Source organism: Pinus tabuliformis, chromosome 5_2 (assembly GCF_031772625.1).
Source record: "Pinus tabuliformis cultivar Carrire ecotype Pingquan chromosome 5_2, CPIR1, whole genome shotgun sequence".
Lineage (NCBI taxonomy): Eukaryota > Viridiplantae > Streptophyta > Pinopsida > Pinales > Pinaceae > Pinus > Pinus tabuliformis.
The window spans coordinates 676,457,395-676,529,483 of record NC_142306.1 but is presented as its reverse complement, the minus strand read 5'-3'; the positions used below and the strand labels follow the sequence as shown (position 1 = coordinate 676,529,483).

At 38.5% G+C, this 72,089-nt stretch overlaps 2 pseudogenes across 1 annotated transcript; one reads left to right on the top strand and one right to left on the bottom strand.

The window, feature by feature from the left end:
* Positions 1 to 47,232: 47,232 nt before the first annotated feature.
* LOC149160922 (polypyrimidine tract-binding protein homolog 1-like) lies at positions 47,233 to 53,371 on the top strand (annotated as a pseudogene). The gene is made up of 10 exons (XR_016261814.1): positions 47,233 to 48,027; positions 48,960 to 49,169; positions 50,028 to 50,090; positions 50,184 to 50,257; positions 50,406 to 50,501; positions 50,975 to 51,032; positions 51,113 to 51,236; positions 51,320 to 51,400; positions 52,320 to 52,432; positions 52,512 to 53,371. The product of XR_016261814.1 is annotated as a polypyrimidine tract-binding protein homolog 1-like (transcript).
* A 10,620-nt stretch (positions 53,372 to 63,991) lies between these two features.
* LOC149160921 (ABC transporter C family member 3-like) lies at positions 63,992 to 69,278 on the bottom strand (annotated as a pseudogene).
* Positions 69,279 to 72,089: the final 2,811 nt, after the last annotated feature.

Genomic DNA, 72,089 nt, shown 5'->3' with positions numbered 1-72,089 from the left:
CAGTCTTCCCTTGTGCATATATCATCAAGTGGATCCTACTGCACATAGATACAAAGGGCATGACCGTCAGCAGTGTCAGTGTACAACAGATTGCTTCGTATCTAACCCATGAAATTCATCTCATATATCTTTTGCCCAAGCCAGAAGCATACATGGATTCTCATTTTTATGTAGTCACTAGTTACTTGAGCACCAATGATGTTATCAAATCTTGGGTTAAAGAACCATCTAAGTTTCGCCATACAACCAACAACACATACAAGAATAAATCTCTTAGAAAAGTGTTCGAGTACATGATTGTATTATGATGCCAGATCTATGGCCAGAAAAGTACTGAAACCTTTCCTGAAGGTTGGGTGTATATTTTGCATCAGATTGTCAATGAAGGAAAGATATTCAACTGGTCAATTTTTTAGCTCAACAAATTTTGATTCATGAGACCAATGCAAAGAATCCTCAAAAGGGAAAATAAGCCATATTCTATATGTCTACATACCTATTGGATGGGATATATGTTCAGAATTCTTTCCCCAACATGAGTTGGATATTGACACCGAAAGAGAATTTTGTTCGTATCTATTGCATGTTTCTTTCGGAGTCCATTTATAGAGGATTCATGGAGACACTGGTTGACCACTTCCTCATAGTATTGTAACAAATGATCTCCAAGGAAGAGCCACCTTGCATGTCCCAAGAGGCTATGGAAGCAATTGTAGAACTTGTCGATTGGTTTGCCTCATCCGATGGCACTTACCTCAAGGTGTTCAGTTGTTAGAATTCATCACATCTGTTACCGAGGTATGGTACTTATAAATTAATCATGCAGGAGATTGCATACCATATTTCCACAGGCTTATCAGTAGTCCTACAAGGAAAATAAAGCACCTTAGCCCACTCTTCCATTTGCAAGTGGGATCTTATGAAATTAAGAATCTGAAGGTTGCAAAAACTGAAGGTAAGGAGTTGAAAAACTTCAAGTTTGATCTTATGGAGTACCACCCGTATGATACCAAAAGTGTTTGCAAGCAACATTATGCTAAGATACATTTCAATTGGCCAATCAAGACTTGCTCTAGCCTAAAATAAAATAAAATAAATCAATGCCTCTAGGCCCTGCGCACCAGTCAGCCATGCAGGTACATTGCATGTGAGTCCAGGACATGAAGCTACTTCGTAGGTAGAGAAATAAGATAAGCATTATCGAGTGAGCATAAAGTATAAAAGGAAGGTTTCACGTATTCCAACAAAGGAGAAAAGCCATAAATTAAATGCAAAGAAGATCCAGCTATTTTGAAAGCAGATGTGGCAGCAAAGAGAAAGAGGAAACAAAAGAGGCAAGAAGAAGAGAAGAGACAATGAAGAGAAACCGAAGAAAGAATAAGAGGAAAGGCAGATGAAAGAAGAAGAAATGAGGAGGAAAGAAGAAGAAGAAACAATGTTGAAGCAAGCCTAAGAAGAAGAGAGAAATCGGCTACAAGAAGAAGAAATCAAGGAGTAGCAGGATAAGGAACTTTCCCAGGAGATTGAATACTTCAAAGTTATTCAAGACATGGAGGTATAGTCAGAGCAGCAGAGTCAGGATAATGATCTTATGCCTTGTACAAAGTAGATCATCACTTAGTCTCCCCCTCCTCCAGTAGAAGGGCAAGCTCCAGATGATGAAGAGAAAATTGCTCCTCTTGATGACAATCCGATCATGGATATCTACAACTTAACTTATGATGAGATTCAGAAGAAAATTTTGTAAGCAATAAAGAAGAATTTTCTAGATGACCTCACACATCTTGCTTTCATCAAGGAGAAGGTGATTGTAATGGACACTATCTTGAATCTATTGTTGCAACCAACTTTGCCTTTGCAGGAGCTTCTAAGTCAAACATAGAATATTTGATGGCCAAGAATAGACAAATGGCAAATAATTTGGAAGTTGTGAGGCAACAGATAAAACAAATCTAGGCAGAGGTTCAAAAGACAATTCCCACACAGGTGCAATTAGAAGAGCTCCAAGAAACTATACTTGGTGAAGTACTAGCATTGGGAGAAACCATGAGGAACCTCTATGAGGAGTTGGTTACCGTGCATAAGGAAGTTGTCCCATTGCATGGCATTCAGCAAAAATCAAGGGCGAATGCAAAAGCTCTCAAATCTATTCACACGACTATCAGTACAGTGCATGAATAGGGAATGAAGTATAGAGATGCACCTCCTGAGTTGGTGAAGAAAACAAGACAACAATTTGAGTTGGAAAAAGCTAAAGTTCGGATGCTTATACAAAGCAACAAACAACTCAGCTCTTTCATATCCAACATCTTGTCCTCTTATGCACATTTGTATAACAGTGTGGATTTTATGGTGAAATCTCATAAAATTCCTTCAGTCAATACATTCTTAGAAGCAAAAGGAAGAAATGTGATTAGGTAGGAAGTCTCAGAATACTTGGACTAGTTGAGGCAGATTGCTACCAAAGAGGACTTGGAAATCAACAAACATAACATGTATAAGTACATTGGTGGCCCTGCCAAGATCAACACTATGTTGTTCTTATTGAAGAAGGAAACACAAGTTGGCTCCAAAATGGTATACCCAGATGCAATGGATTCTAGAGTTCGCTTTTAGCCTAATACCATCGCAAAATTTGAGGAGGCCATCATATAATACAAATCTTGGCATATCTATATGACTGAAGAGCTGCAAGTTGAAGTTGTTGAGATAGAGTTTCCTCAAAGTCAAGCTTGATATGTTATTTTGTCTTATTAGGCTTGTTTTAGGCTCTACCCATTTTTGTCTCATATGGGTATTTGTAATATTGTATTTGAAATAAATTTGTAAGTGGAAGTCCAAGTGTCAATTATGGAATATGAAAGGTCAATGATTAAAGAAGGACAAAAGAAGTCAAAGAGTCACGAAGGGAGTCCAAATGTCACAAAGGGAGATGAATGATCATATCATATGTTATAAATACACCCTCATAACTCATGTAAAGGGATTGGAATTGAAAGCTTGGGAGCTTTGTTTGGAGCCTTGGCTTCTCTTGTTTAGCATAGGAGGATTATCTTTCTTTGGAGAAGCAAGTGTTGGCTTCATGTTCCACTATTGGGGCTAGTGTCTTGTCAATTGTAAATGTATGTCTAGAACTTTCACTTTTAATAAAATCTTAGAGCTGACACGTATTCATGCATATGTCGTGGATGTAGCAAGATTATTATTGTTATGTTTACGATATGTGTTGCTTCATTTATGCTAATGCTTATGAACTAGTTTGTTTTCTTTAGTATGAATCTTGTTAAATGTGTGTTGTTATGTTATTTCAATCATGGTTATCTTGTGAACTATTTTGCAGGTTAACTTATGATTCTCTTTTACTGCTCGTGCATCTCTTTTAAGCTAAGTACTATTACATACTTCTAAGGGGCTCACTCTCTCTCTCTTTGATGTGATGTAACTTCTCATACATTACACTTGGCACTTCACAAAGTTTATACACTTGTTTCCACCAAAGTCACGTATATACCATTCTATGTGTTTATCGCATCCAAGGCACATTATTAAAACCCGCCACTTTGGCAATCGGTAGTATGCCGGCTGGGGATCCTACTCCAAACAGTGTGGGGTCTAATTAGGACTTCACATCAGGGAGACCCCCTCCCATGTTGGCAGTTTCTAGCACCGTTAACAAGTTTTGGTGCTAGAAGGAGGGCCAAATGACAAGCTAAGCTCGTGAAATCTATTTGAACTTTCTTATATTTAAATGGATTCTTCCCAAATATTAACCCCATCATGTTTTTCTAGAGTTGCAAATCTAAAATTATCCTTGGGGATAAATCATGACTTGTCGAATTTGAATTTTGGCGATGAGGGTTGAAAAAACCATTCTTGAGCACATCTCTCATTTCCTTGAATTTTGCAACTATCTTGAAATTGATTGTGAGGATACTGCTTGTAGGTTGTTCATCCTTACATTCGAAGTGCACGTTAAACATTGGTGTTATACATTACCGACCTCCTCCATTCACTCTTCTGAACATCTTGTTAAGGAGCTTAACGTGCTTTTGACGGGTATGATTATGAAAGTGTTTATAAGAAAATCATTCATCTCATAAAATAACTCTATGGATTGCTTGTATATTTTCATGATGGTTTCATTCATTTTTGTTATGAGTTTTCTGAGGATGATATTGATTGGAATTTTATGAAATAAAAGTTTAAGTATCTTGTTCAAAACTCTTTAAATCTGTTTGAATATGAATCTTTCGAAAGTCTCCCAACATATCTTGGTTATGGAACTCTCAAATCTGCGGAAGAAGAAGTTGATTTTCCATGTGAGTCTTCGTATTCTTCTTATTCTTTTTGAAATCAAATAACTCAATGCACAAAATTTGAGGTTGGAGAACTTGAAAGTCAATCTGATTATCTACCACCATCTTGTCCTACCCCACATGCTCAAAATTTGAATGCAAGCTTCGATTATGAATTTGGTGTAATCAATTATATCCCTTCCTCTCATTCTCCATTAGTTGGTTCCTCTGATCCTCTTGGTCTTGAATTTTCACATCAACCTATTATAATTGCTTCTTATGATTCTCATGAGGATAAGTTTCAATATGGAGTCAATATTGACCAAGAAAGTTGCAATATATTTCATAATGACTATGTGTGGGATTATTATTTTGAACAAGTATCTACAATGAAGGATGATCTTTCTTCTAATATCTCAAATTATCCCTCACCTCTCTCCCATTATCCTAACATTTTCCATGAGCCCATCACAACTTTCATATCTTTCAGTGAGTCGGCCTTTGAGAATATCAATTTTGATTACAGTCAAGAATGGTGGAATGCTAGTTTTACATCAAAGCAGGGTGAGGAAATCTTTTCTCTTTGTAATCCATCTCTTTTGTCATTCTATCAATATGAAGAAACAATGAATGAAATTTATTGCTTTCAATCAACACCTCACTATGATTCATCAGATAATGAAGGTTTCTTTCTTTCTCAGAAATAAAATTATGATCGTGGCTATCTTGATATATTCATTGATTCATCTAGCAATGACTCTATATCTTCAACTATCGATTATTCCAAGCCACCGGTATTTGATGATCTATCTTCACATATCTTGGAACTACCTCAAGATGTTGAGACACTTCAGTCTATGTTGATGGTTATGTTAGGTTCTCGTAGTCTTGATGTATGTCCCAAGCATGATCATATTGACACTCTTTCTCGGAATAATCCTCGTCAGGTAGCCGTAAAAGTTAAAATTCAACCTATCTCTCAAATTCCAAATCCTTCACTTGTTTCCCATGATCCTATTTCTTAATGGTTGGAGGAATCATACTTGGCAAGCCCTTTTGTTAAATACAAATTCTTGTTTTTCTTTATGTTTACCAAGTTTGAAGGTTCAAATGAATGCTTTGATATCACAATCTACCGCGATGTGTACAAACAACATGATGTATTAGAAGAAGTTTTAGCATTCTCTTTCTTATTATACTTGTTTTCTTGCGCTTTCTGTCTTCTAATTCTAGAACATTTCATATTTCATCTTTCTTATCATGTGTTGTTCACAATGATCTTTCTTTCTGATGATTTCATTATTGATACATGTCAGGAAATGCTTCGTTGGTTGCATTGGAAGTTTCATTTTATGTAAGCTTGTCCTATCCTTTGTTAATGTAGGAGTAGGATTAGTTTAGTTTAGCTTGTTTGGATTTTTGCTTTACTTTTTCTCTGCCCTTTTCTTTCCTTTCCGTCACAATAAGATATGCATGAGACCATGTTTTTCTTCTGAAATGAGCATGGAAAATTTTAAGAGGACATTGTACAACTGTCAATTCTTGGATTTTTTTCTATTCCTTCTCTTTGCATGGGCCTTGTATCTTTTAGTCGATGATGCCTAGATGGAAAATATGTTCTTCCTCGGAGAAAACCTTAGTGAAATTACAATTCTTGAATCTATAACTAGTACCCTCTGCTCTGATCAGTTTTTTATGTTTCATCGGTTCTATATTGTCAACTAAGTCAATTAGAGTAAGAAGGGGAGGAAACTTAAATGAATGGACTTTATTTCAAAGGTGTATAAATATCCTTCTCTGAAGGGACGACCTCTTATGCTCTCAATAAGTCAGGATCCCTCATCCACCCCATGAAATCAATAAGTGTCGATGCATAGTTCTATAAAAAATAAAAAATGAATAAAGGGTGAAAGAAGATAAAGGCTTCTTGTGCAGGGAGGTGAAGCAAGCAACTCCATCAGGGTACTATCTAAGCTTGATGGAAGTGGAGCAATGTTTGTGTCCCTAAAGTGACTCCATTAGGTTACTGTCTAGGCCTATTGGTAGAGGAGCAACACCAGAGATGAAAACCACGACTTTGATAATCCTTTCCCACTTGCGTAACTATATACTCCTTATCCCCAATTGAATCAACTATGTTTGACTTCCCTTTTGTTAGTATATTGTCGATGAAGAGAATGAAAAGGACTATATCTTTAACTTAAGAAAATTAACGAAGCTATGGTAATCAATGAAATGAACAATACTTCCTAAAGAGCTAGATCTGGTTTATCGAGTTAGACCCATTCAGAGAATTGGAGTTTTACCAATGTGTCGCCAAGTTTTGTAGCTGCTACAACCCCTTCCAAAATTTTGCCTATGATTTGATTTTAGAGCCTACCTTCTGTTCATAAGAACCTATTTTCATTGTCATTAGGTATTCCCTTTGATTTTGAAGACTTATCTTTGCATGCAGTGCTTGTGATGGATTTATTAAGTTGTTTTAACCATGACTAAGTTTTATTGATGATAACTAAGTAGTTTCTAACACATGCCATCTCTTGTCTTGATCTTGCACTTATTGTTGATCTTCCCTCTTGGAGCTCCGCAATCCACTGGATTTGGAAACTGCGCCAGGCCTTGAGGATCAAAATTGCGCAATATTTGAAAACAGACAACCATTGAGCACAAAAATTGTGCTAGCCCTCTCTCACAGTCAAGACTGTGCAATCCACAGAGATAGTGAACTGCGCAATCCCTTGTTGCTGGGAATTGCGTAGTCCCTTCTACTAGTGTGAATGTGTAATTTCCCAGAATAAGCTAAGTTCTCATCCCTAGATAATAAAGAATTCATAATTAATGTTTGACAAGTGGCACAAAGTTGTTTTTTCAATCTTAATAGAAGTGTCATTTTTTCGTTGATTTTAGTCATGCGCGTCATAAACCTTAACCTCATCCAAATATATATAATAAATTATCGTAGAGCTTGTTTACAAATTTTACAGTGCATATATAGCCTTTCCAAGAAGATCAAGGAGATTTTGACTTAGTTTGCAGCGCTTTTCCGAGTAAGTTTTTCATGCGTCACTTTTTGTCAATTTTTATGTCGCTTTTGTCACTTTTTCTTTTATGAATGTGATTTTTCCTATTCCTTTTCATAGTAGTTGGAATTTTAATTTTTATTAGCTTATACAAGTTTTTTTACGGTTCGTCGTTCACTTTTTACAAGTGTTGCATCGACTTCTTTCTTTTTTGCCTATAGACAGTTGTCATTGTTGGGTCATTTCGTGCATGCATGTTTTTTCGTTTGCATGATTGTTTCTGTCACATGGTATTCAATAATTTAACTTAACTTGAGGCTGGTCTACACCTATTCCCGACCCAACATTTAGATCTTGAAATTTTCTCTCTCCATCCTATTCAAATCTACGTAAACTTGAGCAACTCTTGTCCTTTCCAACTATGAATTTCACAAGCTCAAGGTTCAAGATTCATCCTTGGCCTCTGAGACTGTGTAGTGCACAGTCATTAGCTTTTCCAGCTATGCATCGCATAATGCAAAGCCTCAAGCTTAAACCTTGGCCATTGAGACTGCACAATGTGTAGTCTATTCCCTCAATCTACCCAGCTAAGACTGCTCATTGCGTAGTCTTAAGCCTCAAGCTCCTCCCTTTCCCATTAAGACTGTTGAATATGCAATTCATGAGCCCACTCTATCTCCCTGAGCCCAAAAACTACACAATCCTTCTGTCCAGTCAGTGTGTTGTTGCTTTGATCTTGATGAATAAACTTATATGCTTAATCTAATTTGTATTTTCTGTGAGTGCATCTTATGATACAGGTACTGTAGGTTTTGAGCTCATCTCTCTTTCATTAGTTGTCATCATCATGCCTCCAAAGAGATCAACCTCAGAAGACACTACAGAGAGAAACACCGGTGAAGTAGTTGAGAGTAGCCCAATTACCATGCCTATTATGTCTGACACTCAACACTTCATTGAAAAAAAATCAAATATCACATGGCATACAATTAAAGATGAATTCACAACTACTAGTTTCAAAGCAAATTTGTAGGACAAACAAGTATACATAAATGTCTAGAGGTCAAGCTTTCATAAAGCTACATGCAAGTACCCAGCCTTCCCTTGTGTAAATATCATCAAGTGGATCTTGCCACACATAGATACAAAGAGCAGTGTCATTGGACATCAGATTGATTCGTATCTGGCCCATGACAGTCATCTCATATATCGTTTTCCCAAGCCAGAAGCATACATGGATTCTCATTTTTATGTAGTCACCAGTTACTTGAGCACCAAGGATATTATTAAACCTTAGGTGAAAGAGAAATATATGTTCCACCAGACACTCAACAACACATACAAGACAAAATCTCTTAGAAAAGTGTTCGAGTACCTTATTGTATTATGTTGTCATATCTATGGCTAGAAAAGTACTGAAACCTTTCCTAAAGGTTGGGTGTATATTTTGCATCAGATTGTCAATGAAGGAAATATATTCAACTGGTTGGATTTGTTGGCTCAACAAATTTTGATTCATGTGACCAATGAAAAGAATCCTATAAAGGGAAAACAAGCTAAGTTCTATATGTCTACATATCTATTGCATGAGATATGTGCTCTGAATTTTTTCCCTAACATGAGCTGGACTTTGACACCGAAAGAACCTATTGTTCATATGTATTGCAAGTTGCTTTAAGAGTCCAGTTATAGAGGAGTCATGGAGAAGTCGGTTGATCACTTCCTCATAGTATTGTACTAGATGACCTTCAAGGAAGAGACACCTTACATGTCCCGTGAGGCTATGGAAGTAGTTACAGAACTTTCCCATTGGTTTGCCTCACTCAATGGAACTTACATTATAAGAAAAATAATTTCTTGCAGAGGTTATAACAAAGGTTTTTAGTGTTATAAAATTGGAAAAAATTGTCAAAAAAACATCCGCTAAAACATTTGTTTGCGATAGAGGATGTTTTAGTGTAGGTTTTAACACAACTCCATCACAACTGAAAAAATCTGGGTGATTAGAGGTTTTAGCAGATGTTTTTTTTTGTGGTGCAGCTCATGGAACAAGTAGCACGGGTGCGCTACATATATAAATGTAACGAGAGACATACATAACTAAAATCATCCAGGCATTGAAGGCAAAGAACACCGGTGCATAATATATACCGCACCGATTCTAATAGATAAAAAAATCCTTGGGGCGTTCTTGTAAGGAACGACACTGGGGCACGCAAAAAATAATTGTTGTTTCAGTGCTTTTGTTTAAAATTGTAGCGCCGATGTGTATAGTTTTCATAATGCACCAAGGCTGGAAAAATATTTTGTAGGACGGGGGTGTTAGTTCTATTAAAGCACTGGTGCGTTAAGAATTACAATGCACTGGGGCGTTAATTTCAAACAATGTCGGCGCTTGAAGAAATAAACACCCTGGTGCTTTAATTTTCTGAAAAGGCATTGGTCATGAAAAAAGATGTATTCATGGTGCTTTTATATAACATAATGCACCAGTGTGTTTTCATGTTATAGACACACCGATTTTTGTATGAGATTTTCTCTTTTTTGGAAACATTGACCTGTGACAGTGCAATTATTATAATTTTTTGGATCCATTATTCATCGAAAAATCAACATATATCTTATAACAATATTCATATAAATCAAAATTTGATTAGTTCATTTGTAAATGATGTTTGGATTAATTTATTATATTATCATATTTTTCATCTCTTCATTATAATATTTAATTATCCATATATTCAATTAGTGTTGTAACATTTCACAATGACATTGGATAACAAAATAGAATAAATTAAAATGTATTTTATTATATATCAATAGGAGGCTCTTTGTCATACAAAATGGGATTGATATTGGTAACCCCTTGTCTTTCAATTGGGACACTATGTCCATTACATTAAGTAAAATTTCTGATTTTCAAGGACAATTATTTCAAAAAATACAACAAGTTGCATTGTTATCCAAACAGGTCATCATTCTTCTCTGTAACTATTGTCAGTGCTTGAGCTACTTCCATGACTTGGGTTATTTGGAGGAATGTTTTATTGATTTGATCGATTGTTTTCATCTTCTTGATCTTGTTCCATCTACAAACATAAAAATAAAGTGTAATGAGTGTATCTACATCAGTGAGAATAAAGAAATTGAAATAAATAATGTACATCAATGTATATCGAATAACAATGTACCGTAACAAGAATTGACTCATAAACTATGCACGTGTTTTCAAAACCAAGTCTCACGCCTTGTTCCAACAAGTTTTATGATGGCGTAGTTCCTAATTTGTTTCCTAAATGTTTTAAACCCCATTATAAATCATATATTTAATATAAATGATTTTTTTTCTATTAATTATAAACTCAAAGAAGTAAAATAACATAGATACTTACAAATTCCACAATTAATTTTTGATATGCCAACATATACTCACAACCCTTATTTAATCCAATGCCAATCAATTATTTTGATGGCTCTTCTTTGTATGTTAGCACCTATTTGAAGACATTCAAGAACAGTTGTTGTAAAACAACTTAAAATATACAAAAATGAAACCTTGAGTTGTTATAACGAAATATTAACAATTACTCACAAATTTTGAAATCAACTTTTTTCTTCCTTGTCTTCTCGTTTTATGTGATGAATGAGTTCCATCTTGTTCTCTCTTTGCAAGAAAATGCTTGAAAATTAATATTTAATGCTATTTTTTTTATATGTACAAAACCAATCATGATTATGTACATTTGAAGCACATTTTTATTGAGATGGCTCCTCCTGTGATGCAATTATGTCAATTTCTTTAACCATCTCTATGTACACCATTTTAGACATTCCTACTAGCATGTTTCACATATCAGCGCGTTGATCATTTGGGATTTTCATAATCTTCGTGAAAAAAAGTAATAAACTATTTTTATAATGATATATGAAAATTAAATATAACAAAATTGTAGTCATATATATATATATATATATATATATATATATATATATATATATATAATTCTAGAAAATCATTTTAATTAAGAATATTAACTTTTGAATGATTATTTTATGTTGTTGTATGTTTTTGCTATTTCAAGTCTAACATGTCTTATTGATCATTGCTCTCGAAATGCTTCATGTAGTTTAGATATAATTTGTTTCCTAGAATCATTGGATTTATTTTTGTATTATAAGTGGAAAGTAAGTGTATATGTTCATTCCACTAGGTCCCTCATAGTTTTGTAAAAAAAATCCACCTTTCATTAACCTCCAACACCACTCTAGATGAACTAAGTACTAATTCATCGTCATTTACATGTTCTATAATTTTCTTTTCTTAGAATGACATTGTTCTTTTCCTTCATTGTTTATCCCTATATAACATTAAACATATATGAATTAAGAGATTGTTCGAAACATGTTATCTAATATTCTTGAGTATATTATTAATGAAAATTAAAAAAAAAACTCATATTGAATAGTGTTTTTTCATTCACCTAATTCATCCTTCTACAATTTTTCTATCAGGATTTTATGCTCTTATGCACTTAGATTATAAATAATATTATCGATGTTCTTCATTTTGTGGTTGTGCATGACACAGACCAACCAATACATATTAGTTAAACTTACATATAGTTCAAGCATATTAATTTTGTAAAGAATTCACAAAGAACTTGTCTTCTTTGCTTTTTTTTATTTGCTATCATTGTGTTGATTAATATTTTTGTTACTTGACACTTTCTGAGACGATTTTTATCAATATACAACCTGTACCATTCAATACAGAATCCATTAAATATATTTTACAAATAAATCAAATAATTTTCAACCAAAAAAGCTATGGTAACCAGTGCGTTTAGGGATAAATGCACTAGGTGTTTAATTGTTTAGTATTGTCATGGAAAATTATTATTTTTAAATAATTTTATATAATGAAGGTGTGATTTGTAAGAATAAACACACCACAATGATTTAACAGTGTCATTTGGCATAGGCAAGTCGATCCGTTATATTACACCAGGGGCATCGATAAAAAAACTGCGTTTTGTAAAAACAGACAAGGCTAACAGGATTCAGTGCGATAGAAGCACCACCAGCACCGACGAATTAGATTACACAAAGTGCACCATGAAACAAACATATTTAAAAAATAATGGATCAGGCGTTTAATTGTTCGGCACCCTCAGTGAAAATTATTATTTTTAAATAATTTTAAATTATAACAATGTTATTTGGTAGGGGCGCGTCGGTGTGTTATATTACACCGGGAGCAACAATTAACAAATTGGACATAATCGACAGTGTTGTTAGCACCTAGATTGAACCTCAGGCTGAAGGAAGCCAATGCCAGGGTAACCACAAACCATGCTTAGCCAAGTAGCCAGCCCTACTAGGCCAGGAGAGGGCTCTCTCTGTAACGATCTCAGCCAATTTGACTGGATCTAGAAACTGATATTAGGCTAGGTATAGTAGCAAAAGGTTTGATTTGATTTTGAAGGGTTTCACTGGATCAGGAGGAGGCAAACAGTTAGGGCAAGGAAATTAGGTCAAAACTGAAAGGTGTTCGATGGGGCAAGGTAGGCACAATGATCAGAACTTTAGAGTTTGATGGATGAGGTGAAAAGAAAGGTGAGTGTTTTGGAGAATTTGGTATCTACGAATAAATACTAATTCCCTAGATAAGTAGTTGTATCTATAACAACAGTTTAAAGTGTTTTAGACTTTTCCTATAAGCAATAGATAAGATGAGAAGATAAGAATACCTACTTGTAGTTCTGCTTTCCCCTCGTCTCCCTTGTATCGATCTTGTCACTCCTTCCCGTACTTAATGTTAGAGTCAGCCTGGTCAGCCCTCCATCAGAGATCAAAGCTCTTTATGCATTTCAAATTTAGGTGTCCCACTCCATCCACTCAGCTGCATTTCGCCAGGGACATGTCATGGTCTGACCGAGATAGTCATGCTACTCATTTTCCCTCATCTCTGGCCCCTGCTGGTTCAGGTCTTCGTACATAATCACTGAAATTTCATGATAGTCGAGGTCTGGCCATATTACAAGACAAAGTCATTTTTATTGTTGGGTCTAGGAAATCATCAATGTGGTCTTTGAAAAACATGTCCAGAACGAGCCATGCAGGCCAGAAGGAGACCTTATACAGCTATAGTTCAGAAAGCTTCATCATCACCTAAAGAGACATCGACTCTTCTTCAAAACTCTGTTTTGAAGAAAAGTCAAACAAGGTCAACTATGACAAAATTTTCCAAAAATCAACAGTTGACATTTTCAGATGTAGTCATGGATTTCAAAGCCAGAGGCCCGGTCACACAGTCCCCGCAAAGAAATGCCAAAAATTTTATCATGAGAGCCAAAATTTCAAAGAAAAAGGGAAAAAGCAGAGTGTTTTAAAGTCAATAAAAAGTGCAAAACTTAAACATTACAAAGTGGGTTTTCAAAGAAGAAAAAATTGAACCCAACTCTCTAAAAGCCTATATATATTTGTTTTGACCCAAAACTAAGTCATTGTGATAAGGAAAAGCTTGAGAGAGGCATTGTTGAAGAAAAGAGAGCTAAGGAGGAGGAATTCGAGTAAGGAGGGAAGATTTCTAGGTGGCGCGGCGCATACACCAGGGCACGCGACGCACACGGAGGGTGCGACGCACCGGCAGCCAACCCACAGTGAAAAATCGACAAAGGCGCGACGCACTCAGGGTGCGCAGCGCACTGGGCTTGGCGCGTGACGCACAGGGCCAGGGAGCTCAAAAACACTTGCAAATCCGTTCTATATCCCGATTGAAGGCTAGCAAGCAAGAGGTAGGCTCTAATGAAACCCCTTCTCTGTAAATTTGGTCAATGGTTGGTGTTCCTAAGATGTTGAAGGGTATCCGAAGCACGCTTGGCCATCCATGAAAATACTCATCAAAGCAAATGATAAACGGGGTTGCAAATTCGAAGACACCACCAAGGTTTTGTTTCCCCTCCCCCTTGTCCCCTCACTCCTCGTCATAGTCACCTCTATTCCACCTTGCCTCCTAAAGAAAACACCCAAAAATGCCCTAAAGCCCTCTCCCCTGTTTTTCCAAGCAAAGGAATGTCGTTGGACAGTGCGCGGCGCACACACAAGGTGGCGCGGCGCACTCAGGGCGCGCGGCGCACTGGGAGCCCGGCCACAGTGTTAACACTGCACTGGCGCGGCGCACAGCCTGTGAGCCTAAAAAAGCACCGAATCTCCCAAATTTTCATAAATGGCTCTCAAATTTGCAGAGGTGGCCATAGATCCTTTCAACATTGATCCTTAAACTCAAAGAAAAATATGTTTTGGTGACTATGAAATCAAAGGCAAATTTTTATTAAGCAAACACAAAAATGACACAAAGAAGGGCAAAGAGCTAGGGTTTTGCTACAGTAACATGATTGCTAAATATGCTCCTATCCTATCTCTATCAGCTAAATTCTCCTGGAGCAAGTTTTCCTAATAGTTACCCTAGCTACATTGTAATCATATCCATTTTTGCCCCCTTTATTCTTATAGATCAAAATATCCCAAACCCTACCCCATCAAAACCATACCCCAAACACTCCCAAATCCCTGATAAATTTCTCCTTTAAACCCCTATTCCCTTTTCATCATTCCCCTCCTAACACTCCCCTGTTTTATTGTCCCCTTGGTAATAGATTTTCAGAGCATTCATCAGTGTCATTGGATTCAAAGGGCAGCATTAAACTCAGGGTACAAGCAGCAGTGATGGCATCAGAAAATTCATCAGATTATGAGGGGGATACACACAGTGACACATCTTCAGGAGAGAGGGCCCATAGGAGACATCACCGGAGTGGCAAACATCTCAGAGACGAGCCCAACACCCTCACAGAGCTACAGGCATGCCCACTTGCCATGTCTTGTTTCCAGCACTTGGCATGTTATGAATTTTGCCAAAGGGTGGCAAATGTCAGAGTACATCATGAGTTGGCCCGCATTTTTGCACTTCATCTACAGGGAGGCCAATCTGTCCTGGCTGGGGTCACTTTCACCTTGACACCGGAGGCTATATCAGTGGCAACAGGGATACCTAACGTTGGGGAGCAGTGGCATAAGAAAAAGAAGGTGGAGAGGCATCACTATGAGCCCTACATCAAGAACAGTTGTTTGAGCCAGCTCACCAGGGTTTTTCCATTCAGATTTTTGAGGGAAGAGTATGCCCCACTCATGAGATTGATCATGAAGTATTTCAGTTGCGAGGGGAGGTTTTCTCGCCTTTATGCCTATCACATCCGCTTGCTCATGCACTTCACCAGGGTGAAGATGATGAGCCTCCCATTTTTCATCTGCAACAACATTGAGAAGATGAAAAACTTCATGCAGCGCAAGACCCCACGATAGCAGCTAAATAGTGTCTATCATTTTGCTCTCATCCGGATTTTGGTGGACCATCAGTTGGGATTGCAGGGTATTGCTTGGGAGGACTTCATCTCCCGTGATTTCTTCAACGCTCCACCGGTGATATTAAAAGCAGAACATGAGGTGGAGAGTCCTTCACATCAGTTTGAGAGCCATGAGACTGCCACCATGCCAGTTTTCATCACATATCAGAGAGGCTATCCGAAAGGCACCAGACCGTTGTTTGCAGCAGCAAAGCGAGTGTTATCTCCACCCGGGGTGGAAGGGGCCTCGCTTCCGCCATCAGCACCACAGGAGCAGGGTAAGGGCAAGGATTCAGTGCAGGAGGAAGGGCCATCAGGTGAGCAAGAGACTGAGTTTGTTCTCCTCCAGGATGATGAGACAGATGCAGAACCCACCAATGAGGAGCTTATAGAGATCATCAAGGAGCAGCAATCAGAGATTGAAGACTTGACCATTGATTTAGAAAGGGCCAAGTGGAACATGAACTACCTGGAGCGGAGAAACAAACAACTTTAGGACCAACAAATGATCATGGAGCTGCAGAACATCTGTGAGCAACACCAAGCTGCTCAAAGAAGAAGGGTTCCGCTCACCTCTTTGGAGCAAGAAATCAATGAAGACCAGGAGTCCAACCTTGAGAGGGTCAACATGCATTTGGAGAGGCTGTTGGACAAAGAAAACAGGGAGAAAGACATGCTGAGGTGCATGACTTATCACTACCAGGCCCGCAACATGAGTTCCAAGGCAAGAATCAGGAGCCTAAAGGCAAAATTGAGCAAAGCGAGAAAAGAGGCAAAAGAGGCAAAGGAGGCAAAGGAGCAAGATCGGCTTCGAATCTTGGCTGAGGCTTCCTTGGCATAGCAAAGCACTTCATAGGGAACCTCCAGCCCAAATTTCAAAAAAATTGGGCAAATTTTGGTCACAGGCAAAATTTTTGGGCACAAAACAGGAAATTCCTCCCTGTGCACCGCGCCACTGGCGCGACGCTAAAATTCTAGCACTCCAATCGAGGAATGGCTTGCATATTTGGATTCAGCATCAAAAAATATGCCTACTGGTGTCCGGGCAAGAAATTTTGACAAGTTTTGGGTCTCCTAAAGGTCAAAAACACCCAAAAATGGCCTCTCTGCCACTTTTTGGGCACATAGAAAGCAGTCTTGGGAGAAAGAAGTTTTGGAGGGGAAAATGAGCTTCAAATTCAGAAATTCTAGTTGGGTTGGAAAGTAGACAGGACAGGCTTTCTAACAAGCCCACTTGGGCACATTTTGGACACCTGCAAGTGCCCCAAAACAGGCTCCAAAATGGCGCGACGCACAGGGAATTTGGCGCGGCGCACAGGGGAAAAAACTGCCAAATTGCTCCTGTTTCACGAAATTTCGGGTCGCGACTTCTCCAAGTGGGCTCGGTCATCTACTCTTCAGTTTTTTGGCACCAAAGGTGGCTTTTAAAGAGTTTTCTCTCCAGGTGGGCATCTATCCAAGTGGCAAAAGAATGCAAAGGGTCACCCCAGCCAAATGTCATGCTTGAGAGCGCTGCACCTATAGCTGATGGTTGGCTCTCCATCTCCTTTTCGAAATGATTTGAGTAACTTCCCAACCCCTGGGCATTCCATCTCTTCTCTACACTTTCTATATATTGTATGCAAGTTATTTGCAAAGGGTTGGCTGGCTTGTAACTTCTGGGAGACTGTGGGAAAGAAACTTTGTTTCTGCACTGTGTATTTTTGACAGAGAGTTAATGAAAGGCAGCGGCTCTGTTTCTTGAGATTCTTGTGGTTGTGAGTGTAGAAAATGTGTTCTTATGTTCCATATGTTGCCTGTGGGAAAATTTCATGTACAGTGTTATTCTTCAGTTGAAAAGGATTCATGCACCCATGCCCTTTTCACTATCTTCGACAATCTTTCCATTCCACGTCACCTTAAGTTGAAATTGCTGCGCTTCCCGCCTACCTTGCCTCACGGAATAATCCGTGCGTTCATTCTCAATTCTCTGTTCTTTGCTAAACGCCAGTCCCATATACATCCCAGAAGCTGGTCACTTTCAAAAATATTTTCCAAAATCCTTTTTCACTTACTAGCCTAAGGTAAACATCGCATTGTAAGTCATCTCAGACCATTTTGCCTATTCATTCGCTGAGTGTGACTCGGAGAGAGCCCTCTCCTGCTCTGGTAGGGCTAGCTACCAGACTGAGCGTGGTTTGTGGTTACCCTAATTTTTGCCTTCCTTCAGCCTAAGGCAGATTTAGGTGCTAACATAGTGGCGACCATACTGGGGAAGAGTTGAAAATCAAATCCCCTTGTTTCATAAGAATTCTAGGCTTCCGGATGATGAGCTTAGGATTGGAAAGGCTGAGTAAGTTGGTTGTGTCCCGTAATTCCTCTCAATAGCACGCTGGCTTCAAGACGATATACCAGAGCGAATCCGGACCCAGACCCTCCTCACATTTACGAAAATCCCAATTTGATTCCAAGACTCCTCCGTCAAGAAAGCACCATAACCCCCGTGTTCAAATCCCATTCATGTCCCGACATTTTTGAGTATCTTGAGGAGCTTGAGTTTGACGAACGGTTTGAGATATCACTGTTTGAATCTAAATCTAAAAGGGTTGTTGATTACACCGTCCCCGATCCGCAATTTCTTGTAGACCTTGAGACGGAAAGAGCTAATAGATTAATCGATAACTACATTGCCACACAACCCCAAACTCCAAGTGCAAGCCCCTTGCAAACTGTGCACACTCCTCCAACGCCTCCAAGGCCAAATCCACCAAGAATGATGGTTGCCCGTTTTGCTCCTCTTGTTCTGCCCCAAGTCCTAGATGACATGCCAAATGACTATAAAAGTAAAATCCCATTTTTTGATGGCACTCCTAACAATATTACAGCTCAACAACATGTGGATAAAATGGCAGATTTCTATGAACTTCATGAGATCGATGCAGAGAACGTGGCAATGAGGCTCTTTGTACAAACATTTGCAGGTGATGTGAGGAAATGGTTCAGAGGTTTAACGGTTGCAAGCATCACCACCTTGGCTAAGCTACAAAGACAATTTTTGAACAGGTGGGAAGTGAAAAAGAATCCCCTTCAAATTCTGGCCGAATACGAGCAAATCAAACGGAATGCTTGTGAGTCGGTCCAAGATTATTGTGTTAGATTTAATGCAGTCTACAACGACATCCCAGACCATCTAAAGCCACCTGTGGGACTAGCAATGATGAAGTTTCCAGATGGTTTTGATGCTGACATGGCGTACCAATTGAGAGAGAGAGAACCGGCTACAATGGAAGACATGCAAAAAATTGCGGTCAGCGTTGAGGCTAACCTGCTGTCCAAAAGAGCAAGAGCGAAAGCAGAGAAGAAAACTACGGTGAAAGAAGAATCTTCTTCAATGGATCAGCTGCTCAAGAAGGTAGAACAAATGCTTGAAAGGGTAAAACTTGACAAGCCAGAGCCACAAGTTAGGAATCCTAACTTCCGTGGCCAACAACAGCCACAATATAGGATAAGACAAAGAGATCAGCGGACTCAAGAGCAGACAGCACAACAGCCGGTACAAACACCTTTGCAGCAGAATTTTGTACATGGACCGGAATCAGATGAGGAAGGGAATGTAATAGGTGAGGAAAACCATCTTTTTACTCCAGATGAGCTGCCTACTTACATCACCGAAGAAGAAGAATGCGCAGTAAATTCAGCTACTCACCAAGACACCGATTTTATTCTAGCTAACGAAACCGTGTTGGAGGAAGAGTCAGAAGAATATCAAAGGGGGTATATGAATGCTTTGTCCTCACAACAACAGCGATATTCCCTTAGAAACAGAGATGTACCGGCCAAACCAATTCAGAAAAAGAAGGAGGATGAAGCAACAAAGAAAGATCTATCAGCTACACAAAGAAAGGGAAAGGAGGCGGTTGTTCCAGAGAGCAGCAAATCGAAATCAGCAGAACAATCACAGCAACCAGCCACCTCAAAAGAGAAGGAAAGGAAAGAGATCCCAGTCAAAGAGGTAGAAAGAACTCCCGCTTTCAGCCTAGAGAATGAGATTTCTAAGCTAAAGGTATCCATCCCTTTGACTGAAATCATGAAGAACAGCGGCTATAGAGGACAGATTTCTAAAATGTTGAATTTGGACCCAATGTCCGACATGGTAAACGTGGAAGATGATCAGCCTAAAATGATTTTTGGGCCAGCGACAAATGGTGAGTCTCCTGAGAGAGAGGTGCCACCCTTCTATATCAGTTTACGATTGCATGACTTTGTGCTACACAATGCCATGTTCGATTCCGGAGCCTCTCATAATCTCATGCCCAAGGCTATCATGCATAAGCTTGGTCTGGACATCACCCGCCAATATCATGATCTTTATTCATTAGATTCCAACAGAGTAAGGTGCATAGGGCTCATCAAAGACTTAGTTGTGAGTTTGGATCAGCTTCCTATGAAAAATGTTCTGATGGATGTAGTGGTAGCAGACATTCCTCCAAGGTTTGGTATGCTTCGTTCCAGGTCTTGGGTGGCAAAATTGAAGGGGACACTACAGCTGGATTTCTCCTATGCAACAATCCCGATGTTTGGACAAATGAGGAAATTATATCGGGAACAAAAGATGAAGTATATGATCACAAGCAAGGAGAAACCGATAAATCATCCTATAAACTATGTACATACAGATTTAGAGTCTTTTGTTTTGTTTTCAGATAGTTTAAATGAAATAGATAGTCAGATAGTAGAAGCAGACGACATTCCAGAGATAACAGAAAATTTTAGAGAGATTTTGAAGAAAGAAAGACAAGAAAAGCAACAAAATATTGGGCAATCAGTTGAAAACGATGGACAACAAACAAACAATGGACAGCAAAAAGATTTTCAGCACTTGCAAGAGGAAGAAGAAGGCTTATGGACCATGGATTTTGATGGAGCAGTAGGGAATGATGGAGCTGGTATTGGTATTTGGGTACACAGTCCTTTCTCCGCCCCAAACAAAGTACCTAGCAGCGTGAGAGTTTGCTCCTACAAGCTGGCCTTCGAATGTTCCAACAATGAAGCCGAATATGAAGCTCTGATTGCTGGCCTGAAGATTCTTAGGAAGCTGAATGCAAAGAGGATTTCAGTATATGGCGACTCCGAGTTGGTGATAAAACAGGTCAGAGGTGAGTACCAAGCAAAACATCCTAGGATGCGGGCCTATCGTAATGCAGTTTTGGACATCTTGAAGCTATTTTCCGAATACACCTTGACATGTGTGCCACGAATACAAAATAGTATTGTTGATGCTCTTGCCAAGGCAACGAGCAGCTTGAAGATCCCCATGAACTCCAGCAACAAATTTGAAATCCATGTCAAGCACCATCCAACATTCCAGAAAATCAGCGACATTGGCAAGTGTTCCAAGATGATGAGGAGATTAAGGATTTTCTGCTCAACAAAGGCAAGTTCAAAGAAACCATAATCGATGTGGAAAACGATGAGAACAAAGGGAATGGTACATAAGAAGTACAAATCAATCAAATGGACGTATTACAGCTGAAGAATAACATCATTCCTAAAGGCTTGATACCCCTAGAGGAACTTTTTGATCAGGATGATGTAGCCCGCAAGCCAACTTTGCAGCCAACGGAGAAAGGTGTGGAAGAAGTCAACATTGGTACAACAGCAAATCCAAAATTGGTAAAATTGTCCAAGACATTACCGCCAAAGATCAAGGACAAATATATCAATTTGATGGCTTCATTTGCAAATGTATTTGCTTGGGATTATTCTGATTTAAAGACCTATGATACGAACATCATTCAACACACAATACCTATCAAGCCCAATCAGAAACCATTTAGACAAAAGTTGAGAAGGATCAATCCAAAGTTGCTGCCATCCATCGAAAAAGAGGTAAATAGGTTGTACAAGTCAGGTATCATTGTGCCTATCAGATTTTCAGATTGGATATCTAACTTAGTGCCTGTACGAAAGAAGACCGGTGAGATCCGCCTATGCATTGATTTCAGAAATCTAAACAAGGTCTCATTGAAGGACAACTATCCGCTGCCCAAGATGGACCATATACTTCAGCGAGTAGTGGGGGCATCTCGTATGTCGCTGCTTGATGGTTATTCCAGATATAACCAAATTTCAGTCCAGGAAGATGATAGGGATAAGACAGCATTCACCACTCCATGGGGAACATTTCACTATGCCAAAATGCCATTCGGTTTGAAGAATGCAGGTGCCACATTTCAGCGTGCAATGGACTTGGCGTTTACAAATGAGAAGGATGTGTTTTTGGTGGTGTACTTGGATGACTTGACGGTGTTTTCAAAATCTGATGAAGAGCACATGCATCACCTAAAAATTGTCTTTCAAAAGTGCAGGAAATATGGTTTATCACTGAATCATAAGAAGAGCTTGTTTGCCATGGAGGAAGGAAAATTACTTGGGCATATCATTTCAAAAGATGGCATCCGCATAGACCCAGCATGTGTCCAAGCAATTCAGCAAATCGATCTGCCTAGGAACAAAAAGGAGATACAGTCATTCAATGGTAAGATGAATTTTCTGCGTCGCTTTGTGCCTAATCTTGCGGAACATTTGAAAGAAATGACCAACATGCTTAAGAAGGACAGCCAGGTGAAATGGACAGATGAGGCTGTAAAATCTTTCAACTTGGTCAAATTGGCCCTCTCTTCAGCTCCAGTTCTAGTCAGCCCGGATTACACTCAAGATTTCATATTGTTTTCATTTGCTTCTGAGCACACTATGGCAGCGGTATTGTTGCAGAAAAGGGATGATCATGAAAGACCCATTGCATTCTTCAGCAGGGCTATAAGGGATGCAGCTTTGAAGTACAATATCATTTAGAAGCAAGCCCTGGCACTGGTGAAGGCACTGAACAATTTCTGGGTGTATATCTTACATTCTCACATTCTGGCCTATGTTCCTAATACTGTTGTGAAAGATGTTTTAGTGCAGACAGATCCGGAAGGGAGAAGGGGCAAATGGATCACAGCCTTGCTAGAATACGATGTGGAGATAAAGCCTACAAAGCTGGTCAAAGGACAAGGGTTGGCGAAACTAATGGCTGAATCAAATTTGCATGCATTGGACATAAATCTGATCACTGCCATGTCCGATGAGAATGATGAAGGAACGTCAGTTCAGATATCCGAAATGTTTTCTTCGTCCCCATGGTATTCTGATATAATCTATGTGTTGAAAAATCTATCACCACCGCCCGGCATGGCTAGAAACAAAGCGAGAACACTTAAATTGAAAGCTACCAAGTTTTGTATCTTGAATTCTGCACTATATTGGAAAGATCCCGGTGGCATTTTACTAAATTGTCTGGTGGAAGAGGAGGCAAAGAAAGTCATGGAGGACTTCCACGGAGGAGAGTGTGGTGGACATCTTTTTTGGAAGTCAACAGCGAACAAAATCTTGAGAGCGGGGTACTACTGGCCTACTTTGTTTGCTGATGTGCATAAGATGGTAAAGTGTTGTCATAAGTATCAAATTTTCGAAGGAAAACAGAAACTACAGCCTTTGCCACTCAAACCTATCGAAGTGAGCACTCCATTCCAACAGTGGGGGTTGGATTTCATTGGGGATATTCATCCCGCCTCTTCCGGACAGCATAGGTGGATCCTTATAGCGATGAACTACTTCACAAAATGGATTGAGGCAGCCCCTACCAGACAAGCAACGGACACAATAATCGTTTCATTTCTCGAAAATAACATCTTGTCTCGCTTTGGTTGTCCAAACAAATTGATCACTAATAATGCAGCAGCTTTCAAATCGAAAAGGATGGTAGAATTTTGTCATAAATATCATATAATTTTGGGTCATTCAACTGCCTATCATCCGCAAGGCAATGGATTGGCAGAATCTTCGAATAAATCTTTGGTCAACATCATCAAGAAGCTGTTGGAAATAAATAAGAAGAGCTGGAACAAGAGGCTGGTCCATGCACTTTGGGCAGATCGAATCAGTCAGAAAAAGTCTATTGGTATGTCACCATTTGAGCTGGTTTATGGAGTGGACACAGTATTTCCCGCTTCCCTTGCTGCCCCGGTGGTCAAACTTCTTCAGGAGGCCGGCAGTGAGGAAGATCCCATGCAGAGAAGGCTGAATCAAATGATCCACTTGCAGCAAACAAGAGAAAAAGTTTTCAAAAACACATCCAAGTTGCACGAGAGGATAAAGAAAATTTATGACAGAAAAGCTAAAGCGGACAAATTTCATTTGGATGATGTGGTGTTGAAGTGGGATGCAAGAAATGAAGAAAAAGGCAAGCACGGAAAGTTCGAAAATCTGTGGACAGGTCCTTTCAAAATCGCAGCATATAGAGGTCAGAATGCCTTTCTTCTGAAAGAAATGAACGGGGAAGACTGTCCGGGAGGGCCGATCAATGGTCAGCTGCTCAAGCGGTATCATCGTTGATCTATTAATGTTGCTTCCACTGTCATTGTAAATACCATTTTATTTCAGTTTGGTTTCAGTATGTAAAGTCAGTTTTTGAGTTATTCCAATTGTCAAGTTTGAGTCAATTTCTTGGTTATTCCAGTTTTGTAAATAAGTCAGAGTCATGTGCTGTTTATCAAAATGATGACTCCATAGCCCAATGGACCCAGAGGCACTGTCTAGCTCCTCCAGAGATCTGCTGTTCTTGGCACCTCCAAGGAGCTACCATCCCCCATTGGAGCCAATGTTAGAGTCGGTCTGGTCAGCCCTCCGTCAGAGATCAAAGCTCTTTGTGCATTTCAAATTTAGGTGTCCCGCTCCATCCACTCAGCTGCATTTCGCTAGGGACATGTCATGGTCTGACGGAGATAGTCATGCTACTCATTTTCCCTCATCTCTGGCCCCTGCTGGTTCAGGTCTTTGTACATAATCACTGAAATTTCATGATAGTCAAGGTCTGGCCATATTACAGGACAAAGTCATTTTTATTGTTGGGTCTAGGAAATCATCAATGTGGTCTTTGAAAAACATGTCCAGAACAAGCCATGCAGGCCAGAAGGAGACCTTATACAGCTACAGTTCAGAAAGCTTCATCATCACCTGAAGAGACATCGACTCTTCTTCAAAACTCTGTTTTGAAGAAAAGTCAAACAAGGTCAACTATGACAAAATTTTCCAAAAATCGACAGTTGACATTTTCAGATGCAGTCATGGATTTCAAAGCCAGAGGCCCAGTCACACAGTCCCCGCAAAGAAATGCCGAAAATTTTATCATGAGAGCCAAAATTTCAAAGAAAAAGGGAAAAAGCAGAGTGTTTTAAAGTCAATAAAAAGTGCAAAACTTAAACATTATAAAGTGGGTTTTCAAAGAAGAAAAAATTGAACCCAACTCTCTCAAAGCCTATATATATTTGTTTTGACCCAAAACTAAGTCATTGTGATAAGGAAAAGCTTGAGAGAGGCATTGTTGAAGAAAAGAGAGCTAAGGAGGAGGAATTCGAGTAAGGAGGGAAGATTTCTAGGTGGCGCGGCGCATACACCAGGGCGCGCGACGCACACAGAGGGCGCGATGCACCGGCAGCCAACCCACAGTGAAAAATCGACAAAGGTGCGACGCACTCAGGGCGCGCGGCGCACTGGGCTTGGCGCGTGACGCACAGGGCCAGGGAGCTCAAAAACACTTGCAAATCTGTTCTATATCCCGGTTGAAGGCTAGCAAAGCAAGAGGTAGGCTCTAATGAAACCCCTTCTCTGTAAATTTGGTCAATGGTTGGTGTTCCTAAGATGTTGAAGGGTATCCAAAGCATGCTTGGCCATCCATGAAAATACTCATCAAAGCAAATGATAAACGGGGTTGCAAATTCGAAGACACCACCAAGGTTTTGTTTCCCCTCCCCCTTGTCCCCTCACTCCTCATCATAGTCACCTCTATTCCACCTTGCCTCCTAAAGAAAACACCCAAAAATGCCCTAAAGCCCTCTCCCCTGTTTTTCCAAGCAAAGGAATGTCGTTGGACAGTGAGTGGCGCACACACAAGGTGGCGCGGCGCACTGGGAGCCCGGCCACAGTGTTAACACTGCACTGGCGCGGCGCACTGGGCAAAGCGCGCGGCGCACAGGCCTGTGAGCCTAAAAAAGCACCGAATCTCCCAAATTTTCATAAATGGCTCTCAAATTTGCAGAGGTGGCCATAGATCCTTTCAACATTGATCCTTAAACTCAAAGAAAAATATGTTTTGGTGACTATGAAATCAAAGGCAAATTTTTATTAAGCAAACACAAAAATGACACAAAGAAGGGCAAAGAGCTAGGGTTTTGCTACAGTAACATGATTGCTAAATATGCTCCTATCCTATCTCTATTAGCTAAATTCTCCTGGAGCAAGTTTTCTAATAGTTACCCTAGCTACATTGTAATCATATCCATTTTTTCCCCTTTATTCTTATAGATCAAAATATCCCAAACCCTACCCCATCAAAACCATACCCCAAACACTCCCAAATCCCTAATAAATTTCTCCTTTAAACCCCTATTCCCCTTTTCATCATTCCCCTCCTAACACTCCCCTGTTTTATTGTCCCCTTGGTAACAGATTTTCAGAGCATTCATCAGTGTCATTGGATTCAAAGGGCAGCATTAAACTCAGGGTACAAGCAGCAGTGATGGCATCAAAAAATTAATCAGATTATGAGGGTAATACACACAGTGACACATCTTCAGGAGAGAGGGCCCATAGGAGACATCACCGGAGTGGCAGACATCTCAGAGACGAGCCCAACACCCTCACAGAGCTACAGGCATGCCCACTTGCCATGTCTTGTTTCCAGCACTTGGCATGTTATGAATTTTGCCAAAGGGTGGCAAATGTCAGAGTACATCATGAGTTGGCCCGCCTTTTGCACTTCATCTACAGGGAGGCCAATCTGTCCTAGCTGGGGTCACTTTCACCTTGACACCGGAGGCTATATCAGTGGCAACAGGGATACCTAACGTTGGGGAGCAGTGGCATAAGAAAAAGAAGGTGGAGAGGCATCACTATGAGCCCTACATCAAGAACAGTTGTTTGAGCCAGCTCACCAGGGTTTTTCCATTCAGATTTTTGAGGGATGAGTATGCCCCACTCATGAGATTGATCATGAAGTATTTCAGTTGCGAGGGGAGGTTTTCTCGCCTTTATGCCTATCACATCCGCTTGCTCATGCACTTCACCAGGGTGAAGATGATGAGCCTCCCATTTTTCATCTGCAACAACATTGAGAAGATGAAAAACTTCATGCAGCGCAAGACCCCACGACAGCAGCTAAATAGTGTCTATCATTTTGCTCTCATCCGGATTTTGGTGGACCATCAGTTGGGATTGCAGGGTATTGCTTGGGAGGACTTCATCTCCCGTGATTTCTTCAGTGCTCCACCAGTGATATCATAGGCAGAACATGAGGTGGAGAGTCCTTCACATCAGTTTGAGAGCCATGAGACTGCCACCATGCCAGTTTTCATCACATATCAGAGAGGCTATCCGAAAGGCACCAGACCGTTGTTTGCAGCAGCAAAGCGAGTGTTATCTCCACCCGGGGTGGAAGGGGCCTCGCTTCCGCCATCAGCACCACAGGAGCAGGGTAAGGGCAAGGATTCAGTGCAGGAGGAAGGGCCATCAGGTGAGCAAGAGACTGAGTTTGTTCTCCTCCAGGATGATGAGACAGATGCAGAACCACCAATGAGGAGCTTATAGAGATCATCAAGGAGCAGCAATCAGAGATTGAAGACTTAACCATTGATTTAGAAAGGGCCAAGTGGAACATGAACTACCTGGAGCGAAGAAACAAACAGCTTGAGGACCAACAGACGATCATGGAGCTGCAGAACATTCGTGAGCAACGCCAAGCTGCTCAAAGACGAAGGGTTCGCTCACCTCTTTGGAGCAAGAAATCAATGAAGATCGGGAGTCCAACCTTGAGAGGGTAAATATGCATTTGGAGAGGCTGTTGGACAAAGAAAACAGGGAGAAAGACATGCTGAGGTGCATGACTTATCACTACCAGGCCCGCAACATGAGTTCCAAGGCAAGAATCAGGAGCGTAAAGGCAAAATTGAGCAAAGCGAGAAAAGAGGCAAAAGAGGCAAAGGAGGCAAAGGAGCAAGATCGGCTTCGAATCTTGGCTGAGGCTTCCTTGGCATAGCAAAGCACTTCATAGGGAACCTCCAGCCCAAATTTCAAAAAATTTGGGCAAATTTTGGTCACAGGCAAAATTTTGGGCACAAAACAGGAAATTCCTCCCTGTGCGTCGCGCCACTGGTGCGACGCTAAAATTCTAGCACTCCAATCGAGGAAAGGCTTGCATATTTGGATTCAGCCTTGAAAAATACCCATACTAGTGTCCGGGAAAGAAATTTTGACAAGTTTTGGGTCTCCTAAAGGTCAAAAAACACCCAAAAATGGCCTCTCTGCCACTTTTTGGACACACAAAAAGCAATCTTGGGAGAAAGAAGTTTTGGAGGGGCAAATGAGCTTCAAATTCAGAAATTCTAGCTGGGTTGGAAAGTAGACAGGACAGGCTTTCCAACAAGCCCACTTGGGCACATTTTGGACAACTGCAAGTGCCCCAAAACAGGCTCCAAAATGGCGCGACGCACAGGGAATTTGGCGCAGCGCATAGGGGAAAAAACTGCCAAATTGCTCCCGTTTCGCGAAATTTCAAGTCGCGACTTCTCCAAGTGGGCCCGGTCATCTACTCTTCGGTTTTTTGGCACCAAAGGTGGCTTTTAAAGAGTTTTCTCTCCAGGGGGGCATCTATCCAAGTGGCAAAAGAATGCAAAGGGTCACCCCAGCCAAATGTCATGCTTGAGAGTGTTGCACCTGTAGCTGATGGTTGGCTCTCCATCTCCTTTTCGAAATGATTTGAGTAACTTCCCAACCCCTGGGCATTCCATCTCTTCTCTACACTTTCTATATATTGTATGCAAGTTATTTGCAAAGGGTTGGCTGGCTTGTAACTTCTGGGAGACTGTGGGAAAGAAACTCTGTTTCTGCACTGTGTATTTTTGACAGAGAGTTAATGAAAGGTAGCGGCTCTGTTTCTTGAGATTCTTGTGGTTGTGAGTGTAGCAAATGTGTTCTTATGTTCCATATGTATCTTGTTATGTTTCATAATTCATTTCATGTTTCATTTCAGTGAAATTTTCTAAGTGAGATTAGGTAGAATTCAATTTATATTGCTCTGCCTGTGGGAAAATTTCATGTGCAATGTTATTCTTCTGTTGAAAAGGATTCATGCGCCCATGCCCTTTTCACTATCTTCGGCAATCTTTCCATTCCATGTCACCTTAAGTTGAAATTGCTGCGCTTCCCGCCTACCTTGCCTCACGGAATAATTTGTGCCTTCATTCTCAATTCTCTGTTCTTTGCTAAACGCCAGTCCCATATACATCCCAGAAGCTCGGTCACTTTCAAAAATCTTTTCCAAAATCTTTTTTCACTTACTAGCCTAAGGTAAACATCGCATTGTAAGTCATCTCATACCATTTTTCCTATTCATTCGCTGAGTGTGACTCGGAGAGAGCCCTCTCCTGCTCTGGTAGGGCTAGCTACCAGACTGAGCGTGGTTTGTGGTTACCCTAATTTTTGCCTTCCTTTAGCCTAAGGCAGATTTAGGTGCTAACACTTAATACGCTTGAGAAGTACCCTGTAAACACAACAGAAAACAAAGAACCAATCAAAGCACACGATCTATTGAATAGAAGTGAAAGGAATCATATACAATTCACACATATAAGCATTATGAAACAATACAAACATATGGGAAAAAGGTTCAAACACTTTATTAGATAGAAGAAGGAATTACAACCACTGGTGTCTGATTCAAAGCCATTCCTCCAGCTTGGATCCCATCCACATCACATCAAAATAATGACAAACCTGTAGCATTACAATACTTGCTTCAAAGCCAAATCTCATAGCAGCACTATCTCCTTACAATTCAACATAGCCCTTGATCACTTAGATGAGTGGTCAATTTATAGGAAGATGAAGGAGGTTTTGTCGTAAATGGTGGCATTGAATGGCCTTCCATACTTAGAATTAGTTCCATGGAGGAAGGGATGAGAGGATAGGATGCACCTTAACTCATTGCTCATCCATTTTCAAGCTCATAGGAGTTGATAAGTGAGGAAACCTTCTAGATGACTCCAAAAGATAAGAATATTCCCCAAACCCTATGTGAATTTCGCTCAATCTCGCCCAACGCAGGTGAAAGGAATCCTAAGTGCTCTACAGAGCACTCTGACATGGACTTAATTGCTCTGCAGCACACCCTTACATGGGCCTACCTGCGCTGGTCCCTCTAGAGGCTATTTCTGGATGTCTTCAAGTCATGAAACTGTTTTGGGAAGGAGGCATTCAAAGGGGTGACTTGTTTAGGGCATGAAGCAACTGAAATTAGGGCTTGATGAGCCCTAAAACACTAATCTAGATGTTGGGATTTGATGTGCCCAAATGGATCTGTAATAGCTTCCCCCTAAAGCATGAAGTTGGAAAAATGCCAATGTCAAATGAAATGCTTTGCGATGTGATGAGGAGGTATCAAAGTGGAAGGTGACCTGCATCAATTACAATACATATATCATGATATTTGATTTTACATGAATTTCTGAGGGAAGGTATACCCATTCTCAGCTTATAAACTTTCATTACATGTACATAAATAGTGGTCTACAGATATAGACCCATGATCGGAATGACCATCAATGTAAAGCCATTGTACATATGATTTAGTACTCCTGAAATCATAGCCCGCATGGATGAAACTAGATCTGGGGTCTTCTATCTCGTTCAATCATTCGCTCAAGTATGATTCTAACCATGTGAATATGTGATCTGAAGTTGAACATGGAAAGACACCATCTGATTACCAGCCAATGATGTAAGCTGTTAACAGATGCGAGAGAAATCACCGATAATGATAATGATCCTCAAGGTACTGCAATACATTCTAAATGTTGTGAATGGATGATTTGATGTTGAACACCATACAAAGTCTTTCAGTCGAAGGACATTAATGTATGCCTATTGTCGGAAGCAAGAAACCTTCCATTGATGCATGCAAGCCTCAAGGTACTGGAAGGGTGTTTCTAAGTTAACTTCTTGGATAATGAGCTGATGTTGACAAGAAGTGACTCATCGCAGGAGGGCCTTGCTGTATCACATATCAATGATACGAAACAAGTGTAGTGATTTTAGAGATGGAATTTGATTGACGACACAAGGTTCAGGAAGGGCGGTCATGAAAATGAAGTTTTATGGTATTGCAAAGGATGAATTTTGACTGAATGGCTTATCTTGAACATGACGGTGACACTAAAATGAATTGGTAGCATTGACCCAAAACAAAGTGATGGATGGTATGATAGACCAACAGTGTGATAACCATCAAGCTAATAACCCAACCCAGATAGTCATGGTGATGGAGTGAAAGTGTCATTTTCAAGAGCGGCCTGCTACCATAAAGTGGTTTCCCATTTTTCCCATTTTCCCTAGTCATTGCTGACCAGTACCTCTTTATTTTTATCAAGCTTGAGGAGGATAACATATGCTTGTTGTATAATTTCACCCTTCGGGCGAATCCATCGCTATTTGATGTTTTAACGAGTCTAATGAAGGTGAAACTCGGTCTTGTCTAGTTGGACAAGTTTATCGTTATTTGATATTTTAACGAGTTAACAACAAAGATAACTCGGTCTGTTTCATGTTTCGAGAGTTTGAAAAGGGACAAAACGAAAACTCCACAAGTTCTTTTTCGTAGATTAATCTCTCAAGCCCGAAAAAGCGTAAAATAATATAAGAGAGATATCGTTTCCAATCTGTTAATGAGCTGGAAAGGACAAGCGCTCAGCAATATTTTCATGTTTAGAGAGTCTAAAAAGAGCTTAAAGAGGACTCCAAGGGGTTCATTTTTCATTTTTAACAGAGCTCGAAAAAGAGATAAAAGTGTGCTCTGTGGTCAAAGGTACAATTTACAATCGAGCACATTGAATTATGTAAGTCAGTTGCAAAACCTGCTCAAAACACCACCAAATGGATTAAAAATATATGTTTCATAGGCAAAATAGGTAAATACTAATGTTTACTCGATTAATGAATATGAAATAAACATAAAACAAGTTTTTACCATGATATTTTACCATTTGGAACTTACCATTCAATTTTGTGCTCTGAGCTTAGTTTTTACCTCAATTTTCACCAGCTGATTGCGAGACATTATGCGGAGGAAAAAGTTTCCCATGGACAAATGAAAGCAGTTTTATGTTGATATAAAGGGAGTATATTAATTTTATTATAGCCGAAGAATTCATCCATGAATGAAAATATTTTATTCCCAACACAATCATTAACTATTAGCTTGATATAAGGGGTCGGATAGTTATCTTTTGGGCAAGCCCTATTTATATCCTTGTAATCGACGCATACTCTAATAGTTCCTTACTTCTTGGTAACCAGGATGATGTTAGAAACCCAATCAGTCAAAGTAACAAGATAGATAAAACTAACCTTCAAAAGTTTTTCAACTTCAGCCTTGATGGTGGTAGCTTTCGTCGCATGCACTAGACATAGTCTCTGCCTAATAGGCTTAGCATCAGGGTAAGTCTTGATTTCATGAACAACAATACTTGGATCAATTTTAGGCATTTATTTGTATGACCAGGAAAATATGTCTCGAAATTCTTGGAATAGGGCCTTGTAAGTTTGAATTTCTTCAAGAGAACATGAGGCACCTATATGAACATTTTTTGTGATTCTAGGTTTCACTGAGATATCGATTGGAACAGTCATAGATACATTCCCTAAATTATATTTAGATGTAGATTCATAAATCGATATAGGGAATTCATGGTTATCAACACCCTCAGGTGAAAACATAACAGTGAAGTTATTCTCAATCATTTCAAGGTTGGGTAGAAAGGAGGCACGATGATGATAATCTTCCCAAGGCATTTCATCAATTGTCATAACCTCCATAGTTCTCTCATCTATAGGAAACACGTCATTGAAAGGATCAGAGGATGATATGCATACCAACCAGGATGATTGAGAATACTCATCTATGACCATGTTCACTCGGTCATTTGTTTCAAAAAGGGGTTCAGAGGCCAATTGGATAGCTTCATAAGCTAATTCAATTGGGATCAATGGTATTTCTTTGTCGTAAGCTATCAATTTTGATTGAGTAGGCACTATCCATGGATCATATGATTGATGGAATTCGAAAGTTCTATTGACTTGAGTAACCATAGTAGAAACGTTGGGTGGAGGGAGAGGAAAGGTTCCCATCATTGATGAATCTTTAAGTAGACCCACACCAATACTTTCATAAGAAACTGACATTTTATCTACAAAGGGTACACTACCAGTGATTCATGAATTGGAAGCATAAAAGGCCAACTAGTCTATTGTAACTATTTTCCCTTGATGAGGAAAATGTATCATACGAAAGAGTGAAGAGACCATTGTAGACATGGTGTAAGTCTAGCTTCGACCTAGTAAAAGATTATAGTTTAGTTGCATATTGATGACTTCTACTTCGAATGTAATTGTTTTACCTTCTAATTCGATGGGTAATGCATTCAAAATGCCATAGGGATTGAATACTCTTCTATTAAATTCTTTCAGAATAGTAGGATATTGATTAATTGAAGGAGAGCCAAAGGCTTTCCAATAAGATACAAACATGATACATGTAGAAGCTCCCTCATCTATCATAATGCGAAAAAGCATTTCTACCACGTACAACAACTTAAATTTGGAATGCAAGTTGATGTGGGAGTCTAGGTACATAATTCTCAAGATCAAAGACTATGAGGTTCGAATCATCTGGATAAATTCCACCAATGGCTGATAACAATGACTTTCATTGTGCTTGGCAACTTTGAAGCACTTTGAGAGCCGACATTATTGAAGGAGCTTGAGCCAAGTCTTCAACAATATTATAATTTTGAGTTTCTCTAGCATGCATACTAAAATAAGACTTTTGAATAATACCTTTAGGAGGAGGGAGTATCATTGTTTCAAAAGTTGATCACTCAATCTGTAGAGGATTAGAAGGAGGTGGGACCCATGTGGAACTTTGATCTGTAGTGCTTCCATTCGAAGGATTTTGGGAACCATAATCTTTAGATATTGTAGCTACCATAACTTGAGCAGACTGAGCATACATCATCATGGTGTCAAAAAAGTTTTGGGAATAAGAAGATGAATTTTGAGAAACCATTTTGCTCTCCTGACAGGGGAAAGGATCTGTTAAGACAATAGGTGTAGAGGAACCTTTAAGGAATTTATTTATCTATGCATGATATGAACATTCATTAGTATAATGATATTCATTGTAAATAAGGCAAGGATATCGCGGTTCCCATTTCTCTTCAAGAGATTAGGTTTTCATTGGTTTTTCCTGTTGAGGGGAATTTTGTTGTTTTGCTTTTCCTTTGCCCTTATTTTTACCTCTAGGTTGTTGAGGTTTACTAGTCGATGATTGAACAGCGTTAACCTCAGAAGTATTAACAGAAGCGATAGTGTCAGGAGGTGAATTTTGAACATAAACTGCAGGAGTAGACTTGGGATTAGAATGACCGAAAGGTTTACTCTTAGACTGTTGACTAACAAAACCATTCATGCCATCAACAATGTGAGATCCTATAGAATTTGATTGAATTGTGTTCAATGATAGAGGATCATTTGGAATTTTTTGGTACAAGGTGTCAGATTGCAAATAAATGAGGTCTAAATACTAGGCACGAGCAATAACTTGCTCTTTCGTAACAACTTCTCCTTTGGAAACCTATTTATTTATATTGGGAAGTAGTGATTTGAAAAACCATTAAGCTAACAATTGATCTGGTATATAAGCTTTTAATAAAAGACGACGACGTCTCCATTCATGTATATGATCAAAGATGTGAGTAGAATTTGACTACTTTAAAGAAGTCAAAATCTCGGTACCAATTTCATATTAGATAGGTAACTAAAAGTGTGTCAAAAATGTTATTGCCAAGGTGTTGAAGTTATGGAAGGATGCACGTGGTAACTCATTGTACCATTTAGCCGCAGGACCTATTAAAGTCTGTTGGAAAAGACATAATCGAATGGAATCATCATTCAGGGAGTTTGATGAACACCATAAATGATAAGTCATTACATGATTCAACATGTCTTCTCTGGATTTTCCATCGATTTTTGGTATGTTTCTTGGTAACTTTGTAAGAATAACCAGTCAAAAATTCTAATGATAAATTGGGTCTTTAGTATGCTGGGACAAGTTTGGTAAATCTAAAGTTTCAATGAAGTATAACTGCCTATTAAAATCTTGTTGAGGATATTGATAATCTTGAGGATAAATTCCAACTACTGGGGGGATATCCATGATATCCTGGAATAGGTTGAGCCATTGGCACTTGCATTCCACTAGGATAACCAAGGAAACTCACACTAGGTTGAGATGTAAATGGAAATCCTTGAAAAGGTTGTCCTTGGAAGGGTTGACCTTAGAAAGGTTGAAAAAGTTGATCTTGGATAGGTTGACCCAGATAAGGTTGACCTTGGTAAAGTTGACTTTGATAAGGTTGCCATTGATATGGAATTTGGGGTACACCTAGGATAGGTTAACCAGGAGGCATCTTCGAGATATCCTGAGTAATTAGACCTACATGGATTTGAGGTACAATTTGACTAGGTTGATAAACAATCACTTGAGGTATAGTCTGCACATGTTGTTGAACTAGTATTTGAGGTATACTTTAGACAATCTTTTTTTGTGCAGTCTAAATAGGTGTTTGAGGTGCACTTCGAACAGGTTGTTGAACATGTGTCTGAGGTGTACTTGGAACAGGTTGCTAAACAAGTGTTTGATGTGTAGTTTAACCAATGGTTTGGATAGGTTGATAAATAGACACTTGAGGAGTAGCCTAAACACTTTGACCAAAGGGTAACTGGAGTGCACCACCAAAAGTAGGGTTCCAAATCATACCTCCCATTGGGAATGAAGCACCGATAAAGGGTTGAGTTACAACAGGTTGACTCAGGCCTACTTGAGGTATTTGACCAAAGGTTGGATAGGTTCCATCAACAAATGGTCCCACATATGGAGGATAAGTTCCTCCAAGAAGTTGCCGTCCTGGAGGAAAGTATGGACTATAGGATGGTTGTCCCCAAGTTGGAAAGTAAGATCCAGCTGGGTTTTGTTGAGGGATACCCACACCACTAGATAACAAGTTTAAATGTTGGTCAAATTCTGGTGGCACTTTAGACATGGAAGTTTGTGAAAATGCCATGGATTGGGCAGTAGGTTCTACATTGACTGACGATAAACTAGATGAGATTACAAAATACCAAGTGGAAATTTGAGAAGAAGGAAGATCTTAGAGTTGAATCTGAATTTAATTGTCTCTATAAATCCATCCAGGGAGGAAAGGATCTTACAACTAGCACATGCACCAATAAATTGATCAATAAAATGGCTTTGAGTAATTGTCTTTGGTACAAGACCCTTTCAAATCATGGAAATTAGTACAAAAACAAATGTGTTTTTTTTCTTCACAACAAGGATGGGGTTGGAGACCCATGAAGTATATGAAATGGGGTAAATGAATAACACTTACGAAGTCATTCAATTTTAGCTTGATAATAGAGGCCTTTCCAAGGTTAATAGGCCATTGTTTATAACATATAGGAACGAACTCTAACTAGTTATTTAGATGATGTTCAATGATGGTAGGATAAAGTTCAAGACTCTTTGAATATGATCATGCAAACACATCATAAAATGATTGAAAAAGGGGTTTGTAGGAGGTAAGCTCCTTGAGGGAATGATTTTCTCCAATAAGGATATTCTTGACAACATTGTGTGTAATAGAGATATCCACCTTAATAATAGGTAAAATATTGACAATATTCCTTTCCTTTAATGCATCAAGGATATCAATAGAATTCTTAATCTAAATAACTTTTTAAAGAGAAAGGAAGTCCTTCATCTCCATAACATGTTGGTTAGATGGACTTGTCTATTGGGGTAAAAAGCATGAATGATGATGCATATCATCCCAAGGACCATCTACTATGGTAAGGAACTCTAGAATTTGTTCATTAAAATGGAAGATAGGGGTATTAGAGCCTATGTTAGCCAATAATGTTATGGTGGTAGAATATGGGATAATAAGCCCTTTGTTAACACCATATGAATGAGAGGCTTGGCCCACATGGGATACTTCAAAAGTGGAAGTAGATGGGAATTCCATTGATGTTGATACCAAGGGGATATATGGTATAAAAGGGGCACTCAGATGTACTTCTAATGAGATTATGGATTTTCAAAAGATATCATTCCCATGGCCTACTTTAAGAAATCCATAAGAGGCCTTATTCAAGACACCCAAGTTATCAAAAAATAATAACTTCCACAAGTGTTATACCTATATTTACCAACATAGGTCTTACAAGGAAGTTATTAGATGTTATAGGGTTGAAATTACATAATTGAGTAATTTCTCATAATTAGTTTGTCACAATTTCATAAAATAATAATTATTTCATAATTGAGAAGAAAGTTCATAGTGATTGGGGAAAAGCTCATAATTGAGGATGAAATTTGTGCATGACTTGTACCCACCCATTTCACATACCATCAAGCCCAACTTCTCTTAGCCCTAAGAGTTTAGATTCATCCTCCCAAATCTATGAGAAGCCCGTATAATGAGACCCTTCCATGGGGGAAGGGGATATAGAAAAACACAAATAGGAGTATCCTTATGCTAGTGGAATTCTTAGGACCACCTCAAACAAACATGTAAGTCAAGGAGGAGAAGGAGCCAAGGAATTTGGGAAGGATGTGACCACACCAAGGTATATGTAAACTATTATTTTGTCAATGAAGATGCTATGACAATTCCTCCCTAATGTTCATCTCTTTATGTGTGATTCAATAATGGATTTGATCATTACCTTATCATATTCATTGTTAACACTAACAAATTCTTGTTTGGAAAGAGGATTTTTCTTTTTCATCTATGATGTGTGTAGGTTACATAGCAAAGTAACGAAAATAAGATTTTCGTGAGTTGTAGCAACGTTTTCCTGAAGTTGGTTTGGTCATATCTCACATCAAGAAGTGGAGGACAAAGGTACACACATTCTCCCTCTCATTTCATCTATAATGTATCTTGTATGGTATATCTAAGAGAACCATGCATGGTATTCACCCCATTATCTCGCAGATCTAAGGGCAATATATGTGGAGTAATAACTCCTTTTTCCAAAGGGAAATTTTTGGGCAAACATAACTTTGCAAAATTCCCCTCCAAGAAGACAACATGAACTATGATGGTGGATTGGGACCACTCAACATTGTAGAGGAGGCCAAGATTGGTTATGAATCATCCAACAATTCAAACCTAGCGAGAAAAGACAATCAATGGTGAAGTGCCTCCCAAGGGTGATCGTGGACATACATGACTTCCATGATTGCTTCATCAGTTAAAAGGTCAAGATTAAGTAAGTCATCGAAATGTGGATGATCAAGGCCTTCATATTGTAAGACACTTGAATCATTGTCAACATATGCTAACTAGATTGCTTGATAGGCAATCTTGACTGAGCTAAATGACATTTACTCACTATACAAATATACATTCGAAGGAGATGACACCACCCAAGGGTCAATGGACCAATGGGATGCACTGGTGAATAGTGGTAAAATTAATATCAGTTGGTGGCATTGGAAACATTCCCATTAACTATGAATTCTTGAACAAAACTACACCGACATTTGCATATCCTAAAGGGTCATCACCAACAAATGGCATTGTAATGCCTGTAGTGGTTTTCCTAGTCATTGTGCAATAAGCAAGCTAATCAATCATGACTATCTTGCCTTCATGGGGAAAGAAGAGAATGCGAAAGATAGATAATATGACTACAGTCATAGGATAAAACCAACTATGTCCAAGGAGAAAATTATATTAAAGCAAGGCATCAACCATGCAATTTTTCCCCCAAGCTCGATGAAAATGTAGGGAGAACTCCCTTAAGTAAAAAAATATGGTCATTAAATGCCTGGAGTGTAGTGGTTGATTAAATGAGTGTCGAAGAATCGATAACTTTTCAGCGTGATGAGGCCATGATACAAGTGGAGGATCCTTCATCCACAAGAGTACGACAAATATCCATATTAAGGACACAAATCAAGATCTGAAAGATGACCAAATGGAATAATCGATACCTACTTGCATTAACATCAAACATAAAAAGGTTAAACTCTAAGGGATCAACCCCTTCAATGGTAGTCAACAAGGCTCTACGTTGCATAGGGAAACTTTACAAAACCTCCAAAACAAACATGGCACATGGAGATCAGGGCTAAATCCTCAATAGTAAATTAGTTTTGGGTGGCCCTAACATTGAGATTGTGTATCGGCTAATGGAGAAAAACCTTAGGTGGGCAGATCATTATCTCCAAAGGCTTATCTATCGTGAGAGGTCCATTGGATTGAGTGGTGTTAAAATTGGCAACTAGGTCAAAATTACACCTTAGGATAGCTCATATGATGGAGATGTTTATTGCATTGGATTCCTATTTTCGAGAGGTCCAATTTTGATATAAAGATCATCTCATTCTCACAAGCAGAAATGGAATTTTGAATGTGTTCTCTCTCATGCACAAATTGTCAAGGTTGGCCTCAGTCAAATGTAGGCTCATGAAGCCTAATAGATGTGTCTCCTCACCCTCAAAGAAGTGTATAATTAGGAGTGACCTCTCTCTCATTTGGACATCACTCATCTCATCACATATCTCTCTCTCTCCTCTCTTGATTGGTTCGTATAGCTTGGAGCCAACCTTCTCTACTTCACACATGTGAAAGGAGAACGAATTTCTGGGTTTGTTTGTTGGCCGAGAATTTCTGGAAAATAGAACAACATTGACCAATGTTGACTAGGATGCTTTTGACCAGTGTTGACTTCGTTATTGTGGGTAGAAATCCGATTTTTGAAGGCCGCATTTATTGGCATAGTTTTCGAGGAGTTTGGGATAGTTTGACTAGGGTTGACTTCAACACTGACTTCAAATTTGACTACATAATTTACATCAGCATTTTCTCTCTCCTTTGACTAGTTTGACTGATATGTTTTGGGCAGACTTTGACCCTCTTGGAAGGCCGATTTTTTATACTGTTGACTGAGCTGCTTGGAGGACATTTTTGAGCTTCTTTGACCATTGTTGACTTTTTGGTTAGGGCTGCAACTGTTTGTTGATTTGACAAGACTGTTTTGGGCAAGTTAATTTGATATTTGTACTCTCCCTCTCTCTGCTAAAATATTGAAGAATAATAAGAAGATTTGATCAAAGGGTTTCCCCACATTGGGGTTTGTACCTGGCATCTGCCATATCTTGTGTCCTCTTGCCTTCTACACATGTTTTTATGTTCTATCTGCATTTACTGTCAATGTGTTTAAATTAATATGATTACTATTGAATATAATTGGAATTTGTCATTGGGCTGATAAGGAACATTGAAGTAAATTGTGTTAAAGCATAAAACATACCATTGTTATCTAAAATTAACATGGTATCGGAGCTCAGGTGAAGAAAAAGCCCAAGAAAGAGTGAAGCAAAGCAATCACTAAGGGAAGTTGTTGGACAAGGACTTGGAACTAGTCCTAATGATGACTACATCTTACTTCAAATTCAAGGACAAGCTTAAGGACAAATTTGACTATTATGCATGGAAGATGACTCTAGATTTAACATTGGAGGAAATGATGCCATGGACTATGTCAAAGGAAGAATAGTGGAGCCTCCTTTAAATGCATCCAGTCCTACACAAACAAAGTACAAGAAAGGTGAGGTTAACACTTAGAAAATCATTGTTGATTCTATTCACAAGCCTTTGGTTGCCTATATTTTTGATTTGGAAACATCTAAGGATATGTATGACAAGTTGGTTGGGATATTCAATGTAAATATTGAAAATCAAGTTCTCTTTCTCAAGAACAAGTTGAAAGACATCAAGATGGATAAAGGAGAATCCATCCAATCCTACTTCATGAGGATTACCGAGATCAAGAATGATCTCCTATGTGTTGGAGAAGTCACTGGTGACAGGGAGCTTGCTCGTATTACTCTTGGAGGCCTTACAAGAGAATGGGACATGTTCAACACTATCATACTCAATAATGATAGGATTCTGGGATTTGATGAATTATTGGCTAGATGCACTCAAGAAGAAATAAGGATGATGGAAAGAGACAAGCCCTCAAATGGAAACAATCTTGTCGCCTTCTCCACTCATTCTAGAGGAAGAACAATGTTGGTTCAAGAAACCAAGGTCAAGGGTTCAAGTCGGGATTCAAATAAGGAATAAAAGGAAGATGCTTCAATTGTAATAGGTTTGGCCACTTCGCTAGAGAGTGTCCTCACAAGAAGGCTACTCCTAGAGATGATGAAAATAATAACAACAACTTCAATGGAAATGGCAATCAAAGAAACAATGGGTTTAACAACAAAGGAAAGAGGAATGCTCCCGCTACTTGAAATGGAAATGGTCATCCTCCCAAGAAGTCGAGAAAGTCCAGGTATGAAGAAGTTAATGTTGTAAAGCAAAAATAATTTTATCTTATTTCTGCCCTCACCACTGCCTCTCCTCTGGATACATTGGATCATTGGTTGATTGATAGTGGTGCCTCAAGGCACTTTACTGGGAACAAAGAAGCTCTCTCTAACTTAGTTGAAAAGAAGACAAATATGGAGATTATACTTGGGGATAATTCCACTTATCCCGTGAAAGGAATTGGGATTGTTACTCTTCACTTAAATCAAGGTCAAACTCTTCATTTACAAGAAGTACTCGAAGTACTTGATCTTAAAAAGAACCTGGTTTCTATTTCTAAGATGGAAGACAAAGGTTTTAAGGTGAAATTCATTGATGGGAAGGTTTGTGTTTGGAAAAGCAACCCAAGAGATGCATTCACTCTTGGATTGAGGGTTAAAGGTCTCTATCAGGTTGGAGGAAGTTTGTTGGGAGAAATGACTTGTGATACTTCTCTTCAATCCGAATTATGGCACCAGAGACTTGCTCACCTTCATTTAAAAGCCTTATCTGATGTAAGGAAGATGGTAACATGTATGCCCGAATTCAACTTAGATCATGAAGGTGTTTTTCAAGGTTGTAAAGCTAAAAAAAATACAAGGCGACCATCGCCTCAAGTGAAACTCAAACCACTGATATTATTCAATTGGTCCATTATGATCTATCAGGTATGTTGCCTGTAACATCTTTGGGTGGATATTTGTACTATGTTATTTTTATGGATGACTTCTCTTGCAAAGCATGGATCTATTTCTTAAAGAAGAAGGATGAAGTGTTCAAATGGTTCTACTCCTTCAAAGACTTGGCCGAGAATCAAACAGGGAAGAAAATAAAAATCTTGAGGACTAATAATGGGACTGAATATGAGTCAAATGAATTCAAAGACTATTGTAGAGAAGTTGGCATTAAGAGGGAGAACACTACTGCATATACTCTTGAACAAAATGGTGTTGCCAAAAGGAAGAATCAAACTATCATAGAAGCCACCCGTGCCATGCTTCATGACCAAGGTCTACCACAGTTCTTATAGAGAGAATCTGGCAACACCACTATGTATGTTCAAAACAGATGCCCTCATCAAGCTCTGGACTTCAAGACACCTGTAGAAGTTTTCACAGGTAAGAAACATGATGTTTCTCATTTTAGAATTTTTGGTTGTCCCGTATATTTTCATGTGCTGAAAGAGAAAAGAAACAAAGTAGATGCATCTAGGAAGAAAGGAACATTTGTGGGCTACAATGAAACTTCGAAGGCATATAGAATCTATGTGCCTGGTCAAAGGGAAGTGGAATTAAGTCATGATGTCACTTTCAATGAAGATTCTGCTCTTAGGAAAGTCTATGAACTTCCTATCTCTAGGAAGGACAATAATGACGCTGATGCAGAAAAGCAGGATGCACCTTCGTCTGATGAACTGCTGCCCAATGTTGAAGGTCCAATGGATCCCATTGATCCACCTCCTAGTGAGCCCTTTACTTCAAAAAAAAGACCTTTGTGGCTCAAAGATACTCTTAAAGATGCTGAGAAACATATTGCACTGAGGGGGACATTTCGTGAAAGAAAGAAGCCGAATAGGTACTAAGGGTACTTAGCTGCCATGAGTACCATTGTACAATATGAGCCTTGTACATTCGAAGAAGCTGTGAAGCAACAAGTTTGGAAGGAGGCGACGAATAAGGAGTATGAGTCGATCATGAAGAATGATGTCTGGGATGTGGTTCCTAGACCCAAGGACAAGTCAATGGTCACTTCAAAATGGCTCTACAAGATCAAACATGGAGCTGATGGGAGTGCTGAAAAGTTCAAGGCCAGATTTGTTGCTCGAGGCTTCTCTCAAAAGGAAGGAGTAGACTATGATGAGATAATTGTACCGGTGGCTCGATATACCACCATCCATTCGATCATAGCCCTTGCTTCCTCACAAGGATGGAGCCTACACCAGATGGATGTCAAAATTGCCTTCTTAAATAGTTTTCTTAAGGAGGAAGTCTATGTTGAACAACCCGAGGGGTTTGAGGTTCAAGATCATGAGACACATTTATGCAGGTTGAAGAAAGGGCTCTATGGGTTGAAGCAAGCCCCTAGGGCTTTGTATGAGAGGATCGATAACTATCTTACGAAGTTGGGATTTACAAGAAGCGATACTAAACTAAACCTATACTTCAAAGTTGAAAAAGACAAACCTCTCATTCTGGTCCTTTATGTGGACGATCTCTTTCTGACAGGTGATGACCCTCTCATTCATCAATGTAAGAGGGAGTTGGCTTCCAAATTTGAGATGAAGGACCTAGGAATGATGCATTATTTCTTAGGGTTGGAGGTCTGGCAAAAGCCATGTGGGATTTTCCTTTCTCAAGGAAAATACATTGTGAAGCTACTTCAGAGATGTGGGATGGTGGACTGCAAGTCTGTGATTACTACGATGGAACTCAACTTTAAGAAGCTATGTGGAAGTGTTGCTGGGCTCGGATTAACGAACCCTTCTGAGTATCGCTAACTTGTGGGGGCCCTGATGTTTTTGGTCAACTCTTGTCTTGACATATGCTTTGTTGTGAACACGTTGAGTCAGTTTATGGTCGAGCCTCATCACATTCATGAGATTGTTGCTAAGAATCTCTTGAGATATCTTCGGGGCACAATCCACTATGGTCTGAGATACACTATCAGGAACTTGAGGCTACATGGATATTCAGATGCTGACTGGGTTGGCAGTGTGTTGGATCGTAAGAGAACGTCTAAGTGCTACTTCTCTTTGGGGTCTGCTTCAATATCTTGGATGAGTAGGAATCAGAAATCGGTTGCACTAAGCACTGCCGAGGTCGAATACATTGCTGCAAGTATGGCCTATTATGAAGCAGTCTGGTCGAGGAAGCTCTTCAATGAGCTGTTTGAGCACATGCTAGATACCACTGTGATCTTCTGCAATGAGCAGAGTGGGATTCGCCCATCAGAGAATCTCGTGTTCCACGATCACTCCAAGCACATTGATATCAGGTACCACTTTATCCGGGATATGGTACAATGACGAGCAATAAGGCTCTAACACATTAGGATGGATGAGTAGGTTACAAACATTTTCATAAAGCCTTTAGGGAAGGTCAAATTCTTAACCTTCCGGGAGAGACTTGGAGTTGTGGAACAACCCTCCTATGAGGGTCCCGTATGAGTTGGACACTGAATTTAGGAGCTCTTGGGGGCTTGGGGTACTTCTTGGAGCTATAAGCGACCATAGGGTGAGTGGTTCACCTTCCCATATGATACCCCATGATGGTTGACATGTGTGTAGGGCGAGTAGTTCACCTTCCCCTACCTGGACACATGCATGTAGGGTGAGTGTTTCACCTTCCCTTCCGATTGACATATTCACAGGATGAGTGGTTCACCTTCTCCTGCGGATGTCCTTGCACACATCCCACCCATACAGTTCTGGAATCATGGGAAATACCTCTCATTTGGCCAATGATTTGGGAAAAGATGGTTAGGGACCATATCACACCGATGGATGCATCATGTATTGTTGTACTCCCTATGACTAGGATGCATGGTGTTCAACAACTTGATCTAGGATCAAGCACTGGCTTTAGTCAATGAAGAGTGGTATCATCTTATGACTCACTCTCCATCACTTCTTCTTCATTATTACTTCATGGTTCAACAGAATAGAGCAGAGTAGGGAAGTGATGACATGGATGGTACATGATGACATGATGGCATGATGACAAATAGATTGGCAGGTGGAATTCTCCCTAATTGAGAGGGAGTGTTAAAAATGGAAACTAGGGCGAAATTCCACCTTAGGACAACTCATATGATGGAGATGATTATTGCGTTGGATTCCTCTTTTCGAGAGGTCCAATTTTGATATAAAGATCATCTCATTATGACAAGCAGAAATGGAATTTTAAATTTATTCTCTCTCATGCACAAATTGTCAAGGCCGACCTCAGTGAAATGTAGGCTCATGAAGCACAATAGATGTGTCTCCTCGGCCTCAATGAAGTGTATAAATAGGAGTGACCTCTCTCTCATTTGCACATCACTCATCTCATCACATCTCTCTCTCTCTCCTCTCTTAATTGGTTCGTACAACTTGGAGGCAACCTTCTCTACTTCGCACATGTGAAAGGAGGACAAATTTATGGGTTTGTTTGATCGTTGAAAATTTCAGGAAAATAGAACAATGTTGACTAGGTTGCTTTTGACCAGCGTTGACTTCATTCTTGTGGGCAAAAATCTAATTTTTGAAGGCCGCATTTATTGGCACATTTTTCCGCATTTATTGGCACATTTTTCGAGGAGTTTGGGATAGTTTGACTAGGGTTGACTTTAGCTTTGACTTCAAATTTGACTGCAGAATTTACAACAACATTTTCTCTCTCCTTTGACTGGTTTGACCAATTTGTTTTGGGTACACTTTGACCCTCTTGGAAGGCCGAATTTTTCTACTATTGACTGAGTTGCTTGGAGGGCATTTTGGAGCTACTTTGACCATCGTTGACTTTCTGGTTAGGGCTGCAGTTGACTGCTAATTTGACATGACTATTTTGGGCAAATTAATTTGATATTTGTACTCTCTCTCTCTGTTGAACTATTGAAGAGTAATAAGAAGATTTGATCAAAGGGTTTCCCCACATTGGGGTTTGTCCCTAGCATCCGCCATATCTTGTGTCCTCTTGTCATGGCTTGTCTTCTGCACATGTTTTTATGTTCTATATGCATTTACTGCCAATGTGTTTAAATTAATGTGATTGCTACTGAATATAATTGGAAATTGTCATTGGGCTGATAAGGAACATTGAAGTAAATTATGCTAAAGCATAGAACATACCATTGTTATCTAAAATTAACAAGTGGGATGACCTAGTCCTTAGCAGAAGAATTACTATCTGGAGTCTCATAGTTTTTTGCTTTCATAGTCAAGTTCATTGCCTCATTGGATATGTGGCCTGCCCATGCCCCCAAGCGGAGGAGGATGTAGTTTGTAACCAATGGTAGTTGTTGTTCGGTGGGGAATGGATTGGTCAAAACAACAAGATGCTGAGTAAAGGGATGTTGCACAAAGCAACGATGGATCTCATCTATATGTGGGCACTCATGTGTAAGGTGGTCTCCTTAACATATTTTGTAAGGGAATTTTACTTTCCATTTCTTATCATTTGTGCCCACACTTGTGTTGGTTTGGGTTTGTTGCGTCCCTTAAGCATTCTTAGAAGGGTTCTTTTGCTTATTCTTCTTCTTTTTACCACTAGGTTCTTTGGTTGCGTGGACTACACCATATGAACCTCAGTGGTGTGTTTAGGGACTTAGTTTGTTGAAAACTAGGTGAGAAGCCGGAGCTTGAGATGTAACAATCATTTGGCCCTATTGAGCAACTAATGGCTCGCAACTTCTGTGAGTACAGAACCAATCATGCCATTAGCATGTGGTCTTGACTTTTCACCAAAATCTGGTAATATAATTCTTAATGAAATTACATTTATTTATTACTTAAAATACATTTTTAAATACATAAATAAATTCTCTTTAAAAAAATCTTTAAAATATTAAACTAATATAAATTTAATAACTTACATTTATAACAAACATTTTTAAATACATAAATAATCTCCCCTTAAAAATCTTTAAAACATTAAAATAATATAAATTTAAATAGGGTATAAATTTAATAACTTAAATTTAAAATTTTTAATATGGTATAAATTTAATAACTTAAATTTAAAATTTGTTATAAGTTAAACCACTTAAATTTACCCTTCCAACCCGTTTAAATTTACCCTTCCAACCCATTTTAGATAAACTTTGACCAAATTTAATTGAAATAGATCTCATAAAAAACCAAAATTAAAATATTTAAAATACACCGTAAATTAAATTAATGGGATGACTAAACCAGGTGTTACTTCCTTGGGACTACCGCCCCTATAAATCAACAAAAATACGTATATATCATACAGAAACACCGTAGATTATGAATCGATTGCTTCCTCCAAATTCGGCGAAAGGGGACTATATATTGGCCAGTTGCTCTCTTCATGGATATCCTGTACCTCATATGACCGTGGTGCTCATTGTAGGGTTTGAATTGTGACAGTTGTCGCCATTTGTTATTTCCATTTGAGAGCAGGGTTGTCTTATCAGTAGTATTTTGTGTTTGCGCAGAACAGAAGGTTTGAAGATAAGGATACTGTAATTTGGCTGAAGGCTTTCGAGCCTTCGTAGCGGTGTTGAAAGCTTACAGGGGTTTGATAATTCTACGAGACATTTGACGCGTTTGTAATTATATAGGGTTCGCATTTTGCCGGGTCTGATAGATTCGGTCGTTATTCTTTTTATTGTGACTTGTAGCTCATGAGGGTTGATTGTGAACTTCAATACATTTAACCCAATTTGAGCATTTAAGGGTGTGAAGCCTACAGGGTTTAATATTCTGTGGTCTGGTTGAGTCATTGGGTGTTTGCATCTCAAAGGGTTTGGTGTTTTAGGCCTTTTGAGCTTTCAGGGTTTGAACATTTCAGGTCTCGATAATTTCCGTTGCTGAAAGCTCCGAGTTTGAAGCTTGGGTAGAATGGGTTCCATAGCTGGCCAGCCGCAGTTCCGGTACACTCAACCACCATCGAAGGTTCTGCACCTTAGAAATTTGCCGTGGGAGTGCACAGAGGAAGAGCTTATTGAACTGGGGAAGCCGTTTGGGAAAATTGTCAACACCAAGGTCAATGTTGGATCGAATCGCAACCAGGCGTTTGTGGAATTCGTAAGTTGCGCTCTGTGAATTCTCCCGGAGCATAATTTATTTCTAAAAATTGTTTTCATGAGTCTTGCAATTCCCTTATTTTTTGCGGTCATGTTCTCAACGGCACAAAATCCAACATGAAATCAACCCTATATTTTGTTCCAACATAGTTGAAATCTCAACTTTTATAGGTCCCTCTGCATAGTTCCACAACTTCTACTCTTCGACAAAATTCCAAAAGTTCTGGCCGATATGTTAAATGTAGCATATTAAGGTAAAATCCTGGACCAGGGATAGGGCACTGTGGTTAGTGAGCTTGCATTTACGAAGGCATCTCAAAGACAACCACCCCAAACAATGGTAGATTATATAGAGGAACTCTAGTGATCTTATCTCAGAATGACACAGATGCTTTCACAATCTGGGGATTTGCACCTTAAGCCAGTGTGTTATGTCTGTGTTGAGCACTAGTTTTGCGATTAATTGTCTCATTTCTTTGTATTGATGTCTAGTTTCAAGATTGTGTATATAGTATATACACACCTTTGACCAATAACGTGATTATGTTAACTCAAACGACTTGTTTGTACATAATTGGAAAAAAAAATCAGATACTGTTCTTTTCGTAATAAAATCTAGAGCATCTTTGTTTAAAAGTGAAATGTCTCATTAGTAATTTGGATTGAAATATACTCTTGACAATATGATATATTCTTTATCTTAGTTCTGTAGGACTGAAATGCAACTTTATGGAGTGTGATGTCTAAGTTGGAAACATAATTTGCATTTTGTAGGCTTTAAAGTTTATTCCATCCATATTGTAAGAGGATTGTCATGGTTTTTGGCATTAAATAAAAATGCTCTTCTGATGCTTGCTTTGATTTATTGGGAGGACATTAATTTAACATATGATAGAGTGCTAAGTTGAGCTTGTGATCTGTTGTTTTTCTTAGGCGGATTTGAATCAAGCTATTGCAATGGTTTCATATTATGCTTCATCGCCAGAACAGGCTCAGGTACGGGGCAAAACTGTGTACCTACAATACTCCAATAGGCATGAAATCGTCAACATCAAGAATTCCGGGGATGAAGCAAGCAATGTATTGCTGGTGACAATTGAGGGTGTAGAAGTTGGTGATGTCAGCATAGATGTTTTACATTTGGTAAGTTTGTAGAGCATAATGCATTCTAGTTGATCCACTGCAGGAGAGGTACTATCAAGAATCCAATGCTAGTTTTCCTTATCTTGGTTAATAATATGGTCTTATCCTTGCAAAATTAATAGATTGAAATATTTTTGACGTGGATATTGTTGTGAATTTTAGTTAGAAACAATGGGTTATACTTTATGTATTTGCATATGTTTGACGTAACTCTACATGGGTCAGCAGGGCCATGTCACAGACACAACTTCGATGGCAATCTACTGCATTGGGAGAAAGTGCATGTGTGTTTGTTTCCTCCCCTTTGCTTAACATTGCCTCTTGACCCTACTCTTGCTCCTAAACCTACCACCACACACTTGTGATTTTTTGTTGATCTCACTTATCTCTTTCCTCCTCATCCTTAAAACCCTTTTTAGGTTCCATGCAACATGTAGATGAAGGTTTTTGAAACTACTTTGCTTTAGTTTGTGCTTACTACAGTGAGACAAGCCCATTATTCTCAGTGTTTTCCTAAATTTTATTTGTAAATAGGTTGTAGTAACACAAAAAGAGAATTTGTTTGGCATGAGGTTCTATATAATTGAAATTGGTTGTTCCTTGTTAAAAATATCATCATTTTTGTCATTACTACTACAGTGTTGATGCAATATGTCATCTTTATTGTTGGCAAGAATAATGCAACATATTATCTTTATTGTTGGCATGAAGAATGAAACATAATTTTATATTGTTTTTCCATACAAATGTCAATGCTTGGTATTTATTTAAATTCTAGTTTAAACAAGTAGAAAACTATGAATTGTAACTTGGAAGCATTGCACAGTTACAAAATCTCATCCTTGCCCTTTCATATAGGTATTCTCAACCTTTGGTTTTGTACATAAAATTGCCACTCTTGAAAAAAGTGTTGGTTTTCAGGTTTGTTATCTCAATTTAGCTTTATATATTGCATTTGAGCATGAAAGAGTTCTTATGGAAACATAATATTTATACTAATTTCAACACAAACAGGCTTTGGTGCAGTTTAGTGATGTAGATACAACCTCCTCTGCAAGATCTGCTTTTGATGGAAGAATCATTCCAAGGTAAATATATGTGGTTCCATGATACCAAAGATTAATACTATGTTTTGCAAGTAATGCTAAACTATGGTGACAAGAGTCCATATTTTTTTGTTTTACCATAAACATACTTAATAAACCGTAAAACTGTTATTTCTTCTTGGATTGATAGGTATTTACTAGAGGAACATGTTGGGCCATGTCACCTGCGAATTTCGTTTTCTGCTCACACTGAATTGAATGTCAAATTCCAGAGTCATCGAAGCAGGTACATATCCTTGATGCAGTCATTCAGCTTATTATGGAAGCTTATTGGTCCATTTTGGTAATTATGTACAGAGCTTGATATTTTAATTCTTCAAAGGCATTTCAGGTTACAAGGTAATGTGATAATGACATATTGATTAGAGGCAAAAATATGTCAATGAATGACCCTCATATATTTCATTTTATGAATGGAGACAAGTAGTAAACATTAAAGCTACTTCAGTTGTGAGTCGTGACCCTTCATAATTGCATTGTGTCCTGTCAGAAGAAAGTGTCACGAAGGCAATGGAAGTTCTTAGTCTGCCTCTCGATATAGTTTTTCAGTGAATGATTTTAAACTTATCCTATAATATTCGTAGTTTTTGTATGGAATGATTTGTATAATGTAGATGTTTTCCAATAACCGCTATTGCATCTTTCTGTTCTATTTACAGTTCTCAACTGGTCCATGTTTCTAATGTTTTATTTCTGCAGGGATTATACAAATCCAAATTTGCCTGTTGCCCCTTCTGCCATAGATGGAACTGGGCAGGTAAAAGAAGTATGTGATGATAATATTTTGTGTTGAAGTTGATATATCAACGGTCTTTTTAATTGTTGGGTTCATTGCAGTTTGGCATTGGGCCTGATGGGCAAAGAAGAGAGCCAGAGAGTAATGTTCTTCTTGCATCTATTGAAAACATGCAATATGTTGTGACTGTTGATGTTTTGCATATGATATGGTGAAAAACTGCAAGTTCTGTTTTTTGTGTACAAGTCTCTTTCAAGTTTTGAGTTTTGTTCACAATAAATAGTTTGTCTCTTCCTTGAAACAACAAGTATTCTCAGCATTTGGTACAGTTCAGAAAATTGCAATGTTTGAGAAGAATGCAGGATGGCAAGCTTTAATTCAGTATGCAGGTATTCTTATAAATCAAGTCATTGAATATCTTATGCTTTGGCAGTGGAGGCTAATTGATAACGAGGGATATGCATCACTGTTTTCTTTAAATTTATTCAGTTTATAAGCTATTTTTATCTTTTGCTGATGCCTAGTTTTGCAACACTATGACCTATCAATGCTGAAGTTATAGAAAATATCAAATTCTTTACTGATTTAAATACCAAGCAAATGGTCGGGATGGTTTGAACAGCCTTATAAAAAAGTTTCAAGTTATATGCAATCTGAAGCAGGCCTATTAGCTATAGGAGGCATAAATGTATGATCTTCGTTGGCAACATTAGTTTGAGTGTTCCTTGTTTCAAAAATGGAGTAAGACGCATGCAGAATTCATATCTAATGGTAGGAGTACAAATGCATGATTTTCATCAACATTAGAGTGTCCTGTTTCAAAAGAAGACACGCAGAATTCATCTATGGTAATAAGATATAGCTCCATAAGATAAGATAATATAGATCCATCTTAAGGGAAGTGCTGAGGGATAACTAGCTTTCATGTTGCTTTGGGAAATCTGGTTATATGGATGTCTGCATTGTAGGCAACCCCAGAAAAAATTATATTATGACAGCTACTAGTTGAACAAATTGTGTTGTTTTTATATCCCTATTGCTCTTTTGTATAATTTGGATAATGTTTTCAGAGAAGAATTCTATGAAATTTTATCAAAATTTAAAATAAGAACTTTTCTTAGTAAATGGGGATGGTGGTACGTAGATATCTTTGTATGTATTCAGCAAGTTTATTTCAGTTTTGTTAACAATATCTTTGGTAATTCAGGTAATTAGATGCATGGCAACTCATTCTTTGCTCCTAAGAATTTTCCCCAGAATTTGCATCTAAATATTGCTTGATATACTTTCTGGGTTTACCTTCCTCAGATATACCAACTGCAGTAGTTGCCAAAGAGGCATTAGAAGGACATTCTATATATGACGGAGGCTATTGCAAACTACACCTCTCTTATTCACGCCACACAGACCTCAATGTTAAGGTAACTGTCATTATTATGGAATAAAATTGGTACAGTTTTTTCTGTGATTCTTAATACTTCCATCTGACCATGTACACAGGTTAATAATGATCGGAGCAGAGACTACACACTTCCAAAAGTAGGCGTTTTACAAAATCAACTACCACTTATTGGTCAGCAGCTCTCTAGTCTGCCTTCTGGAGTTGGTGGACAGCCTCCATCTGCACCATATATGTATCCAGGGAATCATTTTGTGTCTGGTGTGCATCCACCACAACCAGCTAGTATTGCTGGACCTGTATCACAAACAACGGGATCACTGATTCAAGGAACTGCACCAAATCAAATTTACATGACCTCCCCTGCTCAGCTTGCCACATCATTAGGCACGTCCTCAGGATTTCCAGGACAAGCTCAGTTGTCAGTTCCACCTTACTCTTCTGCTACATATTTCTCAGGCCCTACTCCCATGCAGAATCCCGGACATTATACAAGCCCTATGGGTTCAGGTATGCCACCGCTAGCCAGTCAGAATCCTCATGGTGGCACAGCTTTTCCAATGCCTGCATACAGACATCAGCCAATGCATATGCAAACGCCTGCGGGAAGAGTTCCTGCAAGTGCTTCTTCGACGTACTATATATAAATATCTGTGTAGCATTCCTCTGCCTCTCAGAAGCTGTTATTGGTATTGCTGTTTAAACGCCACTACATTTTATGGAGCGTTGGACTGAATCAGTCTTTGAATGAATCATGCATTGAGCATACTTATCGATTCTCCCCGTGCTGTGTTCAGACGGCCATGCCTTTTATGTTCTGGTATCTTTTTGTAAAATACTTTTTAATACTTAATATCTTTGTGGTATTCCACAGTTGCATTGTTGTTACTGTAAACAGATTGTAATAGTTTCCAGCCGGAGTTGAAATTATATAAAAGGCAGCCAGATTTGATGAGTTAAATGGGTATCTTGGTGATTTAATTGTATTCAATTTAATTGGTGATTTAATTATATTCAATGGAGATTTTGTCAAGGATAAGGTAGAAGTGGCGGAAAAGCTGGAAATTAAGAAGTTCAAGGTTTTGTTTATAACCATGATTTTACGAAGATGAGAATTTGGAAAATTAAGGTTTTGTTTATAACCATGATTTTACGAAGATGAGAATTTGGAAAATTCTCACCAAATCAGATGGCAAGAAACATTGAGTGACCGATTTGGTAAGAAACATTGAAGAGTGACCACAGTCTCTCACCACTGCACTTTTCAGTGCACTATATCCCTAAAAGGATGTAAATGATGGGATCGACAAGGCTTGAACCCACGATTTACATCTTGACAAGGTGGTGTTCTAACTAATTGAGCTACACTCCCGATATAGTGTAATTTAGTGAGGTGGTGTTCTAACTAATTGAACTACACTCCCGATATAGTGTAATTTAGTGACACTGTTTTTCTCTCGAGCTTTGTTTAATAATAATAATAATATAATCCAATGTTAAAGTTGGGCTATGCTACACAGCAAATTGGTGTAAAGACTCTCTGGTGTAAAGACTCTCTGACTCTCTAGTGTAAAGACTGACTCTCTTGTTTGTAGGTGTAAAGACTCTCTGGTGTAAAGACTCTCTGACTCTCTAGTGTAAAGACTGACTCTCTTGTTTGTAGGACAAGGGATCCACTTTTGTGTGATGATTTAACTACTAAAGTATATGAAGGCACACTCTATCCCTTTGGATTTGAACCTGTAATTTAGGAGGAAACACATTTTCTTAACCATTAAGCCCACTCAATCTGTGTTTTCTGTATGTGTAAGAATCAATTTTTCAATTATATAATTTATCATTTGGCCAATTTATTATCATCTTTGAGTCTCCTAACACATAAGAGAATCAATTCATTATCATCTTTGAGTCAATTTTCGATTATATAGTTTATCATTGGGCGAATTCATTATTATGTTTGAGTCTTTGAGTCTCCTAACACATAAGAGAATCAATTCATTATCATCTTTGAGTCTTATGTGTCGACACATAAGAGAATCAATTCATTATCCCTACGTTTTTCCATTCAAATTTCATTTGTAACACTTTGACATTATTGTTTGTACCCTACCAACTAGTGTATTTTAAGATAAAATAATTATTTCATGATAAATACAAGCTGCCATTAAATCAACATATACATGGAGGTCCTTGATAGGCTTTGTCAAAGAATCCTTTACTTTCAAATATAGTTAATTTTATCGATTTTGAAAACATTTTGACTATGTTAATTCATTATCCCTACGTTTTTCCATTCAAATTTCATATGTAACACTTTGACATTATTGTTTGTACCCTACCAACTAGTGTATTTTAAGATAAAATAATTATTTCACGATAAATACAAGCTGCCATTAAATCAACATATACATGGAGGTCCTTGATAGGCTTTGTCAAAGAATCCTTTACTTTCAAATATAGTTAATTTTATCGATTTTGAAAACATTTTGACTATGTTTTTTTAAGCTCGCTTTTTTTTTTTACCATTATTCAAAGTTAGAATTTTGTTGGATGGATATGTGAACTGTAAAAATAATAAAATGTTTTCAAGTTTGAAGTCTTTTTTTGGTTGGTTTGACCCATGGGGATTTGAACATTGAATCTCATGGTTTACAAAATTATTCATAACACAGGGATCACCACTTGAATTGCCTTTTATAGGCTGACTATTGAACTTTTAAACTACGTTTTATCATTGTCTAATTTTCCTTATTTCCAATTCCTTTATATTTGTGTCATAGGTAGTATAATTCATTTTACCATTTTAATTCATCTTCATTTTCTATCATTATCATTAAAACACGCTTTTTTTTGTGTGTTGGGTTGTAAGATGTATCCATTATGACAATGACGTGACAATTTTATGGCATTTCAAATATATGATAATTTTATGACTTTCTAGTAGGTGGCCACCTTCACTATTAGAATGCATTTGTTGACTAAAATGACTATTTCTTTTTTAGATTGATTGTCATTCCACTTGTTAATCCTATGTTATTTGTGCAACTATGATATCTTTGGAAGTCACTATGTTTATATTGGCTTAATTGTGCAACTATAATATCCTTAGAGACACAACAATGTAAATTTTGGTTTATTACACACATTGGAATTTGCTCGACAAGTTATAGGAATCGAAAGGAGAGCATCTATTTCTCTTCCTCAAATACGGAAACATAATGATAGACAATGATGTTTTACAATTTTCAAATGCAAGGTTGGCTCACTTGCTTCCTCAATATCAAGATCACTGAGTTCTCTTCATAGAAAAGGATCACGTCTACATTCCACACCAATAAATCTCACTCTTTGAATACTAGGGACAAGAGGCCCTTTGATATATTTGATCCATTGCCGATACAACATCTTTAAAGAATGACAATCTTGAGAAACAATATAAAAGAATAATTTACACTTTACAAATTTATGTCAAGCAATTGAGACCCCAACTAAGGGTAGAAAGTTATCAAATCCAATCTTTTGGTCAATGGCACAATCCATAACTACCTTCCATGTCTAGGGATTTATAACAAAATCCAATGAATGGATTTCATAAGTTTGATCAAGAAACTTCTATAAAACATGGAGTTGAATCATAAAGATGGGACTAAATGCTAACCCTCGACTCGTTTTGATTTTTGCATGTTTGCATCCAGGGAATGGTGCCTTTCTCACTTTGTTGAAGAGAAGAAAGATGACAAATCTAATTTTTTTTGTTTAGTCTTGCTTTGCTTGTCTCGCATGTATATTGAGGCGTTTGTTCAATTTCCAATTCAAAGGTGTATGGATCATCATTTATAGTAGAAAAGTTTAATTGCTCCTTTAGTGTGGATGAATCATAATGCTTAGATGAGCCAACATTTGTGTCACCTTTGGATTTAGGACCGCCTTTAGTCCCCATAACTTGTTTTCCCCTTTTACCCACAACATGCTCCTTGCTTGGTGAATTCTTTGGCATGTCATCTCCCTCAGTGATCAATTTCTTTGAGTGTGCTCATGTTTTATCATCTCCCTGTGTTTTGCAAATACCTAAATCTGATTTTGCCGAGGCCCTTTTCTCACTCACTCGAGAATTTTTTGTAGTACTTTTTCCAACCATTGGTGAATTGAAGAGAACTAGTCTCACAACACAACTTTTTTCAACTGAGAAACATGGAGACACTTGAATACTTCACATATCATTATACGATAGGACATATTGCTAGACTTAAACACCTTATCCTATTGGGTGTTCCAGTGAATTCACTTTGACAAAAAGCAATAGCTTCACCTTCATTTCTTAATTGCTTCTATTTATTTGAATTTGATTTGTGACATTCTTTATCTGATAAGGAATCAAAATCATCACTGGTATTAGATTCATGTAACATGGAATTTGGAGATCCCACTCACATCTTCTCTTATGTTGCCATCCCTAAAAACCATGGAGATCCATGTCGATAGTAAAATAAGATATATACTTGCTACTCAAGAACACATTCCCTATTAACCAATGTTTCCTGATAGAAACCAAAGAGACAAGACAACATCAATGTGTACATATATACAAAAAGCTATGTATACATGTATACTGGGATTTGTGGTTAACTAGGCTTTGGTGGTTATTGGCTAAACATAAATAGCAGCGTAACAATAAAAGAGAATCAATAACCCTCTAATTTTTCACCTATCTTAGCCTACTAAACACTGTGGTCATTGACATAAACACTGAAATCTGCTACATCCACTGAAAAGAGAGAGAGATACTTTCCAATTGTTAGTTTATGCCAAACATTAGTGTTTGTGGTCATTGACATAAAGACCAAAACGTGATACATCCACCCAAAAGAGAGACATGCCAATCATCTAGTCTATGCCAAACATTAGGTGATGTTTGGAAAAACTGTAGTGAATACATTGTCCATATAGTGTGCACAAGTACACCAAATAATTCATTGTTAGTAAAAGGATTTAAGTCCACAATTTGAGGGTATGTAACATCATTGACAATATATTGATGAAACGTTTTAGCTGGATTAAAAGAACCTCAGGGGCATGATCAATCATGAGCTTTTTTGAAAAAGAGTTGCAATTTACATTTCTCACATTTATACTTGGCATCGCATTCTAAAGTTTCTGCTCTTGTGAAAGACTCGAATTTGAATTCTCTATTTCCAAACTCAAATCAGTTAGAGACTCAAATGTGTCTGAGCAGTGTGATCAATTGACACATCTTATTTGAAACAATCACAATGATGTTATTATCATAGTCCAAAGCTAGCTATGGTGCCCTAAACTTCAAATGAAACCAAATACTAAACTAAGTAATCCACTGTGCAAAGGTAGCAAATACTATCAACTCATTCGCCACCTCTAAATTTATTAAGCCCAATGAAAACTACAAGATAAGGTAAGAATTTTACATGTTAAAAATATATATGCGAAGTGACTATCTCATAAAAAAACAAAATTTCAAAGATATAACAATTTTATTCTTTAGAAACCAACCCCATATACATTAAAATGAATGAAAACATCTACAACATATTAGATAGAACTGTATCAAGGTCCAATAGTTCGAAATCGAGGCTTATTATTTGGCAGATAAAACTATACCTAGGTCAATGGTTCGAAACCCAAAAGTGAGGAAGAATCAATTGGGTTTCTCACAAGATTTTTCTAAGAATGTATCTAAGAATTTCAATAATAGGATTATTCATGTCTCCGGTTTAGAATCTAAGAATATTCATAACTACATTTTCTCACCAATAATTAAGAAAAAATGAACAATATCCTTCTCAAGTTTTTTCTAAGAATGTATCTAAGAATTTCGGAATATTCATGTCTCCAGTTTAGAATCTAAGAATATTCATAACTACATTTTCTCACCAATAATTAAGAAAAATGAACAATATCCTTCTCAAGTTGCAATCGAAAACATAGAAACACTGTAAAGTAGATCATAATCTATGCAACATTGCAAAACATCTTTTATTTTCAATTTGCAATCATTACATAATGAACATTCTCAAACATATTTTATTTTTGCTAACCACAATTGACATCTATCACATCTTATTAATAAAAAAATGTAATGAGCACCACAAAGAGAATTCAAATAATATTCATGTGCCAAGAAGACACCAAAAACATATCGATTAGCTCAAGTTCCATGAACAACTAAATTTCATGGCCATAATAGATATTAATTAGACAAAATGCCTAATGATGTAGGCCTAAGCTTAAATTTCAATATATATATATATATATATTCAAATTTGAGTTAGACCCTCAAGGCCACTTTGGAACCACCGTAGTCGAGCATTCCTCTATATTATTATTTGCCAATATAATCCCAACCTATGTGAAGACATCGGGTTGTGCAACCCATATCACGACTGTGGAAAGGACTATATATATATAGGCCACAGAGGGAAGCATAGCTCATTTACTGTATTCGAAGGGAAGAGCGGGGCTTTACCTCATAAAGGAGCAAAACCAATTCAAACATGCATTAACGATCATACTTTCTTTGTGTTAGATTGATCCAGGAGGATCAATAGATCGGTCCATTGGGTAGCGGCGCGCTCGGGGTTGGATTGATCCAGGAGGATCTCGTCAGATCAGTGGCACAGTTCATTGTCAATGTTCAGTATCGTTGTCAACATTCAGTTCCATGTCGTCGTCAACTTTTAGTTCAGTGTCGTCAGTTTCGACAAATTTGATTATGGTTTAGGTTATCCAGGGGATGTTTATGGTTTTTTATGGTGTTCCGTTGATGTGGTGTTGTACCTGGCTGCCGACATGTGGTTGTTGTCAGTTCCGCTAGGATTTGTTGTCGACATGTGTTTGTTGTCCACCTCGTAGGATTTGGTGTTGATATGGGTTGTCGTCGAGTAAGGTTGGTTGTCGTCATCATGTGACGAACGTCGCAAATGTCACTCTGCGACACTTTGATGTAAAAGGTTATTTTTTTACCTAATCCAAACCTAATCCTAAAACCCTAATCTAATCCTAAACCTAATCCATACACTAAATACCATTAAACTAACACCTAAGCTCTAAACCATATTACAAATGTAATGAAATACATTACCTAAGTATCAGACCATACTCCAAACATTGCTATGTGTTAAAAAGTGTTTTAAATATTAATTACAACCTAAATGAAATTAATGTATAGTCTGTGATTATTTTAAACTAATGATAATATCGTTTTGTAGAAAATGATGTATTTTATAGACGTATGTATGACATAACCTTGGAAATATTTGGGCTAACCATTTGCACAAACTAGAAATCCCAAAGTTCCAAGTTAAAAGAGGAACTTATTAACAAGATGGTTCGCCTATTTGGTGACAGTACCTTCAACAAATTTGGAGTTACCTCAAAGGCAAGCCTACATTTAAAATATTTGTGGGACCAGTATAGGTATCAATTGGAAAGGTCCAGGTCGCATGATCACCCTCCATCAATTCCAGAAAGTGTTGGGACAGGGTCCCCTAGGGTTAATTTTGGGGAAAAAGCCCCCATGTTTTGGGGAAAAAAGCCCAAGTTTTATTGTAAAAAGTGCAAAGTCTTTGCAAATTGTGGTCGTGAAGTGCGTAGATATTAAAGTGTCATAATGAGTTTTAAACTTCTTTTATGTAAGTTGTGTCGGCTTGTATAAACCTACCCATGGCCCACGGACCATGGGTTTGTATAAAAAGGAGAGTCTTAGAAAGTCTAAGATAGAGAACGAAGAATGAATATGAATGTAATGGGTCAGTAGAAGAAAAAGTGAAGAAGTCTTAGAGTAGAAGAGAAGCTCTGCATCTGTGTGAATAGAGGCCTAGAGTAGAGTCCGTATCTGAGTGCGCGGACCCTTGTGGCTGAGTGCGCGGGGAAGTCTTGAGTGTGTAAGAAGAACTGAAGTATTAATAAAGAGATTATTCCAACAATCCCCGTGTTTTGGCTATTTATTTCTGTTATGAATGAATGCGATATTATGTTATGATGAATGATGGGTTTATGAATGAATACTGTAGTGATGCGCGATTTTACGCGATTTGTATTGTCATATGAACGCAAGTAATAATAACTGTTTACGCGAAGAATATCTTGTTGCATGTTAAAGTTATTGAACACTTAAGTCCATTTGGGTAAATACGAAGATAGGAGTAATCACAGAGGCACATAAGTGGTTGATTCACCTGTTTAGGGTTCACGAAAGACAGTCGTAGACCTTCGCGGATGTATAGAATTTGATTAAGAGAAGTTATATCGATAAGCCCTAAAGGCTTACCGATCTGTGCGAAGGCAGGTGAGGGCATAAAATGACATTACACTAATATCTGGGTGTGGAAGCTTGGTTCCAGCATCCCCCCATACTGCTTCGGGTGAGACTTCAGTCCGCGCTCTGCGGGTTGATGCTGAAAGGGCCAGTAGTGTAGGGATTTGATTGGCAAAACTAACTCTGACCCTAGTTCAAAGTTAGTTTTTCCAAACAAATCTCTACACTACTGGCCCTTTTGGCATCAACCTGCAGAGTGCGGATTGAATTCTCACCTGAAGCAGTATGGGGGGATGTGGAACCAAGCTTCCACACCCAGAGATTAGTGTAATGTCATTTTATGCCCTAAGACTGCCTTCACACAGATCGATAAGCCTTTAGGGCTTATCTATCCTTTAGGGCTTATCTATATTATTTCTCTTAATCAGATTCTATACCTTCGCGAAGGTCTACGATTGTCTTTTGCAGACCCTAAACAAGTGAATCAACCACTTACAAGCCTCTGTGATTAATCCTAACTCCTTATTTACCCAGATCGGCTTGAGTGTTCAATAACTTTAACACGCAACAAGATATTCTTAGCGTAAACAGTTATTATTACTTGCGTTCATATGACAATACAAATCATGTAAAATCGTGCATCACTACAATATTAATTCATAAACCCATTATTCATCATAACATAATAACGCATTCATTCATAACAAAAATAAATAGCCAAAACACAGGAATTGCTGGAATAATATCTTTATTAATACTTCAGTTCTTCTTACAGACTCAAGACTTTGCTGCGCACTCAGCTGCAGGGGTCTGCACACTCAGTTGCGAACTCTACTCTAGGCCTTTATGCACACAGTTGTAGAGCCTCTCTTCTACTCTAAGACTTCTTTTCTTTTTCTTCTACTCACCCATTACATTCATCTTCGTTCTTCATTCTTTGTCTTAGACTCTCTAAGACTCTCCTTTTCATACAATCCCATGGTCCGCGGGCCATGGGTAGGTCTATACAAGACGACACAACTTACATAAAAGAAGGGTAAAACCCTTTATGACACTTTACTATCTACGTGCTCCACAACCACAACTTGCAGAGACTTTGCACTTTTTTCCCCAGAACTTGGGCTTTTGCCTCAAAATTGACCCTAGGGGACCCTATCCCAACAGGCCCCCAACACAAATATTTTGACTCACCCCCGAGTCACTCTGTTGGCGCAAAGATCTTACTACAGAGACCTCCCAACTCTACTTTAGCCATTGCTACCACAAACGTGCCTTGTGTGGTTACTTGTTTGATCTGTTCCACCACCTACTCTGTTGCTGGTCCTACGCTGTCTTCCTTGATCTGCTACTGCGTTCTCTGTAGGCTTGCCAACTTTTCCTCAATGGTGGTAGAGATAAAATAGGCCTCATCCATCCAAGGCCCCAATCTGGCCTTGAGGACCACCTCTTTCCGTTGCGCTGCCTCCGCTTGTTCGAGCAACTGTTTTGCCTCATGCAGCTTGGGCAATCATCTTGATATAGCGACGGTGCGCGTCGTCACTCTTGCTTCATCATACTGCTGCTGCAATTCATAGACTTCTCTGTTTAACCTCTACAGGTTAGGATCTTCCTGCAGCACCATGACTACCTCCAAGGATTTCTTGAAAAGAACAGTGCAATCCCCCACAATGACATCCACTACTGCAATTCCATCCCTTATAGTTGCTTCGCTGTTCTTTGACCTCTGATGGAGTTGAAGGCTGTGACTTCAACTCCAACTTTGTAATCTTTAGGTTTAGTTCAAACTGAACCTTTGCCACTTTTGTCTTCGCGTGGCGCATACCTACAATCAACTTCCTGATCTTCACGTCCACCGACGCTTCCTCTGGGATATATAGTTCAGGAATTGTTCTGCATGCCTTGGCCACAATGGCTGCTGTTTGTTAATTTTGCGCCTGAAATTTCTTCCATGCTTCCAGCACTGTTGTTTTCTCCATGAATATCTGTTTGTTGTTGACCTTGTACTCGCTGATCATGCTCAGCGTGCGTTGCTCCTAGGCCTTAATCTCTACGATTACACCTACTTGTAGTGTGTGAAGGAACTCACTGGAGAGCGCAATCTGAAAGGAGTAAAAAGTCTCCTTCACCCAGAATGGAGGAGGAAGAGTGGTCAGAGCAGGGCGGTAGAGATCAATAGGAGAGAACTCCCTTCTAAGTGAAGCGGTACAAGGAGTAGGAAAAGAAAGGACTGCGCAAGAAGACAAAATCCACTAAGTCATCGCTAGATCAAATTACCTTGACGGAGCGTGAATTGGATGATATTGGAGATAAGGTGTGGGATACAATAGCAGAACTGCTACAGTTGTTTGAGCAGCAGCAAAAGCAAGTACTGGTCGCCATACATATGGGTCTGTGCGAGCTGCAAATCCAAACAAAAAGACTCCAGGCAAGTGTAGGACAGAGCAACGCTACATCAACTAGTTTGGCACTGGGGACAACTCAAGCAGTGGAGATGGTTCGGTGAATGGATCTCCGGATAGTCGCACTGCCTGATGGAGCTTTGAGCGCGTAGGTGGCTGCTGACAAGGCTATTGTCAGCACTTTCAAGAATGTGGGCCTCAACTTTTCCATGCTCCCCAGTGAGTTCCTTCACACACTGCAAGCAAGTGTGATCGCAGAGATTATGGCCCAAGAGCAGTGCGCGCTGAGCATGATCAACGAGTACAAGGTCAACAACGAACATATGTTTGTAGAGAAAACAATAGTGCTGGAAGCATGGAAGAAAGTTCAGGCATAAAATGAACAAACTGCAGCTGTGGTGGCCGAGGCATGTAGAATAGTTCTTGAATTGCATATCCCAGAGGAAGCGTCGTGGACGCAAAGATCAGGAAGTTCGCTGGAGGTGTGCGTGACGCGAAGACAGAAGTGCCTAAGGTTCAGTTCGAACTGAACCTGAAGATTACAAAGTTAGATTTGAAGTCACAACCGTCGACTCCACCAGAGGTCAGAGAACAACGTGAAGCACCTGTAAGGGATGGAGTTGCAGGAGTGGATGCTACGGTGGGGGATTGCACCACACTTTTCGAGCAATCCATGGAGGTAGTCACGACGTTGCAGGAAGATCCTAACCTGCATAGGTTAAACACAGAAGCCCATGAATTGCAGCAACAGTATGATGAAGCAAGAGTGACGACGTGCACCGTCGCTATATCACAGTGATTGGCCAAGCTGCATGAGGAAAAATAATTGCTCGAATAGGTTGAGGCAGCGCAAAGGAAAGAGACATTCCTCAAGGCTAGATTGGGGCCTTGGCTAGATGAGGCCTATGTTATCTCTGCCACCATTGAGGAAAAGTTGGCAAGCCTGCAAAGAACGCAACAACAGATCAAGGAAGACAATGTAGGACCAACAATAGAGAAGCTTGTGGAACAGATCAAACATCCAGCCACGCAGGGTGCGACTGAGGTAGTAGTGGCTCAAGTAGAGTTGGGAGGTCTCCGTAGTAAGATCTCCATGCCAACAGAGTGACTCGGGGGCGAGTCACGATATTTGTGTTGGGGGCCTGTTGGGACAGGGTCCCCTAGGGTCAATTTTGGGGCAAAAGCCCAAGTTTTGGGGCAAAAAGCCCAAGTTTTATTGTAAAAAATGCAAATTCTCTGCAAGTTGTGGTCGCAGAGCACGTAGATAGTAAAGTGTCATAAAGGGTTTTATCCTTCTTTTATGTAAGTTGTGCCGACTTGTATAGACCTAGCCTCTTAGAGTAGAAGAGGCTCTATAGCTGTGTGTGCAGAGGCCTAGAGTAGAGTTCGTAGCTGAGTGCATGGACCCTTGCGGTTGAGTGCGTAAGGAAGTCTTGAGTTTGTAAGAAGAACTGAAGTATTAATAAAGAGATTATTCCAACAATTCCTGTGTTTTGGCTATTTATTTGTGTTATGAATGAATGCACTATTATGTTATGATGAATGATGGGTTTATGAATTAACATTGTAGTGATGCACGATTTTACACGATTTGTATTGTCATATCAACGCAAGTAATAATAATTGTTTATGCGAAGAATATATTATTGCATGTTAAAGTTATTGAACAATTAAGATGATTTGGGTAAATACGGAGTTAGGAGTAATCACAGAGGCACGTAAGTGGTTGATTCACCTGTTTAGGGTCCGCGAAAGACAGTTGTAGACATTTGCGGAGGTATAGAATCTGATTAAGAGAATTTATATCGATAAGCCATAAAGGCTTATCGATCTGCGAAACGCAGATTTAGGGCATAAAATGACATTATACTAATCTTTGGGTGCGGAAGCTTGGTTCCAGTGTTCCCCCCATAATGCTTTGGGTGAGACTTCAGTTCGTGCTCCGCGGGTTGATGCCGAAAGGGCCAGTAGTGTAGGGATTTGTTTGGAAAAACTAACTTTGAACCTGGGTCAGGACCCACTAAGCCAACATGGAGTGGAGAGTTCTCATGGCAGATGCACATGAGAAGGCACTTTGAAAAGTAGGGAAGAATCCACCCAGAGTAGGAAGTTATGAGGCACATTTAATAATTTAATTATGAATCATGCTTTATCATCATTGTGACATCTAATTAAGTTTTTCACTGTTTTAAATATAGACTCCTAGATACTTCCAAAGCCACACATGCTAGAATATCCAAACAAGGGCAACATCATCTTGGCCTAGGTGGTTACTCAAAACTAACCACAAAATTGTAAGTACATAAAAAAATAATTTTCATCCAAATTATAAATTGTTAACAATTTTAATTTTAATATCACAGAAGAAGAAAAATTCATGTTCTAATGCAGAATTGCAGGGGACATAATTCAAAGAGTCTTCCATGGAGGAATACCTACAAATTACTTTCAAGTATGACTACATATTTGAAGTAGCTGACTTATTATTTGGGCCAGTAGTATTATAGGTATCAAAGTACCATTGTATGCAGCATTGATGTAAGACCAATATACTGACATGCTTACCCTGCCTCTCTCTCTTTCTTCTTCTTGTACAAGCTGTGAATTTTTATTCTCTTTATCCAATTTTTCTTTGTGCTTTTCTGGTTCAACCTCTTCCTCTTCATCTATTGAGTTCTGAACACCGCACTGCTCTAGTGTGTCACTGGCAGTAACATTTTTCACTGCCGCTGTATTGCCAGGACATGAGCTTTCAAAAAATCTCTCTGATGTGTACACTTCAGATTTCTCCATAGCAGAAATAGTTTTCAAAGCTTTCTGATGTGCACCAACTAATTCCACAAAATCTGTGCCTGATTGTAAGATGTCATCATATCTGCCAACCTGAGTAATTTCACCATCTTGCATTACCTATGAAGAATATCATTTACATCAACAATATATGGATCACTTATCTCCTCCTCTCAATAAATGATCAATAAACCCACTGTCTCTTTACCAATTACATTGAAAATTTTAATATCACTAGAACAGGATGAAAGAAATTCAAACCTACCAGAATGATGTCAGCAGAGGGTAAAAACTCCACTTGATGAGTTACATAGACTACAGCCTTTGAACCCAAAATACCAAGTATGCATTCCTATAACAAGCAAGTCCAATTTCTTAGATGTTTATGGACATGAATTTGCAGCGGCACAACCAGCAATGTGTATTATCTAAATTGAACAATGAATTGCAGAGTGCTACTGTAGAGCTTCATCATTTCATCAAAACATTAAAACTAATTAATTCAGCAAACCTACAGTATGTAAAGGATAAGAGAAACATACTTGGAAAATATGTTTTCCAGTATGTGCATCCACAGCACTAAAAGGGTCATCAAAAATATAAATGTCTACATCTTGATATAAAGCACGGGCAATCTGTATTCTCTGTTTTTGTCCACCACTCAAATTTAACCCTCTTTCTCCAATGTCTGTCTCGTCCCCATAAGGAAAAAGTTCAAGATCTTTCTTCAATGCACAAGCATCAAGTACACTATTGTATCTAATAGTATCCATCTACTTTCCAAAGAGAATAGCGTCTTTAATTTTCCCACTTTGTATCCAAGGAGACTGAGGGACATATGCTTTGGTACCACTTAAGCTAACAGAGCCTGATATTTTTGGTATTTCACCTAATATGCAGGATAAAAGGCTTGATTTTCCTGAACCAACAGTTCCACATACTGCAACCCTCATGCCTCTCTCTAGTTGGACATCTAAACCTCTTATAGTTGGACTAGAGGAATCGGGATTCCAAGAAAATATCCCTCCTTGGATTTGAATCGCGAAGTCTGTTGACTCCTTTGATACCTTTTCTACCCCATCGTGTTGCAGCTCTTCCTCCTGCAGAAAGGCCACAATGCGATCTATTGACACTTTAGTTTGAGCAATCTGAGGGATTAAGCCAGGAAGCATGCCAATAACTCCCTGAAGTGTCCCATAGGTTGCGAGTACAGAAAGAATTCTCCCTGCTGTCAAAGGCACTCCTATAAGCATACACGTACCAAAAGTTGCAACAATGATAAATATTGGTCCAACAGAGGAAACAGATGTTGTGATAGCTGATGCGTAAACATATTTTTGTAGCCAACTATATTCTGCCTGCCTCAAAATTTCTAGTTTCCGAAGAAATCTTGTCTCCCAAGCCTGCAATTTTAAGATCCTCATAATTTTTAATGTCTCCGATGTGGCCTTCATCCTTTTGTCTTTTTCTTCCATTATTCTCTCCTGAAATTTTTCTTGCAATTTTGCAAGTGGGAAATTTGGCAACATAACTGCAAATGAGGCTGCCAACCCTGAAAATGCTGCCAAGCCCAACGTCTGATATAGAATAATGAAGGCCAGAACAAATTGAAGAGGGAAAATCCAAATACTATGCATATAGTAACAGAAACATGAAACATTCTGAACATCTACACTCATGTAGTTGATAATCTCTCCGCTTGTATGCTTCTGTCTTGACTGACTGGAAAGCAACAAGCCCTTCCTGTATATAATAGCTGTCAATGCTGCTCTAACCCGTAAAGTTAACTGATGTTGTTTGAAAAACCCTTGTCGCTGTGACAAAGACTCTAATACCTTTGCCACAAAAAAAGCACAAACTAGCACATAGCCTTGACTTTCAAACTGTTTCTTTCCACCTAGAAACTGAACAAAGGCATTTATAAAACATGTACCTACATATGATGCACAAGTCTCCAGTGCTGCTAAGAATGCAGTCAAAAGTACTTACTTCCGAAAAGATAGGAGTAAGGCTTTTGCTAATAAGCCTGTATCACCTTTGGCCTCTAGCTGAGCTCTGAATTTAGGGTATAATTGGCCTGTCCTGTCCGCCTCTGCAACTTGGGGTACATCATCAATATGCAAAGGGCTCTTATAACCAACAACAAGCAAAGGACTCATCCAAGAAAATGACAGCCAAGTGAGAAGGTTGGTTGTTGCATAAGTAGAGACTGCCTTAATGTTTCCATATTTTTTGGGATTGGCTTTCAAGAGAGGTTCTAGAATGGTCTATGAGGAGGACTCTACACCACTTCTGGCACATTCGCAGGCGTCTTAAACAACACCCAACACGAATCTGAAGAAAAATTTCGAAAACTGCAATGGATTTTTCAACGGCTTTTCTTCCTCTGGGGCGGATTCGCCCTCAACTCCTGCAGATTCAATCACGAAAACCATTTGGACGTAGCAGTCGTCATCAAACGATTCATCTCTGACCTTATTTGATCCGAATCTCATTTCTACATTCAGGAAAGCCATGGATGAAATTTCCCCAGAGGTTCGATGGAGCCCGTTTCAGAGGTCTGTCACGGCAGCACGGGAAGCAAGAGCGGAGAAGACGAAGAGGGTACCCAGGAAAATCAAATCGTGAACAGTTGCAACTACTCAACTACCTTCCCTGGATCCAACGATTAACAATCCTCTAATCGTCTAACACATAATCTAACGGCACATAGGGATGACAAGTAGATTTTAGGAAAGTCCATTTCAGAGGAAAACACCTTACGGCGTAATAACAATAACCCTTCAATTTCCAAAAATATGGAAAAAAAACCCAACAAAAAAAAAGAAAATCCAACACATAATTTCAATAGGAAGATTTTCCAACGACAAAACTTATTTTAGATAAATGATTCATGAAACAATCCAATATGACTAAGAGAAACATAACAATTAGAAACTTTCTTAAAGAAAGAGAAATAAAATGTTTACCATGAGCTCAAAATAAAAACCAAGAAATCAACAACCAAATATGCAATTTACCAAAATATCAATGACTATTACCAACCAATCAAGAAAAATCATACATGATAAAGTAAAAGAAATGCAGTAAACCGGATACTCAGTAAAATGATCAATAATAAGGCTCAAAATCCCATGATAATCTAGCTACCTTTTGGATGGAAGAGAAAAATTGAAGCACTCAGAAAAAACCTTCACCCAAAGTCAACCATCAAATCTAAGTACATTTCCCAAATAACCCACATGATATAATTTTGGAGACGAAAGCCTAATGAATTCTCTCGCGCTAATTACTATGTAGAATTGTGACAAATTACCTGTCTTTACGGCGTTGTTAATAGAACTTATTGCTGAAGCTCTTGACAACTGTCTTTTAGAACGAGTCTCCATTGCTTGGATTTCTTGGTGAAGAAAATAAAACCCAATTCATCTGCTATTATATTCTTTCTTGGGAATGACGTTAATAGTTTTCTTTCTGATGATAAATCCTGAAGGCCTTGGGTAGATAGATGGGGATGAGAAAGCATAAGGGAATGACGTCAATAGTTTTCTTTCTGATGATAAATCCTGAAGGCCTTGGGTAGATAGATGGGGATGAGAAAGCATAAGAGATTGAATGACTAGAACACAAGATTTTCCACTGCCACCGCTCGACCGAAGCAGAGCCACAAAACAATGGTGAAGGCAGAGGAAGAAGAGATAAAATACAGATCCTAGGTCTGCATGCTTCCAGAAATCAACCCTGAGCCAATCCAGGATGGTGAAGATCCACCCGACGTTGTAGAAAACTAACACTATTTCCTTGACTAGGAGAGATAATCCCAATGCAAAAGAGACCCTCCAAGAATCCTTGAAACTAGAGAAAAAACACGTGTGGATGTGGTCTCCGACTCTCCACGGCCTTCTTATCACCCTCCACAAAGCCACCAAAGATATACGCCAACTGGAGGAAGGGCGACACATCTGTGCATTTCAAGACCACATGAAGAGACATATGTCAAATTAGGAAAAAAGGGAGACAAATCTTGCTATGATAGTGATTCACAATGAAACACGTGTAATAATTATTTTCTTCTCATTGAATTCTAAATTTATTTTAGATGAATTGAGGACTATATTATCATCAATTACATCTTTTGTAATTTTTTCTTTTTACAACAACATTTTTGTTCCCTTGCTTTAGTTTTCTACACAAAATTCAACACATATGAAATATAATGTTTGAAAACCCATTAAATATTATTGTTAATAAGTATATTATTATTAAAAACAGGGGTGATAGATGCATAGCAGCGTAATCTCTACCTCTTTGTGTGGGTCCCACATTTTGTCGTTATTCGAGAATGCCTCATTTCCACAATTGGTCATTATTTCTGCCTCTGCATACGCTTCCTCCACACCTTTGCACGTTGCACAATGAAATCCACCTTCACATAGATTCATCCACATCTTTGCACTCTGTAGAATGAAAGCCACCTTCTCACTTTGTACTCTACACTTCTTCGAATTTTAATATTGGTGGTTTTGGTTTAATGGGTTAAACCTTTATGGAATATTTTAAAATTCAAGCGTTTATTAAATTTTCTACTGTTTTGTCATTATTTGAGAATGTTGTGTTTTCACACTATGCACAATGAAATATTTGTTCGCACCTATGCATTTTGCACAATGAAAGCTAAACCCTAATTATGCAAAGTGTCTCTCTCTTTGAGAAAGTTGTGTTTCTGCAGTTCTCACAATGAAACCTTTCTCTGCATCTCCGAATTTCATACAATGAAAGATAAACCCTGATTGTGCAGAGTACGAATAAAGCTTTTATTGTTCTTCCTCTACATTTTGCACAATGAAATTAACTCAATTAAAAATAAAATATTAAAAGTGGAACATAGTTTTTGAAAACCGCTCATGAGGCAATCCTGGAGTAGCATGGGATTTCAGCGCAACTTGAAGGAAAGTAACTGTCTCTCCACCGGTGGCTAGGACTCCCCATCTTCTCAGCATGAGCCAGAAGGAAATGAAACTCAAGTTGCTTATGTTACGGAGGATATGTAGTAGTTTTGTCGGTTGTTATTATTTTTTTGATATGTTTTGGAAATATGTTGTGTTTGTAGGTGTGTTTTGGAGATTGTATGGAGAAAATTAGTTTACAATAACTATTTGTAATTTAGGTGCAAAAAGTGACAATCCTTATTGGAGTTTTTGGATAGTAGAAGACAAAATTTTGGCTTATGATGTACAAGGTTCTATCCTTCAAACTAGATTGTTTTAATGCAATACATCACTGATTCCTTAATTCTTTTTAAATAAATATAATAAATTATAATTTATCTCTGAAACAAAAATATATGGTAAAAGGAAGGCATGTGCAAATCGAAGGGATTATGTAAATAAACCTACATTAATGTTTGGCATTTAAATAACTCATCAAAATCATGCTACTTAATCGTAAAATTAAATACATTCGTTCCAATGGGGACCGAGATTGGGCTCTAGTGAACCATAATATAGAAAAAGGTAAAAACAACAGAAAAAAATAAACTGCATCCAACATTTAGCTTAGGTCATGACAACACAACAAAAAAATATCAATAATTAAATACTAGTAAATAGAAAAAGGAATGTGCTAATATTTAAGAACACTCAGAACATGTGAAATCACAAACCATCTATAAATTGTTTTTAGGATTCATGACTTCTTGAAGGAATTTCTCCAACATAATTTTAATAAAATCTTTCATCGGAGTGACTTTAATCTCTAGCTTGACATGTTAATTGAATATCTTCTTCTCAATTTCCATATCCTCTTTTTGAAATTGAGCAACCGACACAAACTTCTCTTCATTAATACTAACAAATTGAGTAATTAACCATTTGCTAATTTCTATTGTACTAAAATGAATTATATCATCAAACGGTTAGGAAGCTCAGTGAAAAATTCCAATCATGGGACTAGATTCCTTTTTTCGAGAGGACCAAGTTTGACTTTTGAAGCGCTTGATTTGGACAAGGGAAGGTGTATTTTTGAATTGAATCCCACGTGCACAAAAGGACAGGTTGATCCAAAAGAGAAATTCGATACCCATGGATGGCTATAAATATAAGCAAAGTGACCCTCATTTGGAAATCATAAAGCATTATTATTTTCTCTTCTTTGGTTTAGTTTTCACAGTTCTGAGTTTGGGTCACAGATATTGGTTCGTA